At 45.6% G+C, this 72089-nt stretch overlaps 1 protein-coding gene across 1 annotated transcript; it reads right to left on the bottom strand.

Annotated features, from left to right (window-relative positions):
• Positions 1-16201: 16201 nt before the first annotated feature.
• On the bottom strand, positions 16202-70619 carry LOC134351450 (plakophilin-2-like). The gene is made up of 13 exons (XM_063057592.1): positions 70354-70619; positions 65331-65428; positions 59901-60670; positions 50241-50379; positions 45401-45608; positions 42561-42732; positions 29668-29785; positions 28436-28594; positions 23371-23547; positions 21288-21441; positions 18533-18719; positions 17284-17371; positions 16202-16666 (listed from the first exon to the last, which is right to left on the bottom strand). The coding sequence occupies exons 1-13, from the start codon at positions 70535-70537 to the stop codon at positions 16583-16585; spliced, it is 2538 nt and encodes an 845-aa protein (XP_062913662.1). The 5' UTR covers positions 70538-70619; the 3' UTR covers positions 16202-16582.
• Positions 70620-72089: the final 1470 nt, after the last annotated feature.

The raw sequence follows: 72089 nt of genomic DNA, 5'->3' as shown, positions 1-72089 counted from the left end.
GGTCTGTAAAGAGAATTGTTTTCCAATGACAGCCCAGGAGGACTGTAGATGACCAGAGCAAGAGCCAGGAGCATGTTTAGAGAGGGAGGTATGAAAGGGCCCATTTTGCCATTCTCATTTTGTTATTGTTGCTGCTAGGGTTGTTCTGCCGAGCATTGTGGGCATGCTCTGTTGGAGTTGGAATGTGTGGTAACACTTGCAGACTGCCCCCGGCACAGCCTTGTGTTGTGCTGGTTGTTAATGTACACAGTGAAAGGTAGGGCACTGAGGAGTGTGGCTGAACAAAAGGATCTGGGAATACAGGTCCATAATTCGTTGAAAGTCATAGTCATAGTCACACCTTATTGATCCCGAGGGAAATTGGTTTATGTTACAGTTGCACCATAAATAATTAAATAGTAATATGTAAATTATGCCAGGAAGTAAGTCCAGGACCAGCCTGTTGGCTCAGGGTGTCTGACCCTCCAAGGGAGGATAAAGTAACATTGCCAGTAGATAGGGTCGTAAAGAAAGCTTTTGGCACATTGGCCTTCATAAATAAAAGTATTGAGTACAGGAGATGGGATGCTTTGTTGAAGTTGTATACAACATTGGTGAGGCCATATTTAGAGTATTGAGTGTAGTTTTGGTCACCTACCTACAGGAAAGATGTAAGTAAGGTTGAAAGGGTACAGAGAAAATTTACAACGATGTTGCCAGGTCTGGAGGAGCTGAGTTATAAGGAAAGGTTGAATAGGTAAGGACTTCATTCCTTAGAACATAGAAGATTGAGAGGGGATTTGATGGAGGTATACAAAATTATGAAGGGTAAAATTATAGGGAAATGCAAACAGGTTGGGTGCACTGAGGTTGGGTGGGACTATATCCAGAGGTCATGGGTTAAGGGCGAAAGGTAAGAAGTTTAAGGGGGACGTGAGGGGAAACCTTCACTTAGAGGGTCATGAGGGTGTGGAATGAGCTGCCAAGCCAAGTGGTGCTTGCAAGCTCGATTTCAACATTTAAAAGGAATTTGGACAAATACATGGATTGTAGAGGTATAGAGGGCCATGGTCTGGGTGCAGAATGATGGGAGTAGGCAGTTTAAATAGCTTGGCATGGACTAGATGGACTAAAGGACCTATTTCTGTGCTGTACTTTTCTATGTCTCTGTGACTCTATGTGATAAATAAATCTGAATCACTATTTGACATGACCCTGCAAGTCTGTAGCACCAGGAAAGAGCTGACTGACAGTTGAATAATTTGCCAATGAGTTTTACGGTGGATAATTTGGTTAATTAGCCCATGTGACGTGATGGTTGTTGGAAGATGTAAAAATATCTGGAGGGAAGGGATTGCAGCCAAAGCATAAACAATGAGGAGTGATATTGTGTTCATGCAGAACATAGACCAGTACAGTACAGGCCCTTTGGTCCACCCAGTCCAAGATCAGTCTAACCCTTCCCTCCCACATAGCTCTCCATTTTTCTGTCATCCATGTGCCTATCTAAGAGTCTCTTAAATGTCCCTAATGTATCTGCCTCTACCATCACCCCTGGGAGTGTGTTCCACACTTCCACTACTCTGTATATTAAAAAAAAATCTGACATTCCCCCTCCCCCCTATATTTTCCTTCGCTTTTTTTTTACCGTGCCCATGGTCTGCTCTTATCAAATTACGGTATTGCTTTGCACTGTTGTAACTATATGTTATAATTATGTGGTTTTTGTCAATTTTAGTCTTGGTCTGTCCTGTGTTTCTGTGATATCATTCTGGAGGAACATTGTATCATTTCTTAATGCATGTATTTCTAAATGACAATAAACGAGGACTGAGTGTCCTCATAATCTAATCTAATCTAAAATGATGCCCCCTTGAATTAGCTAGTTCTGTCCTGGGAAAATGTCTGTGGCTGTCCACTCTATCAGTGCCTCTGATCATCTTGTACACCTCTATCAACTCGCCTCTCAACCTCGTTCTCTCCAAAGAGGAAAGCCCTAGCTTGCTCAGCCTCTCCTCATAGGACATGCTCTCTAATCCAGGCATAACCCTTGTAAATTTCCACTGCACCCTCTCTACAGCTTCCACATCCTTTCTATAATGAGGTGACCAGAACTGAACACAATTTTCCAAGTGTGTTTTAACCAGTGTTTTTTAGAGCTGCAACTCAGTTCCTCGACTAATGAAGGCCAACACAACAGAGGCCTTCTTAACCACCCTGTCACCTGTCCATTCAGTTAAAGAACACTACTCATCAACTCCATGGACACCAGACAACAGCAGTTGATTTTTATTTTATTAACATCGAACAAAACCTCTCCACACCCTGTCCCAGCATTGGAATACCATTCCCCACTTCCCCAAAACAGAAAAAGCCACTCAGAAAATAAAGTGACAAAGTGAGACTGGAACGCGAGGCTTGCAAGAATCGTGGCGACAGGTGTCTTTATGTGGATGGTCAGAGAGAAAGGTTTTCAGAGCCTGCAGAGGGACTTGGACCAGCTGGAAAGATGGGCTGAAAAATGGCAGATGGAGTTTAATACAGACAAGTGTGAGGTATTGCACATTGGAAGGACAAACCAACGTAGTACATACAGGGTTAATGGTAAGGCACTGAGGAGTGCAGTGGAACAGAGGGATATGGGAATACAGATACAAAATTCCCTAAAAGTAGCACCACAGGTAGATAGGGTCGTAAAGAGAGCTTTTGGTACATTGGACTTTATTAATCAAAGTATTGAGTATAAGAGTTGGAATGTTATGATGAGATTGTATAAGGCATTGGTGAGGCCAAATCTGGAGTATTGTGTTCAGTTTTGGGCACCAAATTACAGGAAGGATATTAATAAGGTTGAAAGAGTGCAGAGAAGGTTTACAAGGATGTTGCCGGGACTTGAGAAACTCAGTTACAGAGAAAGGTTAAATAGGTTAGGACTTTATTCCCTGGAGCGTAGAAGAATGAGGGGAGATTTGATAGAGGTATATAAGATTATGATGGGTATAGATAGAGTGAATGCAAGCAGGCTTTTTCCACTGAGGCAAGGGGAGAAAAAAACCAGAGGACATGGGTTAAGGGTGAGGGGGGAAAAGTTTAAAGGGAACATTAGGGGGGGCTTCTTCACACAGAGAGTGGTGGGAGTATGGAATGAGCTGCCAGACGAGGTGGTAAATGCGGGTTCTTTTTTAACATTTAAGAATAAATTGGACAGATACATGGATGGGAGGTGTATGGAGGGATATGGTCCGTGTGCAGGTCAGTGGGATTAGGCAGAAAATGGTTCGGCACAGCCAAGAAGGGCCAAAAGGCCTGTTTCTGCGCTGTAGTTTCTATGGTTTCTATGGGACTATGTTGAAAAATAAATGTGCTAGGTTTTCTAAAATTGACTCCTTCTACCTTAGGCCACGAACTTATCAATCACCCCTTGTATATATAAAAAGTCTATCAAGGGGAGCCCTTCACCCCTTCTTCACCAACAATAATCAAAGACTGCTCTTTTCACACTTTGAGGAAAACAGTCCCAAAGATTCGACCTTGAGAGAGAGAGAAGCACCCATGTCAACCTTAAATAGGCATGAAGTCTGAGGTTGAAGACTGAAGTCGGCAAGACCTGAAGATCAAAGGTCGAAGCCTGTGGATTGGCGTGTCCAGAGATCAAGGATCTGTGAGTCCCGTCCATGTACTGTTGTTTGGTGACTTGATGTCTGTGAGTCTGAGCTGGTCTGACTGTGTGAGTGGGAAGGTGGGTGCGAGGGAAGAGGGGGCTAGTTGTCCTTTTGTTACTTGCTCTGTTTTGTTGAGCTCTGTGTTGTTCTACTGAGCATTGTAGGCACATTAGATCATAAGACATAACAGCAGAATTAGGCCATCTGGCCCATCAAGTCTGCTCCGCCATTCAATCATGACTGATCTTTTTTTTCCCCTTCCTCAGCCCCACTCCCCGGCCTTCTCCCCGTAACCTTTGATGTCATGTCCAAACAAGAACCTATCAATCTCTGCCTTAAATACACCCAATGACCTGGCCTCCACAGCTGCATGTGGCAACAAATTCCACAAGTTCACCACCCTTCGGCTAAAGAAATTTCTCTGCATCTCTGTTTTGAAAGGGTGCTCCTCTATCCTGAGGCTGTGCCCTCTTGTCCTAGACTCTCTCACCATGGGAAACATCCTTTCCACATCCACTCTGTCTAGGCCTTTCAACATTTGAAAGGTTTCAATGAGATCTCCCCTCATCCTTCTAAATTCCAATGAGTACAGACCCAGAGCCGTCAAATGTTCTTCATATGATAACCCTTTCATTCCTGGAATTATCCTTGTGAACCTCCTCTGGACCCTCTCCAATGCCAGCACATCTTTTCTTAGCTGAGGAGCCCAAAACTGTTCACAATACTCAAGGTGAGGCCTCACCAGTGCCTTATAGAGCCTCAGCATCACATGCCTGGTCTTGTATTCTAGACCTCTTGAAATGAGTGCAAACATTGCATTTGCCTTCCTCACCACCGACTCAACCTGCAAGTTACCCTTCAGAGTGTTCTGCACGAGGACTCCCAAGTCCCTCTGCATCTCAGATTTTTGGATTTTCTTCCCATTTAGAAAACAGCCTGCACATTTATTTCTTCTACCAAAGTGCAAGACCATGCATTTTCCAACATTGTATTTCATTTGCTTCTTTTTTGCCCATTCTCCTAATCTGGCTAGGTCCTTCTGCAGCCACCTTGTTTCCTCAACACTACCTGCCCCTTCACCAATCTTCATATCATCTGCAAACTTGGCAACAAAACCATCTAAATCATTAGTATACAGTATAAAATGTGGCCCCAACACTGACCCCTGTGGAACTGGTAGCCAACCAGAAAAAGATCCTTTTATTCCCACTCGCTGCCTCCTACCAATCAGCCAATGCTCTAACCATGCCAGTAACCTTCTTGTAATACCATGGGCTCTTAACTTGGTAAGCAGCCTTATGTGTGGAACCTTGTCAAAGGCCTTCTGAAGGTCCACCTATACAAACGTTTGTACAACATCCATTGCATCCCCTTTATCTATCCTATTTGTAATCTCCTCAAAAAATTCCAACAGGTTCATCAGGCAACATTTTCCCTTAAGAAAACCATGCTGACTTTGTCTTACCTTGTCCTGTGTCACCAAATACTCTGTAACCTTATCCTTGACAATTGACTCCCATATCTTCCCAACCACTGAGGTCAGGCTAACTGGTCTATAATTTCCTTTCTGCTGCCTGCCTCCTTTCTTAAAAAGTGAAGTGACATTTGCAATTTTCCAGTCCTCTGGTACCATGCCAGAGTCCAATGATTTTTGAAAGATCATTACTAATGTTTCCATAGTCTCTACCACTACCTCTTTCAGAACCCTAGGCTGCAGTTCATCTGGTCCTGGTGACTTATGTATCCTTAGGCCTTTCAGGTTTTTGAGCACCTTCTCCCTTGTAATAGTAACTGCACCCACTTCTCTTCCCTTGTTCCCTTCAACATCTGGCACACTGCTAGTGTCTTCCACAGTGAAAACTGATGCAAAATGCTCACTTAGTTCATCTGCCATCTCCTTGTCCTCCATTATTATTTCTCCTGCCTCATTTTCTAGCAGTCCTATATCCACTCTTATCTGCCTTATTTTTTTCAAACTTGAAAAAACTTTTACTATCCACTTTGATATTATTTGTTAGCTTGCTTTCTTATTTCAGCTTTTCCCCCAATGATTCTTTTAGTTGTTCTCTGTAGGTTTTTAAACGTTTCCCAATCCTCCTGTTGATTTTAGCTTTGTTGTATGCCCTCTCTTTTGCTTTTAAATTAGCTTTGATTACGCAGTTGTAGTATTTCTTCTTTTTTGGAATACATCTATCCTTCCTCATTTTTCCCAGAAACTCAGGCCATGCTGCTCTGCTGTCATCGCTACCAGCATCTCCTTCCAATTTACTTTGGCCAACTCCTCTCCCATACCACTGTAATTTCCTTTACACCACTGAAATACTGCTATGTCACCTTACTTTCTCCCTGTCAAATTTCAAGTTGAACTCAATCATATTGTGATCACTGGTTCCTTAGGGTATTTTTACTTAAAGCTCCCTAATTGCCTCCCATTCATTACATAACACCCAATCCAGTATAGCTGATCCCCTAGCAGGCTCAATGACAAACTGCTTTAAAAAGCTATCTCATAGGCATTCAACAAACTCACTCTCTTGAGATCCATTACCAACCCGATTTTCCCAATCGACCTGCATGTTAAAATCGCCCATGACTATCATAACATTGTCCTTTTGACTCACCTTTTCTATTTCCCATTGTAATCTGTGGTCCACCTCTCAGCTACTGTTGGAAGGCTTGTAGATAACTGCTATCAGGGTCCTTTTATCTTTGCAGTTTCTTAACTCAACCCACAAGGATTCAACATCTTCCGATCCAATATCACATCTTTCTACTGATTTGATGCCATTGTTTACCAGCAGAGCCACACCACCCCCTGTCTACCTTCCTATCCTTCTAATACAACATAGTCATACTTTATTGATCCCGGGGGAAATCGGTTTTCATTACAGTTGCACCATAAATAATAAATAGTAATAAAATCATAAATAGTTAAATAGTAATATGTAAATTATGCCAGTAAATTATGAAATAAGTCCAGGACCAGCCTATTGGCTCAGGGTGTCTGACCCTCCAAGGGAGGAGTTGTAAAGTTTGATGGCCACAGGCAGGAATGACTTCCTATGACACTCTGTGTTGCATCTCGGTGGAATGAGTCTCTGGCTGAATGTACTCCTGTGCCCACCCAGTACATTATGTAGTGGATGGGAGACATTGTCCAAGATGGCATGCAACTTGGACAGCATCCTCTTTTCAGACACCACCGTCAGAGAGTCCAGTTCCATCCCCACAACATCACTGGCCTTACGAATGAGTTTGTTGATTCTGTTGGTGTCTGCTACCCTCAGCCTGCTGCCCCAGCACACAACAGCAAACATGATAGCACTGGCCACCACAGACTCGTAGAACATCCTCAGCATTGTCCGGCAGATGTTAAAGGACCTCAGTCTCCTCAGGAAATAGAGACGGCTCTGACCCTTCTTGTAGACAGCCTCAGTGTTCTTTGACCAGTGCAGTTTATTGTCAATTCGTATCCTCAGGTATTTGTAATCCTCCACCATGTCCACACTGACCCCCTGGATGGAAACAGGGGTCACCGGTACCTTAGCTCTCCTCAGGTCTACCACCAGCTCCTTAGTCTTTTTCACATTAAGCTGCAGATAATTCTGCTCACACCATGTAACCTTGGACATTCAGCTCCCAAATACAACCATCCTTCAGCCACGATTCAGTGATGGCCACAACATCATACCTGATGATTCGTAATAGTGCAACAAGATCATCCACTTTATTTCTTATACTCTGTGCATTGAGATACAACACTTTGAGTATTGTACTTGCTACCATTTTTGATTCTGCATTCCTAATGCACAGATACTCACCCTGCTGGCTGCAATTTTGTCCTATCATCTTCTTGATCGCCTGACTGCACGCTATCTTTGCTTTTTTTACCATCTGTCCTATCCTGAGTCCCTTCACTCTGTTCCCACCCCCCTGCCAAATTAGTTTAAACCCTTCCCAACAGCCCTAACATTATTCTCAACCGCAAGAATATTGGTTCTCCTCGGATTCAGGTGCAACCCGTACCTTTTGTACAGGTCATACCTTCCCCCAGGTGAGATCTCAATGATCCAAGAACCTTGTTATTATTGAAGAAATGTTACATTGGCTGTGAATGCAAACGGCACATTTCACTGTACGTTTCTGTGTACAAGAGATAAATAAAGAAATCTGAAGAACAGATCTCTGGTCTGAATCTAAATCTGAATCAGGATCAGAAGTCTGTTGTTCTGATCAAGAGTCTTGGGCTAAAATGTCAACTGTTTATTCCTCTTCATAGATGCTGTTGCCTGACCTGCTGAGTTCCTCCAGCTTTTTGACAGTGTTACTCTGGATTCCCAGCACTGCTCGAATCCCTCGTGTTTCTGGTCTGCTGTTTGTGCAGTGATCGCTGGCTCTGGAAATGCGAAGGGGTTTTCCTGATAACTTTGTAAATTGCCTCAACTCCACCGCTCACCATCTTTCTTTCTCGCAGATCACTGGGACACAGATTCATGGAGAGGCTTCACTTCGGGAGGGGCTTCACAGTAATACCTCAAGGAGCAGTCCAATTAGTCACAGAGCACGACAACACAGAGTCCGGCCCTTCAGACCATCTGCTCCATGCTGAATTATTAGTCGGCCCAGTCCCATTGACCAGAGTCGTCAGTACCCCCTCCATTCATTAATCGCCTCATTGCTTCATACGTTCACGCAGGGGAACCCCGCCAGCTCCTGGTTCCCCACCAAGTCACCAACTATGGTGGGGGGATGAACTATCAACTGTCACGTGACCGGCAACAATGAATATAGAAATGAGTCAAAGTTTTATAAACAAATAAACATTTATTAAACTCTGCTCAAAATTAGTAAAAAAAAATAAACAAATGAAAACCTTAACCGGAAGTAAACTGCTATGCAGCCATTTAACAAACCTCCAAACTCAGTATTAGTTCTTCAAAGCAGTAAATGCGAACACAGTCTTAAAATGGTAAATTAGAACAGTTCTTAGAATGGTAACTTTGAAAGTCCAAGAGATTTATACAGTCAATTAGGAGAGACTTTCCTGAAGTAAAGAATTCCTCGAAGACTCGATGTTACTGCCAATCCCAGCTGGACCCTGCCTTGTCCGCAGGACTCACGACGACGGAAGTAAAACAGTTTAAAGGCACTGACCTTTTTCCTCTGCAGACTAGATACTGCACAGCCTTTTCTGCTGCTTTTAGCAGAGGTTATCCCATGCAGATCACTCTTACTTGAATGAATTCAATAATGGTCGATCCTCACCAAAACCGTCGAACGACTCCTTCGGGGTCCGGTCTTCACTCTCCAATGCTACTGAAAAGATACATCAACAAACCTGGCAGCAATTGGTGAAACTGCCGGCCCAACACTTCTGTACCTTACAATAGACAATAAAACTCCGTTTTCAAACTATACTGCATCATGAGACTAATACACAGCATAGCGGAGTATCTGACAGACAATCTAACTGAAAACTAACTGCATCACCAGAGGTCTACCCTTATATACCTGGTGAGAACAGGTCATCACATGACCTCACATCGGCAGGAAAATTACATCATGTGACCTCCGCAAGACCATTACATCATCCTCATAAGACAGTCACAAGATATCCATGAGGTATGTAACACAACATTTTGGGTGAATACTCTATCATGGCTGAGCTTGGAGAGGGAAGATGGCCAGTTACAGAGGAGACAGAGAGGGTGAGACAGGGTTCGGTAGATGATTGGTGAGTCATGGAGGGGTGTTGGAGACAGGTGGGGGAGTGGGAGGGGTGGAGCTGGCTGACAAGACCCTGTAGGTGATGAGTGGATCATGGGGAGATGGGTGATGGGGGGGGCGCGGGGAATGGAGTGGGAGGAGTGGGGTTGGCAGACAGAGGCAGTTGGGTGACAGGGGAATAAATGATTAGATGGATCCAACCCGGCTGTGAATGGTGGTAAACAGGGACCCTGCTGTCCCTCCTCGTCACAGGGTCGAATCCCGAAACTCATCCACAACGGTGTGAGAGCTTCTTCACCACACAAGCTATGATTCAACAAAGCACCACCACCATCTCCAGGGCAATTGGGGACGTGAAATCAATGCTGGTCTTACAGCACTTGCCACATCACATAAGTAGATTCCTGTTCATGGACCACACATCAAAGTTGCTGGTGAACGCAGCAGGCCAGGCAGCATCTATAGGAAGAGGCGCAGTCGACGTTTCAGGCCGAGACCCTTCGTCAGGACTAACTGAAGTTCTAACTTCCTTCAGTTAGTCCTGATGAAGGGTCTCGGCCTGAAACGTCGACTGCGCCTCTTCCTATAGATGCTGCCTGGCCTGCTGCGTTCACCAGCAACTTTGATGTGTGTTGCTTGAATTTCCAGCATCTGCAGAATTCCTTTCTTTCTTTTTAAATCTTTTTATTGAGTAAGTATACAAAAAAGGTAAGCCATATAAACATTAATACAATGTTAAAGTATAATAAAATTCCAAAAGATAACAATACCAAAAAGAAAATACTACAATGTAATTTAAGCATAAGAAACCAAGATAACATAATAGTTTACTAAATTTTATATATATCAATGGAAAAAAAGAAAAAAAAACCCCCCCAAAAAAAAACCCACCGTGCAACTAACTAAAAGCAAGGCAAAGCAATGGGCTAACTTGAAACCAAACAGAGTTAAACTTAAAATCACGTCCTCAATCCCGACCTCCATTAAAACAGTGAAAAAAAAACAAGAAGGGTAAATATTACATTAAATGAAAATATCGAATAAAAGGTCCCCAAATCTGTTCAAATTTAAATGAAGAATCATAAAGGTTACTTCTAATTTTCTCCAAATTCAAACATAATATCGTCTGAGAAAACCAAAAAAAGGTAGTTGGGGCATTAAGCTCTTTCCAATGTTGTAAAATACATCTTTTCGCCATTAAAGTAAGAAATGCAATCATTCTACGGGCTGAAGGGGAAAGATTACTAGAAATTTTAGGTAGTCCAAAGATAGCAGTAATAGGGTGAGGAGAGATATCTATATTTAATACCTTAGAAATAATATTGAAAATATCTCTCCAAAAAGTTTCCAAAGTAGGGCAAGACCAAAACATATGAGTTAAAGAGGCTATCTGCCCCGAACATCTATCACAGAAAGGATTAATATGCGAGTAAAAACGCGCTAACTTATCTTTGGACATATGTGCTCTATGAACCACTTTAAATTGAATTAGGGAATGTTTAGCACAGATAGAGGAAGTATTAACTAATTGTAAAATCTGCCCCCAATCATCCACAGAAATGGTAAGCCCCAATTCCTGTTCCCAATCTACCCTAATCTTATCAAATGGAGCTTTCCTAAGTTTCATAATAATATTATAAATCATAGCCGATGCACCTTTCTGACATGGATTAAGGTTAATTATCGAATCTAAAATATATATAGGAGGGAGCATTGGAAAGGAAGAAAGTATAGTACTTAGGAAATTTCTAACTTGTAAATATCTAAAAAAATGTATTCTTGATAAGTTATATTTATTAGATAATTGTTCAAAAGACATAAGGGAACCATCTAAAAATAAATCCAAAAACCGTAAAATACCCTTAGTCTTCCAAGTTTGAAAAGCGCGATCCGTAAAAGAGGGAGGAAAAAATATGTTACCTAAAATAGGAATCGCTAACCCGAATTGATTAAGATCAAAAAATTTTCTGAATTGAAACCAAATGCGCAAAGCATATTTAACTATCGGGTTAGAGACCTGCTTAAGGCGTTTCGAATCAAAAGGAAGAGAGGAACCTAAAATAGAACCAAGTGTATAACCCTGAACAGATTGTAATTCCAATGCTACCCATTTAGGAATAGATAGTATGTCCCGGTCAAGTAACCAAAATTTCATATGTCGAATATTAATAGCCCAATAATAAAATCTAAAATTAGGTAATGCTAAACCTCCATCTCTCTTAGCTTTCTGTAAATGTATTTTACCCAGTCTCGGATTCTTATTCTGCCAAATAAATGAAGAAATTTTAGAGTCAACTTTATCAAAAAAAGATTTAGGAACGAAAATTGGTAATGCCTGAAACACATATAAAAATTTTGGCAAAAAAAACATCTTAACTGCATTAATACGACCAATCAAAGTTAAATATAAGGGAAACCATTTAGATGAAAGTTGAGTAATATGGTCTATTAATGGTAAAAAGTTAGTCTTAAATAAATCTTTATGTTTACAAGTAATTTTAATCCCAAGATATGAAAAGTAATTATTAATCAATTTAAATGGAAATTTATAATATAAGGGAAGATGTTTATTAATCGGAAAAAGTTCACTCTTACTAAGATTTAATTTATAACCTGAGAAAAGACCAAATTGTGCTAATAACTCTAAAACAGCAGGAATGGATCTCTCAGGATTAGAAATATATAAAAGTAAATCATCAGCATAGAGTGATAATTTATGGGACTTTAATCCCCGAGTTATCCCAGTAATATTTGAAGATTCTCGAATAGCAATTGCAAGAGGTTCTAATGCAATATCAAATAATAGGGGACTAAGAGGACAGCCTTGTCGAGTACCACGAAAGAGAGGAAAAAAAGGTGAGTTTAAAGAGTTAGTACGAACCGAGGCTACAGGGGAATAATATAACAGTTTAATCCAGGATATAAATTTCAAGCTAAAATTAAACATTTCAAGCACCTTAAATAAATAAGGCCATTCTACTCTATCAAAAGCTTTCTCGGCACCTAAAGAAATAACACACTCAGGAACATTTTGTGAGGGAGTATAAACGATATTTAACAATGTACGAATATTATAAAAAGAGTAACGACCTTTAATAAAACCCGTTTGGTCTTCCGAAATAATAGAAGGAAGTACTTTTTCTAGTCTATTTGCTAATAACTTAGAAAAAACTTTAGAATCAACATTTAATAAAGATATTGGTCTATAAGATGCACATTGAGCAGGGTCTTTATCCTTCTTTAGTATTAAAGAAATTGATGCTCTATTAAAAGATTCCGGAAGTTTACCAAGTTTCAAAGAAGCCTCAAAAACCTTATAGAGCCAAGGAATCAATAAAGAAGCAAAACATTTATAAAATTCAACAGTAAATCCATCAGGGCCAGGAGCTTTCCCCAGATTCATAGAAAAAATAACATTCTTAATCTCATCCATTGTAATGGAAGTATCTAATAAAGAAGACATATCCCGTGAAATCTGAGGGAAGTCTAACTTATCTAAAAAATCATTCATATATTTAGAATCTCGAGGAGACTCTGATTGTTATAAAGAAGAATAAAAATCACAAAAGGTTTGATTAATCCCCACATGATCCAATATCAATCGATCATTTTGGTTATAAATCTGATTGATTTGAGATTTAACATAATTAGATTTCAATTGATTAGCCAGCAGCTTGCCAATTTCTCACTGTGAACATAAAAATCACTTCTTGTTTTCTTTAATTGGTTTACAATCGAGGACGAGAGTAGTAAACTGTGTTCCATTTGAAGTTCAGTTCTTTGTTTGTATAGCTCCTCAGAAGGAGCCATAACATATTTCTTATCAATTTCTTTAATCTTGTCCACAATTGCCATCTCCTCCTGCTTCTGTTTCTTCCTCAAAGCAACGGAATACGAAATAATCTGACCCCGAATATAGGCTTTAAAAGTGTCCCAAAGACTGTTAACCGAAATATCTTCTGTATAGTTAATTGTAAAAAAAAGCTCAATCTGTTCATTCATAAAATTAACAAAGTCCGAGTCCTGAAGCAACAGCGAATTAAAACGCCATTGTCTATTGTTTGGTATATTGGCCATAATTTTAATAGAAAGCTTAAGTGGAGCATGATCCGAAATGGTTATAGAATCATAATCACATTTAATCACTGAAGGAATGAGACGAGAATCAATGAAAAAATAATCAATTCTTGAATAGGAATGATGAACATGTGAAAAGAAGGAAAAATCTTTTTCCTGAGGATGCAGAAAACGCCAAATGTCCGTCGACCCAGAATCAGAAAGGAAAAAATTAATCAAATTTGCAGATTTATTAGGTAAAGTCCGTAAAGGAGCCGAACGGTCCAAAGCTGGAGATAAACAGGTATTAAGATCTCCGCCCCAAATCAATGAAAACTTGTTCAAATTCGGAAACTGATCAAACAATGATTTATAAAATTCCGGACAATCCATATTAGGAGCATAAACATTAACCAAAACTACTTTTTTATTAAATAGTAAACCACTAACCAATAAAAATCTACCATTCGGATCAGAGATAATATCCTGTTGTATAAAAGTAACTGAGGAATCTATAAAAATAGAGACGCTTCGAATCTTAGCATTAGAGTTCGAATGAAATTGTTGTCCCTTCCAGAATTTGAAAAAACGTAGTCTGTCCCCCCTCCGTACATGGGTCTCTTGTAAAAATAAAATTTGTGCTTTAAGTCTCCGGAACACTTTAAAAACTTTTTTCCTTTTAATAGGATGATTAAGACCATTAGTATTCCAGGAGACAAAATTAATAATAGACTCCATAAATCCTAAAGTCAACCCACAACAAGGAGGATTGACAATAGGCGCGACCCACAAACCCGGAGAGGAAACAGAACATACAAAAGATACCGGGGAAAAGGACGCAACCAGTACTTCAATAATGTATATAGCCCAAAGAGAAACAAACTAAAACGTGAAGCCCCTCCCACCACCCACCACCCCAAGACCCCAAGGCAAAATCTAAAGCAGACCCGCCAGAAAGAAGCAAGCACTAAAACTACCCCCATGACTTCCGGTATACGCTCCCTAAAAAAAAGGTATAAATATGAAAAAGATCAGCTAATTGTAAAACAGTAAAAAAATAAGTAAAAAAAAGTTAACTCAATTAAGATACATACAGAACAGAACAAAAGCCGGAAAATATGTATTAAAAAAAAACCACAATAAACCTCAAACTCATGAATAGACACAGCAACAAAAAAAAATAGGATTATTAACATAAAGTGATTATAAAAAGCAAAACAGAATAAAATTTAAAAAAAACTACAAAATTTAAGGCCGCACAGGAAATACGTAAGATGACAAAAGGGAAGTAACCACCCAGAATCCCCTGGGAAAAGAAAGAAATGACGCAGTTAAAAAGAAAGTTTAGCAGCCATATTAAGAAATCAAAAGTAAACATTTCTGCCCAAATAGGGCACAGAAAAGTTAAAACCAACCAATTCACAGCCTCCGATCAACGGAGATAATTAAAAAAAGGCAATTAAGATGTTGAAGATGAAAGTTGATCCAGATAACTCTGGGCATCCGATGGAGAATCAAAAAAACGAAGGGCTCCATCTAACATGCGAATCCTTAGACGTGCAGGGTACAGCAGCGCTGGTCTTAAATCCATCTTATAGAATTCCGACATCACGGATCTGTAACGGACCCGTTGGTCCCAGATTGGTTTACTGAAATCTTCCACGAATCGGAACTTAAGATCCGAAAAATCAATGAAACCTTTAGATCGAGCAAATCGAAACAGTCTCTCCTTGTCTTGAAAGTAATGAAAACGTAAAATAACATGCCTAGGTCTATCTGACCTAGACGAGTATGATGGGATTCTGTGAACACGATCCAGTAGCGGTGGTTGGTCAGGAAATACAGTAGGGAATGCATCTTTTAAAAGTTGAGAGAAATATTTCATGGGATTGTTGGCTTCAACGGCTTCCCTCACGCCAATCATTCGTAAATTCTGCCGTCGCATTCTAGATTCCAAGTCAGAGTTTTTAAAAGTCAAAAAGTCCAGTTTCTTCTTCATAACATTAATTGTTTCTTCGATTTTCCCCATCTTAAGCTCACTTTGTTGCACGAATTTTTGAAGATCAGATATAGCCGACTGATGTTCCGCAATACATGTTTGCATCTTATCAATTAAATCGGCAATTTTCTGGAAATTAGTTGAGATTTCCGTATGAATCAGGTCTTTAACAGGTCCTGCAATTTCCGTACGAATCATCTCCCTAACAGAGGTTGAAATTTCCCTCTGAATTAACTCCGATATCGCTTTCAAAGTCACCGGTGATTCAGTCGGGGGGAGATCCGTAGCTTTTGGTTTAACCGGAGGTTTACCATCCTTGCCGTCTTTCTCGTTCTTAGACATAGCAGATCTAAGTTCCATCCAGTTGTCGGAGAATTCAGTTTAATTCAAAGTATTGTAAGAGTTGATGCCTTAATGGTTAATTAAAGTATAGCTGACCATAGAGAAAAAAAACTCAGAGGTAATGGAGCGAGTCAAGAACGCGACTTCACTCCATGAGCGCTACCGGAAGTCTCCCCAGAATTCCTGTTGTTTCCTGTTCATGGACTGTTGGTCCCACTCCCATCACAGAGGAGGCTATGTAGCATCCACACCAGGACAACCAGACTGAAAAACAGTTACATTCCTCAAGCAGAAAGGCTGATCAACACCTCCACCCACTAACCCACCCCTCCACACCCCCAACCACCACTACTTTGTCATCTCCTGTCAGTCACCTTCTGTACATGGGTGCCTCTACCTACCATTTTATGGATACAGTCAATGTACATACGCTCTCTTACACATTTATACTGATGTGGTATTGCAGTTTTTATTGTTTTGTTCTTTATCTTACAGTTTTTTTGTGCTACATCAGATCCAGGGTAGCAATTATTTCATTCCCCTTTACACTTGTGTTCTGGAAATGACATTAAACAATCTTGAAATCTTACAGAGACGGACCACGGATGAGGCAACATATCCAGTTATATCACATTTTGTGTGGTAGGTCCAGTTCGTTCATTGCTGTTTCAATCCATATTAACATGAAAACTGGTAGCATCTGATGTTTAGAATCTTCCAGGCTGGCGAGTCTGTCTGAGCGATAAATCCAGGTTATTGGGGATAGTTCCTGGATCAGTCTCCCCGGAGCACCCTGGACCAGGTTAGTACGCCTGCCTCAGAATGACACCCTCTGATCCCGGAGAGTGTGGTACACCTTGGTTGTGTGACTGTTGATGAAATCGGACTTTGTGAAACCAGCCTTCAAAGAGAACATGAAGATTGCAGAATTGGAATCAGGTTTAATATCACCGGTGTACAGTGGGTTAAGAAATTTGTTGTTTAATGGCAGCAATACACAAAATATACGATAAATTGCAATAAGAAATTATTTATACATTAAATTCAATAGGAAAAGAGAGCAAAAATAGTGAGGTAGTGTTCATGGGTTCAGTGTCCATTCAGAAATCAGATGGTGGAGAGGAACAGGCTGTCTCTAAAATATTGAGTGTGTGTCTTCAGGCTCCAGTACCACCTCCCTGATAGTAGCGATGAGAAGAGGGCCTGTCCTGGGTGGTGCTGGGAGGGGGACAACCTACCCAACATTTACCCCTGTCCCTGAAGTGACTCTTTGTGTGTGTCAAAGCCCCACACAGTCAGAAATCAGAATGCCACCAGGACATTTAAGCAACTCTTGGATAGCCAGCCCTTTATCATCCATATGCCCATGTGGGAGGGAAGGGTTGGATTGACCTTGGTGTACGTGAAAAGGTCAGCACAACACTATGGGCAGATGGGTCTGTACTGCTCAGTGTTCAGCATTACTCCAGCCTGCCACACCGCCCAGGCATTCCCCAAGGAAACAGTCTGGTGTCGTACCTTCTTGTAGACACTGTGGAGATCCCGGAACAACCACAAGGTGTAGAGAAGGTTGGAAGCAGATCTCCCTGCCTTGCTTGGTGTGTTTCTGGGAAAACAACAGCACATTAGTTGGTTGATCAGAGTCCACTTCCCTGGGCGGAAAGGTCAAATGTCAGAGGGCACAGGTTTAAAGTGAGAAGGATAACATTCAAAGGAGATGTGCAGGACAAGTTCCTTTAACACAGAGTGGTGGGTGCCTAGAATACACTTCCGGGGTGGGCTGGTGAGAGCAGACAAGCAGTGTTGATGGCCTTTAGATCTATAAACAGATGGGGAATTGAAACTGATTGAATATTGAAAGGCCCTGATAGAGTGGCTGTGGAGAGATGTTTCCTATGGTGGGAGAGTCTAGGACCAGAGGGCACCACCTCAGAATAGAGGCTATCCCTTTAGAGCAGAGATGAGGGAAATTTCTTTGGCCAGAGGAGCTGAATCTGTGGAATTTGTTGCCAGAGATGGCTGTGGAGGCCAGGTCATTGGGTATATTTACGTAAAGTGGAAGTTGATAGACTCCTAATTTGTCAAACATGATGGAATGGTGGGGGAGACTCAATGGGACAAATAGCCTTATTCTCCTCCTATGCTCCTTATGGAATGGAGGGAGAGTGAGTGTGTGCATGCAGAAGGATCAGTTAGATTGGTCAGCATACACACGATGGACTGAAGGGCCTGTTCCCGTGTCTTATGTAATATGCCAGTGTCATTAAGGGCCTTTCAGCCAGCCACCTTCATGCACACAATCACCTTTCTCCCCTGGCAGGTTCCTTCTTGAAATTGCCAAGGGTGGGTTACTGTGGGGAGGGTGCTGGAGGTTATGTACTAGGACTTACAAAGGTCTGTGGACAAAGTTGCATGTTGGGTTACTGGAGCAATGGTTGTACAGATCATCGGATGTGTCCAGAGAACACAAGGCAGACAGAGGTGGCGTCTGGTGGACAGAATGAACACTGAGCTTCCCCAGGAGATGGCATTAGGATACTGCTTTTGTAGGCAGGAAGTAGGAATGCAGCAGAGTGGGAACACCAATGGTTTGGGATGTGGGGAAATGGGAATGCTGCTGGTTTTGGATGTGAGAATGGTGCTGGTCTCCACCTGGATTGCACAACATGGAGAGAATTGGGTCTCAGTGCCCTGAGGATGATGTGACAGGTTAACCCTTTAACCTCCCTCCCCGCTCCCCCCTCCCCACCAGTCGGTCCCCACTCACTGGCCACGTCTGCTCAAGGCAATGATCTTCGCCAGCCCGTCATGGGCCAAGCTGCGTGCGTGCTCGGGGTTATTCTGGACGAGGTTGTAAAGCACCTGGCAGGTGAGGGCGGCCGTGTCGTCATTGATGTCAGGGCTTGCGTCTGCTTCGGGCAGGATTGAGATCAGGTCCGGCATGATCAGCTTGACTGTGGTAGAAGAGACAATCAGCAGCTGGTCCCACTGGGTAGGGAGGTTCCGGGACACCCTCTGTGCCTGTGGACCCTCTATAGCCCAGGATCAGCGAGGAGGCTTCAACAGAATCTTCTGTGGGTAGAGGCTCCAGACGGGAGCTTGGACTGGTCAATGGGCAAAGGCCAATTCCAAGTATTGTCCGCGCACAATACAGATGTTCACCATTATCTTAGAATTGACCCCATCCTATCCCTCTCCGCCTGACACCAGACACATCCCACCCACCCACCGACTGATACTGCCCTTCCCTCCCCACCCCCACTGAGTAAACACAACTCTTCACTCCCAATTGAATTAGTTACATCCCAACCCTCCCCTCTAATCAACATCAACCCATCCCCTCACACTCTGCTGACCGATCCCTCCTCCCCGACTAACTGTCCACCAACTCCTTGCTTACTGACCATTCCCTGTCCCATTCTCGCTGACCGACTACTCCCCTGTCCCATCACAGAACAAGGACGGTAATTTCCCTGGCTGTGCTGTGTATGTTCCGGCTGAGATCAGAGCACCCGGCCCATAGAGTATAATGCAGAAACACGAGAGGTCGTGTTTGAGATCGGCCGAGCCACTGGCCTGTCGATTTTAAGGACAAGTTTTGAAAAAGCGAGCAGGCCAGTTGGGACATTCAGAAGGTTTGAGATTGTAGAATTATGAGGCACTTGGCAAGGGCCAATAAAAAACATAGGTTTAAGTACAGTGGCCATAGTATGAGTGGACAGTGTTAGAGTGGAGAGCTCGAGGTTTGGCTCAAGAGGCTTAGGCAAGGAGAGGCTGAGGTTTCTTGTTTTCTGTCTGTCTTTCCTTGCTTCCTTCTAACTGCAGTTAGAGCAGTGGGTTGCCAGGCAGGTTAGTGGAATGTTCCTCTTGCAGGAGGTGGGAAGGCAGGGAGACCTCTAGTCTCTCTCGTGCAGCTTCTTTCAGGTAGTGTTAGGGAACTGGAGCTGGAGAACTCCAGAGGCTGAAGGGAAATCTGATAGAAATTATACAATTATGAGAGGCAAAGATAGATGACACAAAGGTTGGGGTGTTGTGGATAGTGTGGAGGGCTGTCAGAGGTTACAGTGGGACATTGATAGGATGCAAAACTGGGCTGTGAAGTGGCAGATGGAGTTCAACCCAGATAAGTACGAGGTGGTTCATTTCGGTAGATCAAATATGATGGCAGAATATAGTATTAATGGTAAGACTCTTGGCAGTGTGGAAGATCAGAGGGATCTTGGGGTCTGAGTCCATAGGACACTCAAAGCTGCTGTGCAAGTTGACTGTGTGGTTAAGAAGACATATGGTGCATTGGCCTTCTTCAACCGTGGGATTGAGTTTAAAAGCCAAGAGGTAATGTTACAGCTATATAGGACCCTGGTTAGACCCCACTTGGAGTACTGTGCTCAGTTCTGGTCACCTCACTGCAGGAAAGATGTGGAAACTATAGAAAGGGTGCAGAGAAGATTTACAAGGATGTTTCCTAGATTGGGGAGCAGCCCTATGAGAATAGGCTGAGTGAATTTGGCCTTTTTTCCTTGGAGCGACAGAGGATGAGAGGTGACCTGATAGAGGTGTATAAAATAATGAGATGTATTGATCGTGTGGATAGTCAGAGGTTTTTTCCTAGAGCTGAAATGGCTAACACAAGAGGGCACAGTTTTAAGGAGCTTGGAAGTAGGTACAGAGGAGATGTCAGGGGCAAGTTTTCCTACGCAGAGAGTGGTGAGTGCGTGGAATGGGCTGCCGGCAACAGTGGTGGAGGCAGATTACATAGGGTCTTTTAAGAGATTCCTGGATAGGTATATGGAGCTTAGAAAGATAGAGGGCTATGGGTAACCCTAGGTAATTTCTAAAATAAGTACATGTTCTGCACTACATAGTGAGCCGAAAAACCCGTATTGTGCTGTGGGTTTTCTATGTAGGGGTCTATGACATTAAAAGAAGGTTGGGAACCCCTGGTTAGAGGGATACTGGCCAAGCACAGACAAATGGGACTAACTCAGGTAGACATCTTGGTCAGGATAGACAGATTGGGCTGAAGAGCCCATTTCTCTGCTGTGTTTTGCTAGAACTCTAAGGCAGTCGTGAAATCATGTTATGGCTAATACCATGGGGCAAAACTTTAAAATGATTAGCTGCAAGTATAGTGTGAATGTCAAAGGCAAGTTTTTTTAAAAACAAAGAATGGAGAGCACACACACAAAATGCTGGTGGAACGCAGCAGACCAGGCAGCATCTCTAGGAAGAGGTACAGTCAGCATTTCGGGCCGAGACCCTTCGTCAGGCCTAACTGAAAGAAGAGCTAGTAAGAGAATGGAGAAAAGAATGAAGAGTGTAGATACATTTGGGACGTTTAAGAAACTCCTCCATGAGCCCATGGGTCACAGAGAACTGAAGGGCTATGTAGGAGGGAAGGGAGAGACTGATCCTGGAGCAGGTTAAAAGGTCAGCACATATTGTGAGCCGAAGGACCTGTAGAGTTCTATATTTTTGAAAAGGGATTGTGGAGAGTGAGTCAACGAGCCTTGGACACTCACCTAACTGGTCGTGGACCCTGGGGTTTCGAGCCATGTTCCGTAGTAAGGAGATGGTTGCTTTCTGCACGCCCAAATCCTTGGAGTGTGCAGTGCGTCGGAGGTGCTGGATTCCATTCTCTTTTGTGGTGATAACCTCGGTAATGGTATACCCCATCTACAACCGGCAAAAAATGGGTTAATGGCAGCATGGCAGCCATCACCCCTCACTGAGCTGTTTCACCTGGAAACTCTGCAGCCAGCGGTAAGGCAGTAGGATGAAGAGCAGTACAACATAGAAACAGATCCTTCAGCCATCTAGTCCATGCCAAACTATTATTCTAACTAGTCCCATCGACCTGCACCCGGTCCATACCCCTGCTTCCTCTCCCATTCATGTATCTATCCAAACTTCCCTTAAATGTTGAAAGCAAACCCACTTCCACTGGCAGCTCATTCCACACTCGCACCACCTTCTGAGGGAAAACACTCCTCCTCATGTTCCACTTAAACATCTCACCTTTCACCCTTAACCCTTGGCCTCTAGTTCTAGTCTCAGCCAAACTCAGTGGAAAAAGCCTGCTTGCTGCGTGATCACAGTCTTCCCATGACCATGATTGTCCTTGGCAAATTCTTCTACAGAAGTGGTTTGCCATTGCCTTCTGGGCAGTGTCTTTACAAGACGGGTGACCCCAGCCATTGTCAATATCCTCATTGATTGTCTGCCTGGTGTCAGTGGTTGCAGAAGCAGGACTTGTGATGTGTACCAGCTGCACATCTGACCATCCACCACCTACTCTCTTGGCTTTATCCTGATTGAGGGTGGGGTGGCTAAGCAGGTGCTACACCTTGCCCATCGGTGACTTGCAGGCTAGCGGATGGAAGGAGCGCCTTACACCTCCTTTGGTGGAGACGCATCTCCATCCTTCCACCCCTACCCAATCTATACCCCTCAAAACTTTGTAAACCTCTATCAAATCTCCCCTTATTATCCTATACTCCAGGGAATAAAGTCCTAACCGATTCAACCTTTCCCAGCAACAACCTTGGTTCACTTCTCTTTTACATTTTATGTATCCGAAGAAACTTTCGGTATCTTCTTTAATATTAATGGCTAGCTTACTTTCGAATTCCTTCTTTTCCTCCTTAATGATTTTTTTACTTGCCTTCTGTTATTTTTAAAAGCTTCCCAATCCTCTAACTTCCCACTAATTTTTGATCTCCTATATGCTCTTTGGTTTTTATGTTGGCTTTGACTTCTCTTGTTAGCCACAATTGTGTTATCTTGCCATTAGAATACTTCTTCCTCTTAGAGATGTATATATATCCTGTGCTTTCCGAATTAGTTCCAGAAATTTAAGCCATTGCCGTCATCCCTGCCAATGTTCTTTTCTAAATCAATCTGGGCCACCTCCTCTCACATGCCTCAGTAATTTCCTTCAATCCACTGTAGTACTGATACATCTGACTTTAGCTTCTCCCTCTCAAATTTCAGAATTAATTTGATCATATTATGATCACTTTCCCCTAAGGGTTCTTTTACCCTAAGCTCCAGTTCTGGTTCATTAGTAATTTTCCAGTTTTCCAGTCTTCCAGAACCATTGCAGTGTGGTGAGTGTGTGGAGTGAGCTGCCAGCAGAAATGGTGGATATGGATTCGATTTCAGCATTTAAGGGAAATTTGGATAGGTACATTGGGGGGGGGGTATGGAGGGCATAGGTCAATGGGATTAGGCAGAATAATAGTTTGCCATGGACTAGGTGGGCTAATAGGCCTGTTTCTGTGCTGTAGAGAAAAAAAGAAACTATTTCTGCCAGTACAAACCCACAGACTGAGAGCTGGGAAGCTGCGACGCTGTAAACCCTGTAAACAGGAACAACATCACAAACTGTGCAGTGAGTGCACGCGGGGCTCGGGCTGGCGGGCCCGTGTGCTGGGGTCTGGGCCACTGGGTCCGCGCGCTGGGGCTCGTGCAGGTGGGTCCGCGTGCCGGGGCTCGCGCAGCAGTCTGGAGATGGGCAGTTGGGAACAGTAGACTTGCTGTGCTCCATACCACCATCTCTAACTCTCTCGGTGCATGCAGTAGGATGCCGGGTTTTCATCTTACCACACCGCTGTTGGCCGTCAGGTTCTGCAGGGCTCCCAGAGACGCCTCCTGCGTACACGTACCAGAGCTCCTTGCAATGAGGGAGAGGTACATCCTCACAACCAGGCTGTGCCAAAGCCACTCCACTCCCTGTGGATTCCTCTTCTCCTCAATACACGCACTGTTCACCGATCCCTCCTGTTGGGACAGACCCAGAGATTGAGCTTAGCTTGAGAAAAATGCCCTCGTTTCTCAGCCAGTGACTGACGTACGGAGGACCCCACCATCTCCACCAGGAAGAACATCTTCAAAAGGCGATGCCGCAAGTAGGCAGCATCCATCAGTAAGGACCCTCACCTTCCGAGACGTGCCCTCTTCTCATTGCTACCATTGGCGAGGAGCTACAGGAGCCTGAAGACACACACTCAATGTTTCAGGAACAGCTTCCTTCCCTCCAAGTTTCTGGAACCCATGATCACTACCTCATTATTCCTCTATCAATTTATTTTATAATTTTTAATAATTTATGTTTTTGTTCAGTACTGCTGCAGCAAAACAATTTCACGTCAGAATGCAATGATAATAAACCTGATTCTGAGTGCCAGTTGATGTTGGGCCAGAGGGCAGGTCACCAAAAGTTTGATCAGAGAAGAATATTACAAGCAGAAACCACACTGCTCGCCATGCACAAGCTGCCACTTCACACCCTGCGTATTCATACATTTTGTTAAACCTTTTTTTTTTACAGCTGGCAGGAGAGAGGTGATTGAAGTTTTCAATGGGCTGCGGGGAGATGGTTGTTGACTATATGTAAGTATATTTTGTGTGGCTGTTTTTTGTTCTGATATTCTCTATGGGCTTGTTGTCTTGTGTATGCATGGACTGGGCCTCAAGCTGTGGTGTCAACGAGGGTGTGGGGGGGGGGGGGTCATCCAGGCTGGGGGAGTTGGGCTCTATTGTAGTTGACTATAGATTGATGGTGCAAATCTTTGAATCTTTTATTGTGTGTTTATGATCTTAAGTGTGCTTGCTGTCTTAAGTGTGCTTTGTGCTGTGTCTGACTGTTCCTATTGTGTTTTGTACCTTGACCCCAGAGTAACACTGTCTCATTTGCCTGTATTCATGTGTGATTGTATGACAATTAAACTTGAATTGGATTCTTTAAATTATCTCCCTCACCTTAAACCTTTTGCCTCTAGTATTTGATAACTCCACTCTGGATACCAGCCCGTCTATACCTCTCACAACTTTATAAACTTCTATCAGACTTCTCAAACAAAATAGCCCGAGCTTGTCCTTCCTCTCCTTTCTCACCCAACATTGTCCTATATTTAAAGTGGAGGTGGATGGGTCCTTTATTAGTAGGCATCAGAGAGAGAAGACAGGAAAATGAGGTTGAGAGAGGTAATAAATCAGCCATGATGGAATGGCAGAGCAGACAAGATGGGCCAAATGGCCTAATTCTGCTTTTATGTCTAATGATCTGGTAAACCTCTTCTGCATCCTGTCCAAAGCCTCTACATCCTTCCCTGGTGACCAGAACTGCATACAGAGCTCTTAACGTGGCATAACAGAAGTTTTAAACAATTGCAAAATGACTTGTCAACTTTTATAATGCCCTAACCAATGAAGGTAAGTATGCTGAACACTCACCTTGCCACCCTATCTACACATGTTGTCTCTTTCAGGGAATTATGGACTTGCACACCAAGATCCCTCTGCACATCAAAGTTTCTAAAGGTCCTGCAATTTACTGTACACTTGTCTCTTACATTTGACCTTCCAAAGTGCAACACCTCACACTTGCCTGGAATAAACTCCATTTACCATTCCTCCATCCACATTTCCAACTGGTCTACATCCTGTTGAATCACTTGGTGACCTTTCTCACTATCCACAACTCCACCTCTCTTCAAATTTACTAATCAGTCCACCAGCATTTTCATGCAGATCATTCATATCACAAACAGAGACACTGTCACTGATCTCAGCAGAACACCACTGGTGACAGACCTCCAGTCAGGGGGAAAAAACCTCTGTACCTCTACCCTCCATCCTCTATGACCAGATCCAATTTACCAAGTCACTGTACATTCCATTCCACTTAATCTTCCGGATCAGCTGCCATGAGGGACCTGGTCAAATATTTTCTTGCCCATGGGTGGTGGCAGAGGCAGATACATTCGGGACATTTCAGAAACTCCTAGATGGGCACATGAAACAGAATGAAATGACAGGGCAATGAGCTGCCAGAGGAAGTGGTTAAGGTGGGTGCAATACAACGTTTAAGGTGCATCTGGGAGGGAAGGGTTAGACTGGTCTTAGAGTAGGTTAATACCGTGGGCTGGAAAGCTGGCACTGTGCTGTAATGTCGCACGTTCTCGCATGATACTCAGTGTAGCAGTTCATGCAGTGCTTCACAGTAGCAGCTGTAGGATCGGGGTTCAATTCCCAACGCTGTCCGTAAGGAGTTTACACGTTCTCCCCGCAACTGCATGGGTTTCCTCCCATGTTCCAATACACATGGTTTAGGGTTAGTGAGTTGTGGGGTTGCCATGCCAACACCAGAAGCATGGCGACACTTGCAGGCTACTAGGCACAATCCTTGCTGATTTGATTTGATGCGAACCAATGCATTTACTGTATGTTTCAATGTACTGGTAACAAATAAAGTTAATCTTAAACATCCACTGCTCCATCCTCATCAATTATCTTTGTCATTTCCTCAAACGACACCATCAAATTTGTGAAGCTCAACCTGCCCTCCACAAAGTGGCCATCCCAAATAAGTCCATGCTTTTCCAAGTGCAAAAAAAACCTGTTCCTAAGAATCTTCCGTACCAGATATTAAGCTCAGTGGGTATATTTAAGGCCAAGATTGATAGGGTCTTGATTAGTCAGGGCATCAAGGTTATGGAGAGAAGGCAGGAGAATGGAGTTGAGAGGGATAATAAATCAGCCATGATGGAATGGCGCAGCAGACTCGAAGGGTCAAACAGCCTAATGCTATTCCTGCAACACACATCAAAGTTGCTGGTGAACGCAGCAGGCCAGGCAGCATCTCTAGGAAGAGGTACAGTCGACGTTTCGGGCCAAGACCCTTCGTCAGGACTAACTGAAGGAAGAGCTAGTAAGAGATTTGAAAGTAGGAGGGGGAGGGGAGATCCAAAATGACAGGAGAAGACAGGAGGGGGAGGGATGGAGCCAAGAGCTGGACAGGTGATAGGCAAAAGGGATAAGAGAGGATCATGGGACAGGAGGCCTCGGGAGAAGGAAAAGGGGGAGGGGGGAAACCCCAGAAGATGGGCAAGGGGTATAGTCGGAGGGACAGCGGGAGAAAAAGGAGAAAGAGAGAAAGAATGTGTGTATATAAATAAATAACAGATGGGGTACAAGGGGGAGGTGGGGCATTAGCGGAAGTTTGACAATGTTAGCATTAGCATCTGTTATTTATTTATACCACCTCCCCCTCGTACCCCATCCGTTATTTATTTATATACACACATTCTTTCTCTCTCTCCTCCTTTTTCTCCCCCTGTCCCTCTGACTATACTCCTTGCCCATCCTCTTTCCCACCCCCCGTCTTTCTCCCTGGGCCTCCTGTCCCATGATCCTCTCGTATCCCTTTTGCCAACCAACTGTCCAGCTCTTGGCTCCATCCCTCCCCCTCCCACTTTCAAATCTCTTACTATCTCTTCTTTCAGTTAGTCCTGACAAAGGGTCTTGGCCTGAAATGTCGACTGTACCTCTTCCTAGAGATGCTGCCTGGCCTGCTGCGTTCACCAGCAACTTTGATGTGTGTTGCTTGAATTTCCAGCATCTGTAGAATTCCTCGTGTTTGCTAATTCTATTCCTATATCTTTTGATTTTTCCCTGTTACCCTTCTCAAACAAAGGAACAACATTGGTACCCTCCAGTCTTCTGGGACCTCTTCCATGGCTAAACAGGATACAAAGATCTCTGTTAAGGCCCCAGCAATCACCTCCCTTGTTTCCCTCAATATCTTGGAATAGATACCTACAGGGTCCTGGAACTTGCCCACCTTAATCTTTTTTAAGACCAAAACCCCAACTTCTTAATATCAATGTGTCCTAGAATATCAACACACCCCTGCCTGATCTCCCCAGCTGCTATGACCTTTTCCTTGGTGAATGTCAGTACAACGTATTCATTCAGGACCTCACCATGTCCTCTAGCTACTTACGAAAATCCCTTTATTTGGTGACCATTGCGAGTCTTGCTCTGAGCCACATACATGTCAAGTGGAAAGTTGGGCAGAAGACTGACAGATAGAATTCAATCCTAATAAGTGGGAGATGCCGGACTTTGGGAAGACCTACAGAAAATGGTAAGGCACTAGGGAATGTTGATGACCAGAGAGAACTGGAGATCAAAGACCATATTCCCTAAAGGTGGAAGCACAGGTCACTAGAACATACACAGAATAGTACAGCACAGTAGATGCCCTACAGCCAACCTATAGAAACCTACTCCACCATCAATTTAACCCTTCCCACCTACATAGCCCATAACCCTCCATTTTTCTTACATCCATGTGCCAGTCTGAGTTTCTTCAATGCCAGTACTGTATTGGCCTTTTCCATCACCCCCAGCAGTGTGTTTCATGCACTCATCACTCTCTGTAAAAAAATGATCTGACATCTCTCCTAAAATATCCTCTATTTACATTAAATGGATGTCTTCTAGTATTGGCCATTTCCGCCCTGGGAAAAAGCTGTCCACTCCATCCATTCCTCTTATCATCTTGTACATCTCTACCGTGAAGCTTCCACATCCTTCCTATATCGAGGTGATCAGAACTGAACAATATTCCAAGGGTGGTCTAACCAGGCATTTATAGAGCTGCAACTTTACCCCTCAACTGTTGAACTCAATTTCTAGACTAATGAAGGTCATACCTCTTCACCTTCTTAACAACTCTTTCAAACTTGTGTGGTGGGATCTATGCATATGGATATCAAGACCTTTAGGGTGGGTGAGAAAGAAGCAAGGAACGCCTGTGAGTGAGGCCAGGGTGTAAAGCTACCTCTCAGACCCAGGTGAAGGAGCAGGGTGGGGTATGTACCTCTTTCAGCTTGGAGCTCCGAGCTCCAAAGCATCCTGCTGACTTCTGCTGGGCTGAAGAGTCACTCTTCCAGCCCAAGCTCTCCACGTAGGCACTGGGCAGCTCGTGCTCCAGCTGGAAGGCAAGGTTGTGCAGCACACACGTGGAGTTCTCTGTGGACTGAGAGGAAAGCTAATCAGTTGAAGTCACGCCAGTAAGCCACCCTATCTTGGCCGGGGAAATGCCCACCCCTACCCCCTCAGCCCACTGGTTTAACGCCACACTCCAAAAACCATTGGCACTAGTTCTGCCCCCCTGCGAAAACCTCAAAGTGCACCCATAGGCGGCAAATTTGCCCTACTTGTGGGCAGGTGGGAGACTGGACAGCTCAACCCCCCCCAACTCCTACAGATAAGTTACAAGACATAGGAGCATAATTAGGCCATTTGGCCCATCGAGTCTCCTCCGTGGTTTCATCATGGCTGATTTTTTAATCCCTCTCAACCCCATTCTCCTGCCTTCTCCCTGTGACTTCTGACACCCCGACTAATCAAGAATTTATCAACCTCTGCTTTAAATATACTCAATGACTTGGTGTCCACAGCCATCTATGGTAGTGAATTCCACAGATTAACCTCCCTCCGGCTAAAGAAATTCCTCCTCATCTTTGCTCTGAAGGGACGTCTGGTTATTCTAAGGCTTTGCCTAGACACTTCCATTATTGAAAACATCCTGTATATATCCACTCTATCTAGACTTTCAACTTTCAATAGGTTTTAATGAGATCATATCCCTGATTTGTGCCCACAGGGAGGGTAAGAAATGGCACGACGCCTTTGGATGGGTTGGACATAGGTAGAAACCAGCACAGCCCCAGGCAGTGTTTCTGTTGGTCTCAGCCGTCAACAAGACCAACAGTAACTCACAGCTTCACTATAAGGTGTGTACCTCAGCTGTCATTGGCTATATTTAGAGCAGAGGTTAATAGGTTCTTGATTAGAAAGGGCATCGAAGATTGCAGGGAACAGGTGGGTATGAGGGTAAATAAACCAGCCATGATGGAATGATGGAGCAGACTCAATGGGCTGAATGGCCTGATTCCATTTCTCTGTCTGATGGCTTTGTTCTATGACTCTTTCAAACGGCAACATTCTGCAGTAAAAGTCCCTATCTGAAAACTTGGGATCACATCTCACAACAAAAAACCTGCCTACTCGTACCCGCACCTCCACCCCTGCAGCCCTGCCACAAACCTTGTCATCCTCCTGGTTATTGGCGATGGTGGACTGGATATAGAGGACGAGGGAGTCGATCAATCCCTCACACTCCCGCATTTGCTTCCTGCCCTCGGGACTTGATGAACTGAGGTTCCTGGGGAGAGATGGACAGGGAAGGAGGGAGAGTCAGCTTCCTCACAGTGTGCACCTACCAAAACTAACCAAAGTCCATCCGACGCTATCTCAGCGCTCAGTGCAACAGCCTTAGTTATACAGTCATACTGCTGTCAGTCCAACTGGCCAAGATTGCCATACAAACTAGGCTCTACAGCGGGTATTCAAAACTACCCGACACAACACTGGCACCAATCTACCTGCCATCAAGGACACAGAAACTGCAAAGTGCCAGAAAAGTCCCAGTAACATGGTGAAGGATCCCGTCTACCTGCTAATGGACTGTTTGTCTCACTCCCACCAAGGACGAGGCTTCGTTACTTCCACACCAGGACCACCAGACTTAAAAATGGTTACTTTCCCTCAGCAGTAAGACTGTCAACACCTCCACTCACGATCTCCACCACTACTTTATTATTTCCCATCAGTCACCTTATGGACATACAATCAATGTATACAAGTTATTTTATGTATTTATATTTATTGTTTTAAAAATTATTACTTTAATGTTATTACATATTATATTTACTTTTCTTGTGTTGCATCAGATGCAGTGTAATGATCTTGATCTTGCCTGTGTTTTGCCCATAATCTTCTAAACCTTTCCAATGCACGTACCTGTCCAACTGTCTTTTAAAAATTGTTAATGTCTCGTCCACAACCATTTCCTATTAGGGAGGGTCTAGAAAAGATTCATGAGTTTGTTCTATATACTGACCACCCTGCGCGTGAAAACATTGCTCCTCAAATTTGTATAAAACCTTTCCCCTCTCACCCTTAACCTGGTCACCCTGGTCACCCCTAGTTTTTCCTTCCCCAACCTTAGGAAAAGACTGAGTGGATTTACCACATCTGTACCCCACATGATTTTATAGTTCAAAGTAAATTTATTATAAAAGTACATACTGTATGTAAGGGGTTTCTTCTTTTACGTTACTGCTAAGGCTAATAAAATGGCTTCTCTGTAAGGTTAACTGCTGAGTTAATGGTAGCAGCTTGTTTGGGTTATAATTACTAATAACGAGAATTGTATTCATTTGCTAACCAATTCTTTCTTGTGTGCCTGTAAGCTACTGTTTTCGCGGGCTCTGGGGAGAAGGCGTGATGGGGACGGAGAGAGGAGACGCGATACTGTAAGCTGGGTGACGGAACGGACCCCGAGCGGGAGTCTGAGGCCCCCCCGGGTCTTCGGTGAGGAGAGGAGATAAGGACAGACTCGTGTGGAGCGTTTGGTCTACCACCGAGGGGGGTCCCATTCGAGGGTGGGCGGAGTTTGGAGCACATAGATCTCGGCGGAAGGGAGACCCGGTTCTGTAACAGCTCCGCCATGTGGGCACTGAACTGATAGAGTTACTGACTTGGCTCCTTTATTGTATTTGTTTCTACTAACCCATCACCAAGAAATACTTATAAAGTGTAATCATTTAATCGCATATGGTGTACTGTCTGTTATTTGGCGGGGTGGGGGTACATCACACAGCATCCGCACAAACTTGATTACCCAGTTTGTCGGGGCCGAAGACTGCTCCCCCTAGACGAAAGAGAGCTGAGCGAGCCTGAGGCTTACCAGGAGGCTACATGTATACCACCGTATTTGACCCTGAGATTCATTTTCTTGCAGGCATTCACAGTAGAACAAAGAAATACATCGGGTTAATGAAAAACTTGCACACAAAGATGGACAAAAAACCAATGTGCAAAAGAAAAAAAACTGCAAATACATAAAAAAGATTAATAAATAAATAAGTGAATAACTATCAAGAACATGAACTGTAGAGCCTTTGAACACGAGACTATAGGTTGTGGGAACAGTTCAGTGAGGGAGTGAGTGAAGTTTCCCCTTTTCGTTCAAGAGCCTGATCGATGAGGGGTAATAACTGTTCCTGAACCTGGTGATGTTTCAATAGGTGCAGTTAATGTCAGAGAGGTGTATACAATATACATCCTGAAATTCTTTTTCTTCACAGTGTGGGTCCTAAGGCTCCTGTACCTCCTTCCTGATGGTGGCAGCAAGTAGAGGCATGTCTGAATGGAGGGAATCCTTGACGATAGATGCTGCTAGTCTTGTGGTAGCGTCCTCTGCAGACGTGATCAATGGTGGGGACGGCTATCGTTGTTCATCGATGTTAACGCTACCAGTCTGGAGGCTACCCAGATGGAATGAGGTGTTGCTCCTCCACCCTGAGCGTGGCCTCATCATGTCAGCGAGGTGGCCACGGACCGACATGTGGGGATGGGGATAGAAATTTAAATGCTGGGCCACTGGCAAATTCTGCCTTTTCTGGATGGAGTGGAGGTGCTCCACATATCTTTGTAAATCCCCTCTGCACACTTTCCAGGCAGGTGAAGAATATCCCATCACACTCCTGACTCGAGCCTTAGAGATATGGGACAGCGCTTGGGCATTGCCAGTCTCTGAACGGACTTTGTAGGAACAGAAATGGGGACTGGAATGAAAATGGTTGGCCAACAGGAAATCCCAGGTTTTGCGGACAGAGTGGAGGTCCCTATCTACGTCGGGTCTCACCGATACAGAGAAGGCTGCGTTGGGAGCACGGGATACAACAGATGACCTCAACAAATTTGCAGGTGAAGTGTTGTCTCACCTGGAAGGACTGTTTGTGGCCCTGAATGGAGGCGAGGGAGGAGATAAATGGGCAGGTGTAGCACTTTGAGTATTTGTAGGGATAAGAGTCGGGAGGGAGATTAGTGGGGAGGGATGAGGGATATTGTCCGGCGTTGCTGTATCTGAATGAGGGCTGGATTAGTGGAGAGGGATGAGGGATATTGTCCAGCGTTGCTGTATCTGAATGAGGACTGGATCATTATCCGAAGAGTTGGGAATGTTGTGGAAAACTGATCAGTCCTCAGCGAACATTTCCTTGTCTGACCATACACCTGAAGCAGAGTCACTGATGAAGCAGCTGACAATGGTGGGCTCTAGGTACTACCCTGAAGAACCTCTACAGAGGTGTCCAGTGTACGAGGCAATTGGCCTCAAAACTCAAGCATCTCCCTTTAGGATTCCAACCAGACAAGTGTTTCCCCAGTCTCTCCAACTTAGCCAGGGCTCCTTTAGTTTTTACAAAGGTTAGTTTTGTATGTCACATGTACTTTGAAACATACCGTGTAACACACACAAAGTGCTGGAGGAACTCAGCAGGCCAGGCAGCATCTATAGAAAAGAGTAGAGTTGTCGATTCAGGCCGAGACCCTTCATCAGGACTCTCAGTGAAATACATCATTTGTGTCAATAAGCAACACAGTCCGAGGACATGCTGGGAGCAGCCCAGGCGTTGCCATACCTCCGGCACCAACACTGCACACTCACAACTCACTAACCCTCACCTGTCCATCTTTGGACCAAGGGAGGAAACTGGGGTAACTGGTGGAAACTCATGGAGTCATAAGGAGAACGTACAAACTCCTTACAAACAGCAGTGGGAAATGAACACCAATCTCTGGCGCTGTAAAGCATCACACTAGCTGCTACACTACACTAGCCACAAGTCTTGATGCTGCAGCCAATCAAATGGCACCTTGATGTAACGGGCAGTATGTCTTACTTTACCCATGGAGTTCAGCTCCTTTGTCCAGGCCTGTAGTGCGGTTGGGAGCTGAGTGACTTTGGCCCGACCCAAACTAAGCTTCTGTGAGCAGCTTGTTGCCGGTCAGAGGATGATCCCTACTACCACTTCCCTGATGGTCAGGGGTGGCAATTGGTCAGGTTCCATTTGAGCCAACACACCCAAAATGCTGAAGGAACTCAGGTCAGGCGGCATCTATGGAGAGGAACAGACAGTCGACACTTTAGGCCAAGACCTGTCTTTAGAACTGGAAAGGAGGGAGGAAGAATCCAGAATAAGGTGGGAAGAGTGGAAGGAGTACAGGCTGGCAGGTGTCAGGTGAGAGCAGATGAGGAGAAAGGTGGTTGAGTTGGAGTGGAAAGGGGGCTGAAATAAGCTGGGAAGTGATGGGTAATAAAGGGCTGAAAGAGGAGGAATCTGATCGGAGAGGAGAGTGGACCATGGGAGAAAGGGAAAGAGGAGGCGAATCAGAGGCAAGTGAAGGACAGTTGAGGAGAAGAGTGAAGAGCAGAACCAGAATGGGGAATTGAAAAAGAGAGGGGGGAGGAAGGAGAAATTACTGAAAATCAATGTTCATCCTGTCAAGCTGGAGGCTACCCAGAAGGAATAAGAGTTGTTGGCTCCTCCAGTCTGAGAGTTGTCTCATCGTGGCTGTACAGGAGGCCATGGATGGACGTGTTGGAATGGGATTGGGATTGGGATTGGGTGGCCCTGCCCTGCTTCTTGTGGAGTGTACACACCTGGGCAATGTTTCACACTGTCAGGTAGATGCCAGTAGCTCTACTCAAATACTTCAGGGAAGCCCTATAAACAGTGATCCGACCAGCATGAATGGAGAGCACGCTCGACCGGGCCTGGCAACTGTGACGGAGGGCGAGGGCAGGGTGGATGCCAACTTCACCTCACCTCACTCAGGGAATCTTCAATAGAAAGTGTTAGCTGGAATCCAGCTCTAACAATTGGAATGAGGAAACATAAGTCACTAATTAATTATTAAACTAGCGAAGATCACCATGGGAGTGAGTGTGTCATGTCTATGAGAAATTTACCTTGCTGACTAGGTTTATAACTAAGAAGATTTAGTAAACTCACCTCTCCTCAGAGTAATAAAAAAGTACAGCACAGAAACAGCCCCTTCGGCCCATCTACTCCATGCTGAACCTTTTGAACGGTCTACTCTGATTGACCTGCAACAGAATCATAGCCCTTCATACCCCTACCGTCCACGTACCTATCCAAACTTCCCTTAAATGATGAAATCAAGCTCGCATATACAACTTGTGCTGGCAGCTCATTCCGCACTCTTACACCCCTCTCAGTGAAGAAGTTTCCCCTTGTGTTCCCCTTAAACTTTTCACCTTTCACCCTTAACCCATGACTTCTAGTTATAGCCCCACACAACCTCAGTGGAGAAAGTCTGCTCGCAATTATCTATCTATACTGCTCATAATTTTGTACACCTTTATCAAATCTCCCCTCAATCTTATACATTCCAAGGAATAAAGTCCTAACCTATTCAATCTTTCCATATAACTCAGGGCTTCCAGTCCCAGTAACATCCCTGAAATCTCCCAGGGAGATTTTCCTCAGACTGGTTTAGCAGACATGATCATCATAACAAGAGCATACAGAGAGGGAGAAGAGGACAACATTTGGCCCATTGAAACTATGCTAGCTCTCATCTCCTACTAATATGCCCTGGAGCCTATTTTCCCCCACACCCATCAACACATCCATAAAACGTAGAACAGTACAGCACAGGAACAGGGTTTTGGCCCAGAATGTTGTGCCAAACCAATTAAATTAGTGATCAAAAGCCCAACTAAATTAATCCCTTCTCCCCATGCAACATCCATCTCCATCTGTTTTTCTCACACTCATATGCCGAAGAAACTCTTCAATACCCCTATCATATCTGCCTCCACCACCACCCCTGGCTGGGCAACCCAGCACTCTTCTGTGTAAAACAGCTGCCCCACACAACTCCCCTGAACTTCAACTTGTCAAGGACCCCTCCCATAGTCATAGTCATACTTTATTGATCCCGGGGGAAATTGGTTTTCGTTACAGTTGCACCATAAATAATTAAATAGTAATAAAACCTTAAATAGTTAAATAGTAATATGTATATTATGCCAGGAAATAAGTCCAGGACCAGCCTATTGGCTCAGGGTGTCTGACCCTCCAAGGGAGGAGTTGTAAAGTTTGATGGCCACAGGCAGGAATGACTTCCTATGACGCTCTGTGTTGCATCTCGGTGGAATGAGTCTCTGGCTGAATGTACTCCTGTGCCCACCCTGTACATTATGTAGTGGATGGGAGACATTGTCCAAGATGGCATGCAACTTGGACAGCATCCTCTTTTCAGACACCACCGTCAGAGAGTCCAGTTCCATCCCCACAACATCACTGGCCTTACGAATGAGTTTGTTGATTCTGTTGGTGTCTGCTACCCTCAGCCTGCTGCCCCAGCACACAATAGCAAACATGATCGCACTGGCCACCACAGACTCGTAGAACATCCTCAGCATCGTCCGGCAGATGTTAAAGGACCTCAGTCTTCTCAGGAAATAGAGATGGCTCTGACCCTTCTTGTAGACAGCCTCAGTGTTCTTCGACCAGTTCAGTTTATTGTCAATTCGTATCCCCAGGTATTTGTAATCCTCCACCATGTCCACACTGACCCCCTGGATGGAAACAGGGGTCACCGGTACCTTAGCTCTCCTCAGGTCTACCACCAGCTCCTTAGTCTTTTTCACATTAAGCTGCAGATAATTCTGCTCACACCATGTGACAAAGTTTCCTACCGTAGCCCTGTACTCAGCCTCATCTCCCTTGCTGATGCATCCAACTATGGCAGAGTCATCAGAAAACTTCTGAAGATGACAAGACTTTGTGCAGTAGTTGAAGTCCAAGGTGTAAATGGTGAAGAGAAAGGGAGACAAGACAGTCCCCTGTGGAGCCCCAGTGCTGCTGATCACTCTGTCAGACACACAATCTCTGATCTCCTACCGTCAGGCAGAAGGTACCGCAGTACAGTATAAGAACAAAGACTGTTGGAATGGGTGTCAGCCTCTTCCCCCAGGGTGTGGGAGCTCCGAACACTCTGCTACCATCCAATACACGTTATTGACAACAGCATTATACTGTCGTATTGAACAATGTCGTACATGCACTTTATGTCAACTTGTACACCTAGAGAACATTTTTTATCTGTTAATATTACTTTATGTGGTGGTGCATGATATACGTACTGTGCTTTACGCCTTGGTCTGACAGAAAGGTTGTTTCGTTTTGCTGTATTCAGATGAATGACAATAAACTTGAATTTATCTCCTCTCACCTAAATCATGTGCACTCTGGTATTCCCACCGGCTCGCTGAGATTCTACTGTTCTCCCACGTATGAGGATTATGTACACACCAGGAACAAGTTAGAGTGGATCATGCCCCCACTGACCCACATGAGCGAGGAAACCGGGGAAATCCGCCTGTCCACAGGAGAACATGCAAATCCCACACAGACAGCACCCGAGGTCAGGATTGAACTCAGGTTACAAGGAGCTGTGAGGGTTGTGCCTAACGGGGTGGAGGGGTCTTTGGCAGCTCATTCAACACTCACAAAACCCACTGAATGAAGAACTTTCCCCTCAGGTTACAAGTTCAAGTTAAAGTTTATTGTCATCTGACTGTACACGTACACAACCAAACGAAACAACGTTCCTCTGGTGTTGGAGCTTGGAGTTCACTTCCAGCATCATCTGTAGGGAGCCTGTACGTCCTCCCACTATCTCTATCAAACCTCCTCTTAGTCTCCTACGCTTCAGGGAATAAAGTCCTCGAGTCTTCGAACAGAAGCTGACATTCAGCCCATTATACCAGTGCTAGCCCTCACAAGAACATAAGAAATAGGAGCAGGAGTCGGCCATCTGGCCCGTCGAGCCTGCTCTGCCATTTAATAAGATCATGGCTGGTCTGGCCATGGACTCATCTCCACCTGTCTGCCTTTTCCCCATAACCCTTAATTCCCCTACTGTGCAAAAATCTATCTAACTTTGTCTTAATTATATTTACTGAGGGCCTCCACTGCTTCATTGGGCAGAGAATTCCACAGACTCATCACTCTCTGGAAAAAGCAGTTCCTCCTCATCTTCATCCTAAATCTACTCCCCCAAGTCTTGAGGCTATGTCCCCTCGTTCTGTTCTCACCTACCAGTAGAAACAACTTTCCTGCCACTATCTTATCTATCCCTTTCATAATTTTATATGCTTCTATAATATCTCCTCTCATTCTTCTGAATTCCAGTGAGTACAGTCCCAGGCAACTCAATCTCTCCCCATAGTCTAACCCCTCATCTCTGAAATCAACCTGGTGAACCTCCTCTGCATCGCCTCCACAGCCAGTATATCTTTCCTCAGGTAAGGAGACCAGAACTGCAAGCAGTACTCCAGGTGCGGCCTCACCAGTACCCTGTACAGTTGCAGCATAACCTCCCTGCTCTTGAATTCAATCCCTCTAGCAATGAAGGCCAACATTCCATTTACCTTCTTGACAGCCTGCTGCACCTGCAAACCAACCTTTTGTGATTCATGCACGAGCACTCCCAAGTCCCTCTGCACAGCAGCATGCTGCAATGTTTTACCATTTAAATAATAATCTGCTCTTTCATTTTCCTTCCAAAGTGGATGACCTCGCATTTACCAACATTGTACTCCATCTGCCAGACCCTTGCCCACTCACTTAACCTATCTATATCTCTCTGCAGACTCTCCGTATCTTCTGCACAATTTGCTTTCCCACTCAATTTAGTATCATCAGCAAACTTAGATATGCTACACTCGGTCCCATCTTCCAGATCGTTAATGTATATCGTGAACAGTTGCAGGCCCAGCACTGACCCCTGTGGCACACTGCTCACCACTGATTGCCAACCAGAGTAACCCCCATGTATCCCAACTCTCTGCTTTCTATTAGTTAACCAATCCTCTATCCATGCTAAAATACATCACCCCCAACTCTGTGCATCCTTATCTTATGGATAAGTCTTTTATGTGGCACCTTATCAAATGCCTTCTGGAAATCCAAGTAAATAATGTCCATCTGTTCCCCTCTATCCACTGCGCTTGTTATATCCTCAAAGAACTCCAGAAAGTTTGTGCACCTTGTGCCACCCTCCTCCTCCAAATCCACCTGAGCCCACAGCTCTCAAGTCTTAGTTCAGGCAAAACTCTCATCAACCTCGAGCCCACCTATAGTACTAGGATCCTGAAGACCCACACGTCAAGGCTCAACACCAGCTTCCCTACTACCATTAGGTTTTTAATTTATTGAGATACAATGTGGAACAAGCCCTTCCCACCCTTCGAGCGGTGCTGCACGGTAATCCCGGACTTAGCCCTAGTCTAATCATGGGACAACTTACAATGACCAATTAACCCATGAAAAGGTACGCCTTTGGACTGTGGGAGGAAACTGGAGCACCCGGAGGAAACCCACGCAGTTGACTGGGAGAACGCACAAACTCCTTACAGTGGGAATTGAACCTGGGTCGCCGGTACTGTAAATGTGCTAACCACTACATTAACGTAACACCCCAGTGAACCCCGAACCCATCTGAAAAACCCTAACACTACCTCAGACTGAATTCCTTTCTTGTTCCCTCTCAGCTTGCACTCATATCGTTAGGTTTACTTTTATCATGCTAGTGTAATTGATGTTAATTTAAGTTTATGTCATGTTTGTAATGCAGTGTGCTGTAAAGAGCTAAACTTCATGGCATTCCTAGCCTGGGTATGTCTGCCCACCACAATGAACTACATATCAGTTCCTGTGCTGGTGAGAGAGGACCTCAGAAAGAGGATAGGCTGAGTGAAATAGAACATTATTCTTTGGAAGTGTGAAGGAGGATGAGAGATGATGTGACAGAGGTGTACAAGACGATAAGAGACATAGATAGAGTGGACAACTAGAGTCATTTCCCCAGGGTGGAAATGGATAATACCAAGGAGCATGATTTTAAGGTGATAGGAGGAAAGTATGGGGGGGAAGAATGTCAAAAATTATTTATTTATTTACACAGAGAGTGGTAAGTGTGTGGAACACACTGCAAGAGATGGTGGTGGAGGCAGATACATTAGGGACAGTTAAAATACTCTTAGATAGGCACATGGACGATAGGAGAATGGGGACAGGGGCTGTGTAGGAGGGATGGGTTGGATTGACTTTGAGAATAGATTAAAGGGTCAGTAACACATCATGGGCCGAAGGGCCTGTACTCTGCTGTAGTATTCTATGTTCGGTCCATCCCAACTCTCCATGGAAATGCCACAAGCCGAAAACAACACTCACCCAGAGTGAGGTCATTAACAACTTCACGCTTCACTGAGCAGACAGATGAACTGTGTCAGTGCGTGCTGATGTGCACTGATATACGCCCTGTCCCCCAGGTATAACCGAGGAAGTATGTTTGCCTGAAGGTATTGTGCTGTTCCTGAAGCTGAGAGTTGAGATTAGTCACCGGGGACAACAGACCCCAGATCTCTACTGGAGCTCTCCGGATTGACTGAGACAGAGGCATAACACTTGCCGCTGTTATCCTGAGCAGCAGCGGGATCCTATCTGCGGTCTGTGTACAGTCAGACTGTAGCTATAGAGTCATAGAGCACAGGATCAGGCCCTTCAGCCCAACTGTCCCTGCTGACCCAGACGCCCCATCCAAGGTAGTCTCATTTGCCAGCACTTGACCCATAAACACTTAAACCTTTCCTGTCTATGTACCTGTCTTTTAAAAGTTGTTACTGTACCTGCCTCAACAACTTCCTCTGGTAGCCCGTTCCACACAGATATCACCCTGAAAAAAAAGGTTAGAATGTAGAATACTACAGCAAAGTATTCAAGCTCCTCTTAAATCTTTCCCTTCTCACCTTCAACTATTCCCTCTAGTTCTTGATTCTCCGACTCCAGGGAAAAGACGGAGTACATTCACCTTATCTGTGCCTTTCTAAAGAAATCTGATTGTTACCACCAGGATGTTTGTGGGAGTTTGCTGTGCAGGGTGTGTCTGCCATTATAATGACTGTGTGTAAAATTCTGTCCAGCTTCTTCCCCTCTAGGACACAGAACAACACCGCACAGCACAGGGTCTTTGGCCCACAATGTTGCAATGACATTTTAACTTCTCTAAGATCAATCCAACCCTTTCCTCCCTCATCCCTCCCCCCCCCCCACCTTTTTTCTATCATCCACTTGCCTAAGAGTTCCTTAAATATACCTAATGTTTCTGCCTCCACAACCACTCCTGGCAGGGTGTTCCACACACCCACAACTCTTTGTTTAACAAAAGCTTCGGTCTGACACCCACCATACCCCTACACTCCTCTCCAATCACCTTATAGTTACTCACCCTCGTATTAGCCATTTCCATCCTGGGAAAAAACCTCTGGCTGTCCACTCAATCTATGCTTCTTACCATCTTGTACACCTCTACAAAGTCATCTCTCATCCTCCTTCACCGCAAAGAAAAAAGCCCTACCTCACTTAATCTATCCTCATAAAACGTGCTCTCTAATCCAGGCAGCGTCCTGGTAAATCTCCTCTGCACCCTCTCTAAAGCTTCCATATCCTCCTTATAATGAGGAGTCCAGAACTGAACGCAATACTCCACGTGCGGTCTAACCAGAGTTTTATAGAACTGCAACATTACCTTGTGACTCTCGAACTCATTCCCCCAACTAATGAAGGCCGACACACCATATGCCCTCTTCACCACCCTGTCAACTTGCGGGGCAACTTTGAGCAGCCCATGGATTTATACTCCAAGATCCCTGCAGTGAAAACGTCCTACCATTTACCCAGGTAACGCAGGTCAGACAACGTCTATGGAAAAGAGTAAACTAGCAGAATTACTGAGCAATTACTGGAAGTTAGAGAAGTCAATGTTCATGCCATCAGGCTACTCAGACGGAATATAAGGTGTTGCTTCTCCAACCTGAGTGTGACCTCATCATGGCAGTAGAGGAGGCTATGGACTGACATGTCGATCTTCTTACTCTGACTTCTCATCTTTTATTCCCAGTCCTGATGAAGGGTCTCACCCTGAAGCATCAACTGTTTATTCTTTTCCATAGATGCTGCCTGGCCTGCAGAGTTCCTCCAGCATTTTATGTGTGTTGCCCAGTATTTCAGATGTGGCCTCACCAACGCTCTGTACAAACAGAACACAACTATCTTGTTCCTGCTTCAGACGTGGCCTCACCAACGCTCTCTACAACTGGAACATAACTACCTTGTTCTTGCCCCAGCCCCTATGTAATGTTGGATTGGGATGTAGAATTATTATTTTCCTTGTACTTTTCATGTAGTTGAACTTTCCTCTGCTTGCTTGTGTAGTAATATGACAATTTTCTTTGCTTTCTTTTATATAATCACCAATATACACGGAATTGTTCTGCAAATTGACCAGTAATTACGGTACAGTTGATTTTGTATTCTTTTAGAAAATTCTTAGTTTTCAGTAGCAGGTATCACGCCAGTTGAATCTGACTATATTATTGGTTAATTTGTTATCTCTGAAATTTTATATATTTCTAATGTCATTTCCAGTACTCAAGTGTAAAGGAAAACTATATGTTACTCCAGATCCGATGCAGCACAAAAAATTCACAATAAGATAAAGAAAACAATAATAATTTTAAAAATCACAATAAGTATAAATGCTTAAGATAGCTAGATTGTTATCAAATTTCACGTCACATGCCAGTAATAATAAACTGGATTCTGATACATAGATAGATTGTGTGTCCATAAAGTGACTCTAGGCACAGGAGTGTCTGCACATAAGGTGACTGTAACAGGTAATGATAAAGTAGTGGTAGTCGGGGTGTGGAAGGGTGGGTTAGTGGGTGGAGGTGTTTTTTAGCCTTACTGTTTGGGGAAAGTAACTGTTTTTGAGTCTGGAGCTCCTGGTGTGGATGCCGTGTAGCCTCCTCCCTGATGGGAGTGGGACACACAGTCCTGCCTGCTAGCGTTTTGTGACTGAGGCACCCGAACTCCTAGAGCCCTCAGAACCTCACTCACTTACTGGGTACCGCGCTGCTCTCTCGAGCTGGGCTCACTGAACTGGCTTTGGGATGATTTAACCAGAACAGGGGAACTACAAAAGCAGCTCACCTCAAGCAGCCGGTGGTGTTGTAGAAGATATCGGGATCCGTATCGATGTTTTTAACATCGCCATCAGGCCAGCCAGCATATGGGACGATGATGGTCGCTGTCAGTGGGTGCAGGGCCTTTTCGATCAGCTCATCCTTCAGTTCCTCACTCGAAGACAGATTCCACATTAAACCTGAAGGCAGGCCAACAGCGAGGACAAAGCCATCAGACAATGAGAAAAGGAGAGGAATTTATCAACACAAGGGCATACAGCACAGTACAGGCCCTTCGGCCCACAATGCGGAGCCAACCTATGGAAACCTACTCCATCATCAATTTAACCCTTCCCTCCCACCCTCCGTCTTTACTGTCATCCATATGCCTCTCTAAGAATCTCTTAAATGTCCCAGTGTATCTGCCTCTATCACCACCCCTGAGAGCACGTTCCTTGCACCTACCACTCTGTGTAAGAAAACCTAACTCTGACACCTCCACCCCCTCCACTATACCATCTTCCAATTACCTTAAAATCATGCCCCCTGGTATTAGCCGTTTCCAGCCTGGGAAAAGTCCCTGGCTGCCCATTCAATCTATGCCTCTTATCATCTTGTACACCTCTAGCAAGACATCTCTCATCCTCCTCCACTCCAAAGAGAACAGCCCCAGCTCACTCAGCCTGTCCTGATGTCATGCTCTCTAGCCCAGGCAGTGGTTATCATGGTACCATTACAGCCCAGAGTGTCAGAGTTCGGAGTTCAATTCCAATGTCATCTGCATGGGCACATCGGTTTCCTCCTACAGTCCAGAGATGTACCAGTTAATAGGTTAATCGATCGGTCATTCTAGATCGTGTCATGGTTGGGCTAGTGTTCAACTGGGGTTTGCTGGGCGGTATGGCTTGGAGAGCTGGTAGAGCTTGTTTCACACTCTATCTCAATAAATAAGTAAATCAAATGCTGGAAAAACCCAGCAGATCAAGCAACATTTGTGGAGACAGAAAGAGCTAAAGACCCTTCAATTGAAACATCCTTAAGCGGAATCAAAAAGAACAGAAAGCAACTCAGTCTGGGTCACTGAAAAACAGCTTTTTATTCTGGCATCTTCTCCCTTCCTGTCCAGTCCTGAAGAAGGGTCTCGACGAGAAACATTGACTGTTCATTCCTCTCCACAGATGCTGCCTGACCAGCTGAGTTCCTCCGTGTGTGTGTGTGTGTGTGTGTGTGTGTGTGTGTGTGTGTGTGTGTGTGTGTGTGTCTGTCTGTCTGTCTGTCTGTGTTCTGGCTCTGGATTTCCAGTATCTGCAGAATCTTGTGTTTACTTAAAGCTAATGTTTTTCTCTTTCCTAACTCTGATGAAGAGTCTCCAACTTGAACCATCAGCTCTGCTTCTTTCTCCATGGATGCTGCCTGACCTCAGATTTCCAACACCTGCAGTTTTGTTTTGGTTTTCACAGCAGTAAAAAGAGACAGAAAAGGCTGTGGATAATCAGCAGGTCAGGCTTCAGCCGTGTGGGGAGAAAAGTTCTGGGTCGATAACATTTCTTCAAAACTTTAATATGATACCAGCATCTTTTTCCTGGGCAGCAATGGCCAACAGCAGAGGATGAAAAACGAACCAACTTTTGGCCAATTTAAGCACCGAGCCAGATTAAAACGGTTAAGGCGTTGAGGTCGAGGACGAAGGATGAACCAGCATCAGCTCACTACTGTGAGGCTTTACTTGCCTCAGTGCTGAACTGGCTCGGCAGCTGTGGCCTGCATCCACTGGGCCCCTGGACAGGCTCCACCGCGAACTGGCTGTGGCCTGCATCCACTGGGCCCCTGGACAGGCTCCACCGCTAACTGGCTGTGGCCTGCAGCCACTGGGATCCTGGACCAGCAACAGAGCTAACTGGCTGTGGCCTTCATTCATTGGGCCTCTGGACAGGCTCCACCGCGAACTGGCTGTGGCCTTCATCCATTGGGCCCCTGGACAGGCTCCACCGCTAACTGGCTGTGGCCTGCAGCCACTGGGATCCTGGACCGGCAACAGAGCTAACTGGCTGTGAGGCTGTGGAATCCCTGTTGGGGGCTCTGCAGTTCATGTTCTGTTATGTTTACTTTTTTTAATTGTTTGCACTATTTGATCTTTATACGCACATTGGCTGTTTGACCGTCTTTGTGATGTCTGTGTTTTGGTGGATTCTATTGTGTTTCTCTACTTTACGGCTGCCTGCAAGAAGATGATTCTCAAGGTTGTATATGGTACACGTAACTTTGATAATAAATGTACTTTGAACATCCATTTCAGTTGATTGGAGGAAAACATAGGGCGGAATGTTACAGGTAGTTTTTTTTTACACAGTGGCGGATGTATGGAACACATTGCTGGGGCGATGGTAGAGACAGATACATTAGAGACATTTAAGAGACTCGTAGATAGGAACATAGATGAAAGAAAAAAATGGAGGGTTCTGACCTGTCTGAGAGAGAAGGGTTAGATTGAGGGCTTACGTAGATCAGCACAACACTGTGGGTTGAAGGGCCTGTACTGTTCTATCTTCTAGATGAACACTGGGCAAGTGGTGATTGTGCAGTGATTTACATCATGGGTCGAAGGGCCTTACTGTCCAACTCGGCCAAGGTAGGGCTGAGTTAGTCAGACCTTCATCAAACAGTGTAGCAGGTTCGAGAGGCTAACGTCCTTCTCCTTTTATTCACACCTGGGAACGAATTTAAACGTCCAAAGGAAAGTTCAGGAACATCATTTGATAAGTAAACTAGGGAGCTAATTACCCCCCCACCCTCTCCACCGAAGATGGAGTTTGCAAATTCACAGCGTGTGAGGTCAGAGGGTGGATCAGCCGATGTCCCAGGACTCACCGGTGACTTGTTTCTTGATCTCGATGTCTTTGCTCTGCCCCAGTAGCTCCACCAGCTTCTGCAGTCCATTATGTTTCTTCACCTCAATCTTGCTGTTGTTCTCCTCGAACACCCCGTTGCGGATGGCCGCACACGCGGCTCTCTGAACCTCCGCGTCCTCACTGTTCAGCAGAGCGACCAGCTTCTCGATTCCATCCAACTCGTACAACTGTGGGAGAGAGGTGGACAATGGGATACTCTACTCCACAGCTACACCGAACGAACAAAGTAGCTCCCCGGCAGCAGGTGAGTGAGACAAATGTGAGTTTGGGGGCGCCTCGATAGAGCATCAGGCAGTGTTACATCACAGGGCGTTGGGGTTCAGAGTTCAATTCTGGCACCCTGTCCTCTCGTCGCTGTATTTGTCAATACAATGAACACTGTTTACTCAGTGAGTTTCCTGTCAGCAAGGTACTCCACTCCACCTCAGTGGAGGTGAGAATTAACTAATCTGAACTTGTATCTGATTGTGGGATGTCACGTGTACATTGAAACACACTGTGAAATGCATCATTTAGCATCAAATCACATCAGAGAGGATTGTGTTGGGCAGCCTGCAAGTGTGCATGAGACCATGCGGCATAGGAGCAGAATTAGGCCATTCAGCCCATCGAGTCTGCTCCACCATTCCATCATGACTGATTTATTTTCCCTTTCAATCTCATTCTCTCATTTTCTCCCCATAACCTTTCACGCCCTTACTAATCAAGAAACTACCAACCTCCACTTTCAAATATACCCAATGACTTGGCCTCCACAACCGTCAGTGGTAATGAATTCCACAGATTCACCAAGCTCCAGCAGAAGAAATTCCTCATCTCAGTTCTAAAGGGTCATCCTCCTATTATGAGGTTCTACCCTCCCCACTATAGGAAACATCCTCTCTACATCCAGTCTTATCTTGGCATTTCAATATTCGATACGCTTCAATGTGATCTCCCCATTCTTCTAAACTCCAGCGAGTACAGGCTGAGAGCCATCAAACACTCTACGTGTTAACCCTTTTATTGCTGGGATCGCTCGTTAACCTGTTCTGGACCCTCTCCAATGCCTGCACATCTTTTAGATAAAGAGCCCAAAACTGCTGACGATACTCCAAGTGCAGTCTGACCAAAGCCTTATAAAGCCTCTGCATTACATCTTTGTTGAATGCAACTACATGTACTTTAAGGATTAGACTTCAAAACTCTGAAGACTTTGCTCTCATTCTGTTGGGGTATTTTACTATAAGGACCACCAGTCAATGGGCTGAATTCTTCTGCAGAAGCCCTGCCTGTGTGCTTGAATCTGCTGCCTTTTAAAAGCAGAAACCCAGGACCTCCAAGTGTAGCAGCAGCGAGGACCCTGTCACGTGTGTCTCATCTCCCGAGAGCCCAAAGTCTCTCCACCATCTACCAGGCACAATTCAGGACCGTGACGAAACACCATTCACCTGTCTGGGGAAGTCCTGCTCCCCCAGCTGTGAAGATGCCTGACATCATTCAGGACAGATCAGCCCATCCACCACAATACAGTGCTTGGGGCACCGTAGTGGTTTACAGAACCCTATTACAGTTCAGGGCGTCAAGAGACAGGAGTTCAGTTCTGATGCTCTCTGTAAGGAGATTTACACTATTACTACAGCTCAGGGTAGAGTCTGAATTTAATTCTGATGCTGTCTGTAAGGAGTTTTTAATGTTCTTCCTGTGAACTGCTTGAGTTTCTTCCCACAGTCCAAAAATGAAACGGTTAGTAGATTAACTGGTCATTGGAAGTTGTCCTGTGATCAGGCCAGGGTTAAATGGGTGGGTTGCTGGGGGTGTGGCTCGTTGCACCAAAAGGGCGTGTTCCACACTGCATCTCTAAATAAACGAAGAATAGCCCAAAGGCCAAGAACTCTGTCATGAGTAACTCAGCTCCTGACAGCACAAAGACTCTCCAGCAGGCACAAGTCAGGAGCATGACTGAACACCACTCAGCTGCCTGGGAGAACACTGGAGAACTCTGGAGAAGCTAGACCCCATTCAGGACAACGCAGCCCATTCACTCTGCTATGTTGGTGCCAGAGGCCCAGCACAACTCTCGCTGATATGATTTGAGGCAAACGAGACAGTTCACTCTATATTTCAATTTACATGTGACAAATAGAGCTTCAGATCTTTAATGTTTCCTCTGCCACAGGTGCAGGGAGGCCACAATGTGCACCATCTACATGACGTCATAAGAGTAATACAGTGCAGAATCAGGCCTTCAGCCCAACCAGTCAATGCTGACCACAGAATCCTCTCTGCTCATCCCAGTTCCTGTAACACTCCAAGCCCTTCCCCTCCACGTACATATCAAATGTCTCTTAATTGTCACAATTATACCCACCTAAACCACTTCCTCTAGTAGCTCATTCACAAACCTGTGTGTAAAGAAGTTACCTGTCAGATCTCTTCAAAATCTCTCCCCTCTTATCTTGTACCTGTCTCCTCTGGTTTTGGAGGAAACAATGACTGCCATTCTTATCCATACCCCTCATAATTTTATACACATCTGTGAGGTCCCTGGAGTAAATAAAGATCCCGTGTGGCCAACCTCTCCCATTACTGAGGCCGCCAATCCAGGCAGCTCCTTGTAAATCTCTCCTGTACCCTCTCCAGCTTGACATTGTCGCTCCCATTACAGGGTGGCTAACCTGTACACAGTACTCCACGGGTGGTCTCACCAATGATTGCAACATAATGTCCCAACGCCTAAACTCACTCGGCACACTGATCAGTCCAATGTGCTAAACACCTTCTTTATCTCCCTGTCTACTTGTGCACCCATTTTCAGTGAACTGGGTACTTGTACACCCAGGGCCCTCTATTGCACAACTCACATCATTCACTGTATAGGCCCTAATTGTCCAAATGCATCACCTCACACTTATTTAAGTTGCAAGCAACACACACAAAATGCCGGTCAAACTCAGCGGGTCAGGCAGCATCTATGGAGGGGAATAAACAGCATTTTCTGTGTGTTGCTCTGGATTTCCAACATCTGCATAATCTCTTATGATTATCTAAATTGAAATCCATTTGCCATTCCTTAGTCCAACTCCCTAACTGATGAAGATCTCTTTATAATTCATGTAACTTGCTTCACTATCAACAGCAAATTTGCTAATCCTGCCATGTAGATTTAGGTTCAAGTTTAATTGTCATTCAAACATCTGCACAAATACAGCTGAACGAAACAGCCTTCATCTGGAGCCAAGGTACAAAACACAGAACCAACAGCACACAGCACATATATGTGGTTACCACAGCAGGAAAAACATAGTCACACAAACAATAATTTAAACCAAGTCCCTGAGTGTCATGGCCTGCAGATTGATGGTGCCTGGATGTTGTCCTGGAGCCATGAGAAGATGTAGAGGGTAAACAGAGGTCCCAACATTGACCCTTAGGACATCCATGAGTCATAGGCCTCCAACCTCCTCTGGGCTGCTCTGATAGCACTACCCAAACATATGACCTCAACCACATAAAAGGACAAGGGTAGAAGATACAGGGAGACACCACTGCATGCAGGTTCCTCTCTAATTAACTCACCACCTTGACACAGAAATTGTTCGCTTTCCTGGATCTGTGCCCTGGAACTTGCTCTCAGCAGCACAGAGGAAGCACCTTCATCAGGGGGGCAGCCGCTCAAGAAGGCAGTTCAATTCCACCCTTTGTCAGGGGCAGTAACATTAGCCTTGCCAACAATTCAAACATCCAAATTAACAAAGAGAGGAGAAGTCAGAGCAACACACACAAAATGGAGGAGCTCAGCAACTCAGGCAGCATCGACGGAAAGGAATAAACAGTTGACGTTTTGGGCTGAGACCCTTCATCAGGACTGTGAAGGAAGGGAGCAGAAGCTAAAATAAAAAGGTGAGGCGGGGGGGTAGGAAGGGAAGGAGGACAAGCTATTAAAACTATTCTCTAAATAGGGAGAAAATTCAAAAATTGAAAGTGCAAAAGGATTTGGAAATTCTCATGCAGAATTGCCTAAAGATTAATTTGTGGTGAGACAGGCAAATGCAACGTTAGCATTCATTTCAAGAGGACTGGAATATAAAAGCAAGGATGTAATGTTCAGGCTTTATAAGATATTGGTGAGGTCTCACTTGGAGTACTGTGAGCATTTTTGGATCCCTTATCTAAGAAATGACGTGGTGACATTGGAGAGAGCTCAGAGGAGGTTCACAAAAATGATTCCTCATATGAAGAGCATTTGATGGCTCTGGGCCTGTATTCACTGGAATTCAGAAGAATGAGGGGTGACCTCATTGGAACCTATTGAACGTTGAAAGGCCTTGATAGAGTGGATGTGGAGAGGATGATTCCTATGGAGGGAGAGTCCAAAACCAGAGGACACAGTGTCAGAATAGAGAGGCATTTAGAACGGAGATGAGGAGGAATTTCTTTAGCCAGAGAATGGCGAATCTGTGGAATTCATTGCTACGGGCATGTGCAAGGCTAAGTCATTAAGTATATTTAAGGGAGAGGTTGACAGATTCTTGATTAGTCAAGGTGGAAGGCAGGCGATTGGGTCTGAGAGGGAAATGGATCAACCACAATAAAATGATGGAACAGACTCAACAGGCCAAATGGCCTAATTCTGCTCCTATACCTTATGGTCGTGGTCTAAGCTAAAAGGTGATAGGTGAAGCCACGTGAGTGGGGGAGAGGCTAAGAGGTGATACATGGAAAAGGCAAGAGCTGGAGAAGAAGGAATTTGATAGGAGAGGAGAGTGGACCATGAGAGAAAGGGAAAGAGCAGGGTACTGGGGGAAAGTTTAAGGTACCTCTTTCTTCGCCTCGGGTCTCTGGAAGCAATCATGTTGGATAAAATTGGCTCCATACACCACGTAGTCCATCTTTTCGTGTGTCAGAGCAGAAACAGCCGTTTCCATCGTCCATTCTCCATTGTCATCGACACTGGTACTAACAGCACACAACACGTTAGATTACCTGCAGTGCTACAATAATAGACAAATACAGCACCAACAGGCCCTTCAGCCCAAGTGGTCTATGCTGAGAACACCATCATCCCTGTAGTCCCAGATGACTACATTCAGCCTGTAACCCACCCAGCCCTTCCCCTCCATGTAACTGTGGAAATGCCTGATCATTGTTGAAACCGTACCGCCTTGAATACATCCCCTGGAAGCTCATTTCTGGTACTCACCACTCTCTGTTACCCCACAAGTCCCTGATCTCTCTCCCCTCTTTCCTTGTATTTACAGTATGCCCTCTGGCTTTGGGTTCCCTAACCCTGGAGTCAAGACTATGTCGATCTACCTTATCCATGCTAATGCATTACATTCCAAGTATGTCACACTGGTCAGGTGATTTTGGAGTGGTATGTTAGTAAGGCAAGATGCAGACACAGAGTCATAGAACACTAAATCACAGAAACAGATAAGGCATTTATCCCTGCTCGTAGCCTAAGTGCTACACCTGCCCCTACACCTCCTCCCCTCCATTCAGGGCCCCAAACAGTCCTTCCAGGTGAGACAACACTTCACCTGAGAATCTGCTGGGGTCATCTATTGTGTTCAGTGCTCACTATGCGGCCTCCTCTACGTTGGTGAGTCCCGGCATAAATTGGGAGACCATCAAGTACATCTGCACCAGCTGCCACAAGCTGGACTTCCCAGTAGCCAAACATTTTAATTCCCATTCCGACAGGTCGATCCATGGCCACTCTCTGTGTGGAAAACCATTCCACATCTTCTGACAGCTCGCTCCATATCCTGACCACTCTCTGTGTGGAAAACCATTCCACATCTTCTGACAGCTCGCTCCATATCCTGACCACTCTCTGTGTGGAAAACCATTCCATGCCCTCGGACAGCTTGTTCCATATCCCAGCCATTCACTGGGTGGAAAAGTTGCCTCTCAGATTCCTATTAAATCTCTCCCTTCACACATTAAGCCTGTGCCATCCAGTTCTTGATTTTCCCAACTGAAGGAAAAGAGTTGTACGGTCCTCATGATTTTATACACATTTCCGAGATAACTCCCAAAACTGCTATACTCCAAGGAATATAAAGACCCAAGCTGCCCAACTTCTTTCTATAAATCCTAGTAGCATCCTTATAAATCTCCTCTGAATTCTTTACCGATTAATGGCATCTTTCCTATAGTAGGATGGCCGAAATGGAACAACATATTCCGATTACCGCCCCAGTAATGTCTTGTACAAAGCATCATCCAAATATCTATACAGAAGATTCCTGCTACAGTGGTCACTGAGTGTACGTCAGAATCCCAACATCCACATTATTCCCATATGGTTTCTGATATTCCTGGTCCATCATTTTGTAAGTTAAACAGCCCCAGGTACCATTCCACAGAACATATTACAGCACGGTACAGGCCCTATTAATAGGTTAATAGGTTGTGCCATCCTATTAACCTATTCTAAGATCAATCGAACCTTTCCCTTCTACATAGCCCTTCATATTTCTTTCATCATGTGCCTATCTAAGAGTCTCTTAAATGTCCTTAATGTATCTACCACCACCCCTGGCAGGGCATTCCACACAACCACCACTCCTTGTGTTAAAAACAACCTACCTTTGACATTCTCCCTACACTTTCTTCCAATCACCTTAAAAATACACCCTCCATTCCTCCACACTGCTCAGAATCCAGCCATGAACCCTGTATTCAGGGTTCAGGTTTGAGCTTCCAAAAGTAAATCACTTCACACTTTCTCAGATTGAACACCGTCTGCCACTTCTGTCCAGTTCCGCATCCTGCCAACGTCCTGCTGAAACCTTCAACCACCTTCACCGGGGAAAGACCACCTTCCCATCCTCTCTGCATCTCAATCTCCACTGGATAAACAGGGGCAACGTTTTCAGCTTAGGTCTTGGGAATTTTATCAGCAGGACAGACTCCTGTTGAGAGCCTCAGAATTCAAGGACGTCCCTTTAGAACAAGATGAGGAGGAATTTCTTTAGTTAGAGGGTGGTGAGTCTGCAGAATCCATTGCCACAGATAGCTGTACAGGCCAAATCATTAGGTTAATTAAAATGCAGATTAATTAGTAATGGCATCGAAGGTTATGGGGAGAAGGCAGGAGGATGGGGTTGAAAGGGATAATAAATCAGTCATGGCGGAATAGTCTCAATGCACTGAATGCCCAATTCTGCTCCTATCTCTTCAGGTCTGAAGTAACTTACCAAGGAGTTACACATGGATGGTGCCAGCAACTCCTGCTACAGTTCACTCAGGGCTGTTGGAAGTACAAGATCACGTCAGGAGGATTTAGAAACATTAACATTGGTCTGAGTTCTACCTATCCTAGTTATTTCATTATCGTCATTTTAGCATTTCATCTTGCACAACTTCAGATTGGACTACAGACTTTTGCACTCATTTTTGCATTTATTATTCCTTAATGTTATTAAGACCAAGGAACTGATTGTGGACTTCAAGGAGGGGAAGTCACACCAGTCCTTGTCAAGGGATCAGCAGGGGAAAGGGTGAGTCGTTTCAAGTTCCTGGACATCAATATCTCTGAAGTTCTATCCTGGCCCAACATATTGATGCAATTATTAAGAAGGCATGACAGCAGTTATATTTCATTAGGAGCTTGAGGAGATTTGCTATGTCACCAAAGGCTTTAGCAAATTTCTACAGATGTATAAGGAAAACCAAAATCAGAATCTTCAACTCAAAATGTTAAATGTTAAAACAGTGTTCTGATATGGCTCTGAAACCTGGGGAACAATAAAGAAGACACTACAAAAACTGCAGGCTTTCATCAACCAGTGCCCGAGAAGAATGCTAAACACCAAATAGACTGATAAAAGTAAACCGGAGAATATGGGAAAAGACCAGGCTGGATTCCATTGAGATCCAAATATACCAATGGAAATGGAGGCGAATTGGTCACACCTTCAGGAAGCCAACAACGTCGCCAGGCAGACATCAAAATGGGATCCCCAAGGAAAGAGGAAAAATGGACATCCAAAGAACACACGGAGAGAGATGTCGAGGCTGAAATGAGACGATGCAGACACTCCTGGTCCACCCACGAGAAACGGGCTCAGATCAGAGGATGATGGAGAGGGGAGGTCATCGATGGTCTGTGCTCCATTGGGAGCCAAGGGCCTAAGAAGACAATGACCACGAAGGACATTCTAATGGACCCCAGCATCGAGAATATTTTCAACAGGTGATGACTCGAGAAAGCAGCATCCATCATTAAGGACCCTCATTAGAGATAGAGAATTGGTTGGCAGACAGGAAGCAAAGAGTGGGAATAAACGGGACCTTTTCAGAATGGCAGGCAGTGACTAGTGGGGTACCGCAAGGCTCAGTGCTGGGACCCCAGTTGTTTACAATATATATTAATGACTTGGATGAGGGAATTAAATGCAACATCTCCAAGTTTGCGGATGACGCGAAGCTGGGTGGCAGTGTTAGCTGTGAGGAGGATGCTAAGAGGATGCAGGGTGACTTGGATAGGTTGGGTGAGTGGGCAAATTCATGGCAGATGCAATTTAATGTGGATAAATGTGAAGTTATCCACTTTGGTGGCAAAGACAGGAATACAGATTATTATCTGAATGGTGGCCGATTAGGAAAAGGGGAGGTGCAACGAGACCTGGGTGTCATTATACACCAGTCGTTGAAAGTGGGCATGCAGGTACAGCAGGCGGTGAAAAAGGCGAATGGTATGCTGGCATTTATAGCAAGAGGATTCAAGTACAGGAGCAGGGAGGTACTACTGCAGTTGTTCAAGGCCTTGGTGAGACCACACCTGGAGTATTGTGTGCAGTTTTGGTCCCCTAATCTAAGGAAAGACATCCTTGCCATAGAGGGAGTACAAAGAAGATTCACCAGATTGATTCCTGGGATGGCAGGACTTTCATATGAAGAAAGACTGGATGAACTGGCTTGTACTCGTTGGAATTTAAAAGATTGAGGGGGGATCTGATTGAAACGTATAAAATCCTAAAGGGATTGGACAGGCTAGATGCAGGAAGATTGTTCCCGCTGTTGGGGAAGTCCAGAATGAGGGGTCACAGTTTGAGGATAAAGGGGAAGCCCTTTAGGACTGAGATTAGGAAAAACTTCTTCACACAGAGAGTGGTGAATCTGTGGAATTCTCTGCCACAGGAAACAGTTGAGGCCAGTTCATTGGCTATATTTAAGAGGGAGTTAGATATGGCCCTTGTGGCTACGGGGATCAGGGGGTATGGAGGGAAGGCTGGTACAGGGTTCTGAGTTGGATGATCAGCCATGATCGTACTGAATGGCGGTGCAGGCTCGAAGGGCCGAATGGCCTACTCCTGCACCTATTTTCTATGTTTATCCAGGACATCCCTGCTTCTCATTGGTACCATCAGAAACTGGTACAGGAGCCTGAAGACACACATTCAACATTCAGGAATAGCTTCTTCCCCTCTGCCATCACATTTCTGAACACCATCTCACTACTTCTGCTTTCTTTTTACACTACTAATTTATTTTTAAATATATATTTCTCATTGTAATTTTATAGGCATCCGTTAGTCTCATGAGACCATGGATTTGCACCTTGGAAGGTTTCCAGGGCGCAGGCCTGGGCAAGGTTGTATGGAAGACCAGTAGTTGCCCATGCTGCAAGTCTCCCCTCTCCACGCCACCGATGTTGTCCAAGGGAAGGGCATTAGCATCCATACAGCTTGGCATCGGTGTCGTCACAGAGCAATGTGTGGTTAAGTACCTTGCTCGAGGACACACACGCTGCCTCAGCTGAGGCTCGAACTCACGACCTTCAAATCACTAGATGAACGCCCTAACCACTTGGCCACGCGCCAACATGTAATTTATAGCATAGTTTATATAGTAACTGTACTGCTGCAAAGCGACAAATTTCACAATATATGTCAGAGATAATAAACCTGATTGATTCTGATAATCTGGATACTGCTTACTCTGTAAACTTCATGAAAACAAGAAATGCCTTGGCACCCTTATGCAACTGACAAAAAAAACTGATCTAATCTACAGGCCATACAAGTTACAGATGGGAAATCTGCTCCCTGGAGCAGTTTGTGAATAGCTTTGAGGTTCCTTAGACTAGATATTTGCTTCTGGGTTTTAAAAATTAAACATAATTTCCCAGCTGACATGAAAGTCACTGGATCATTTGTCACTGTTTCTAATCCATTGCCCAATAACAGGAACAATTCCCATAACCTGGTCTCCTTCTGTGCACAAATCTCCATGATCACATGGCCACCCCACCCCTGGTGCATCTGTCAGAACGATCAGGCAGTCAGTTGCAGATCAGAACAGTGACCAACTATCTCCATTTCACACTCCAGGGGTTGGGAAGAAAGCTTGCCCAAACACAAGTTTAACTAAATCAATACCAGGGATGCTGTGAAGCAGAGAATACTCGGGCAGCATATGGGGTAAGAAACAGGGTTAACATTTCAGTTAGTGTTGGCGCGTGGCCAAGTGGTTAAGGCGTTCATCTAGTGATCTGAAGGTCGCTAGTTCGAGCTTTGGCTGAGGCAGTGTGTTGTGTCCTCGAGTAAGGCACTTAACCACACATCGCTCTGCGACAACACCAGTGCCAAGCTGTATGGGTCCTAAGGCCCTTCCCTTGGACAACATCAGTGTTGTGGAGAGGGGAGACTTGCAGCATGGGCAACTGCCGGTCTTCCATAAAACCTTTCCCAGGCCTGCACCCTGGAAACTTTCCAAGGAGCAAATCCATGGTCTTATGAGACTAACGGGTGCCTATAATGGTAATAATAATAATAAATTCCAGTTAATGACCTATCAAATGTACCAGAACAAGTCAGAAATTTACTTCAGAGGCAGAGAAAGTGGACGGCAGCTAGCAGAAGAAAACAGTTTTCAGTTTTTATTTCAGATTCGGAGTATTGTGTGCAGTTCTGGTCACCTACTTACGGGAACAATAGCAATAAGATTGAAAGAGTGCAGAGAAAATTTACAAGGATGTTGTCGGGACTTGAGGGCTTGAGTTATAGAGAAAGATTGAATAGGTTAAGACTTTATTCCCTGGTGTGTAGGAGAAAGAGTGTGGAATGAGTTGCCAGCAGAGTCGTGGATTGGATTCCATTTTAACACAAGAGAAATTTGGATTGGTGCATGGATGGCAATGGTCTGGGTGCAGGTTGATGAGATGAGGCAAATTAATGGTTCAGAGACTAGATGGGCCAAAAGGCCCTGTTTCTGTGCTGTAGTGCAGTGATCCCCAACCACCGGGCCGCAAAGAATCTGCTACCAGGCTGCGGGGAAACAGTACGATTTGGCAATATGAAGCAATATGGGACAGCTGCACCTTTCTTCATTCCCTGTCACGCCCACTGTTGAGCTTGAACACACGAGGTCATTACGCACACCGGAGGTCATCAGTCGGTATGAGTAAAAAAACAAACGTCGCTTGAGAGTTTCTTTGGAAGAGATGGTAGGGGACATAAAAGGCCTAACGATGATGATAATGCAGAGACAGCTGAGGCCGGGACTGCAAAAAAAAAGAAAGCTTCCTTCAACAGAAAATACGACGAGTCGTACATAAAATATGGCTTTATTGTGACCGGTGACTCACACGCTCCAAGCCCCCTGTGTGGGTTATGTGGAGACAAGCTGTCTAATGAGGCAATGAAGCCCTCAAAACTGCCTCGGCACCTTGAGTCCAAGCACCCTGCACTTAAAGACAAACCCGTTGAGTTTTTTGGGCGGAAAAAACGTGAGCAAGCGGGACGAAAGCAAGTGCTGAGAGCCACCAGCTCCACAAATGCTGCTGCTCTGAGAGCGTCGTACTTAGTGGCTAGCCGTATTGCTACGGCTAAGAAGCCTTTCACTGTTGGTGAAGAATTGATTCTGCCTGCTGCCAAGGACATGTGCTGTGAACTGTTGGGAGAAGCTGCAGCTAACAAGAAGGCACAGGTTTCTCTTTCAGCTACCACAGTTTCAAGGAGAATCGATGACATAGCGGAGGACATCGAAGCACAGCTGTTGGAACGGCTTAATGAGTCTGGTTTCACTACCCGAGTCAGAGGTTGCTCCTGAATGTCAGTCTACACACTGTGTCACACACTGGGAAGTGCTGGCTTGCTGAAAAATGTCACCTGATCTTAATAGCGTATTGAGTGACGTTGTTGAGGTTATCAATCACATCAAAGCAAAAGCCCTTAACTCACATCTGTTTGAGCAGCTTTGCGAGGGAATGGATGCAGAGCACAAACGCCTTCTCTTACACACTGAAGTCAGGTGGCTATCAAGGGGGAGAGCCCTGGCCAGGGTTTTTGAGTTATGAGAGCAGCTACAGAGATTTCTTTCAGGAAAAAAGCCACCACTGGCAGCACACTTCAGTGACGAGGAGTGGATAGCAAAACTCGCTTATCTGTGTGACATCTTCAACCTGCTCAGTGAACTCAATTTGTCACTTCAGGGGAGAATGACAACTGTCTTCAAGTTGGCAGATAAAGAGTCTGCTTTCAAAGCCAAACTGGAAATATGGGGACAGTGAGTGGACAGGGGCATATTTGACATGTTCCCAACATTAGCTGGGATTTTGGGAGAGACTGAGACTGCACCATCCTTCTCACAGCTGGTGCGTGATCACCTATCTTCACTGTCGACAGAAATCGAGCATTACTTCCCAACCGCAAATGACCCAAGACGTGCAAAGGAATGGGTCCGTGACCCATTTGTGAATGTCCCTGGTGAATCATCCATGTCAGCGCGGGAAGAAGATCAACTCCTCAAGCTTGCAAATGACGGCGGGCTGAAAAGTACGTTTGACATAACATCTCTGCCGGCATTCTGGATCAAAGTCACGACTGAATATCCTGAGATAGCCACGAAATAACCATGTTGCTTCCATTTCCAACATCATACCTTTGTGAAGCAGGATTTTCTGCAATGAGTGCAACGAAAACTAAATTACGGAATAGACTGGACATAAGGAACTCCCTTCAAGTATCGCTGTCTCCCATCACCCCTCGATAGGACCGTGTTGTTGCAGGGAAACAAGCCCAGGGCTCCCACTGATTCAGCGATATTGGTGTGTTGCAATGATTTTATATGTTCATACAAGGAAAATATGTGCTGTGTGTTTAATATCCAAATGTTACTTAAAATGTTATGATGCTATTGAGTTTTAAGTGACTTATAATTGACTAATCACTATATTCATGGGAGGAAGATATGCACTGCGTGTTTATAATATTAAATTTGTTAGATAAACCCTCTTAGAAACGAGATTGAGTGTATTATTAGCCACGTATATGTGGCTTATAGTTTCACTTGTATTCCGGTCGCGATTAACAACCCCACCCCCGGTCGGCCAGTCCACAAGAATATTGTCAATATTAAATGGGTCTGCGGTGCAAAAAAGGTTGGGGACCCCTGATGTAGTGTTCTATGTTATTTCCAGTAACCCTGGTATTTGGATTTTCTTCCATTTAACCGTCTTTGTAGCAGACCCCAGCTACAGGGCTCAAATGACAGAACACCATCCACTGTTGGCCAGCAGGGACACACAGGGCTGAGTGGCCTCCATGGTAAAGCTCTAGTCCTACACTGAGTGGATCTTCAACAGGCAGAGCCTCAGGAAGGCAGCATCCATGATTCAGGACATGCTCTCTTCTCATTGCTACCACCAGGGAGGAGGTACAGGAGCCTGACGGCACACACTCTACAACAAAGGAATGGCTCCTCTCCCTCCGCCGTCAGATTTCTAAGTGGCCCATGAATGCAAGGATGCTACCATATTATTTCTTTTTAGGGTGTTATTTTTTGATTTTACCAATTTATAGCAAGTTTACGGCTTCGCTCTGCAGTGCTGCCACAAACAACAAATTTCATGTCCATACAAGTCAGTGATGACAAACCCGAGTCTGATTCTGACTCAGTCAACACCAGTTCCCCAAAATAACTCGGCTTTTGCTATTAATTGCTTATTTAATTATTATTATTATTTATTTCATTTTGCATTTGCACGGTTTGTTGTCTTTCGCACACCGGTTGAATGTCCAGGGTGCGGTCTTTCATTGGCTCTGTCATGGTTATGGATTTATTGAGTATGCTAGCAAGAAAATGAATCTCAGGGTTGTATACGGTGACTTTGATAATAAATATACTTTGAGCTTTGATGGGCACTTGGCCTTCTTGTCCCTCTACGAGCACAGAACTCAGGTAATACTCCAGAACCAAAACGTACCACAGGTGTAACATCACTTCCTGTCTCTTATATTTCACTAAGCAGGTCATACGCCTTTCTCTACTGTCCTGTTTACTTGTGCAGTCACTCTCGGGAGGTACGGACACAGGCCCTAAGACAGGCACGTGGATGACAAAGGAATGGAGGGATCTGTAGGACGGAAGGGTGAGATTGATCTTAAGAGTAGGTTGGCACAAGATCATGGGCTGAAGGGCCTGTACTGTGTTGTATTGTTCTGCGACAGTAATTTCAGCCTTACCTTGCAGAAACACTGGGCTGCGTCCCTTGTGTTTCGTGGTCTTCTCGAGAGGCCGAGGTACTACCGATGCTCTGGGCTTGAAGTGCGGAAGTCTCCGGTAGAATTAACTCCTGGGTGACTGCACCGGTGTCAGCAGTGGCGTCGCTGGTCTGGACTGAGACTTGGTTCCAGTTGTACTTGCACACCACAGGCTCCGGCCTGCTTTGTGAATCTCCACCGTTAGTCAGTGACACCCCCTGAAGCTGCTGCACTAGGGAGCTGCTGTGGTGCCTCCTGATACTGCTGCTCTTGGTTTGGCTGACGCTGGAGTGCTGTCGCATGAAGCAATCCATGGGGAAATCATGAAGGAAAACACTGTCAGGGCTTGAAGGGTCTTCGGGCATCGGTCTGACCTGCCACTGGGCCGAGTGGGACAGAGACCTGCGGATCAGGGGTGGAACGCAAAAGCTGCTGGTTTCTGACCGCCGGCGCCTGGAGAGGTGCCCCGAGGAAAGCCTGGCATTGCTTACCCAGCCGGCAGAAGGGCTGCGCTGCCGGCAACTCAGTGCCCGGATTCTCTCTCTGGACCTCTCACTGCGACAGCTGGGTCCCCTCCGCAGCCAATTGCGCACCATGACAGGGCTGTCATCAACAGCAACCTCAATCCTGTAGGAAGGTCTGGTGGCATGACTCTGCAGCCCCTGGGTCTGGAACCTCCTCGTCTCGGAGGAGAACTGAAGGGCCTGCCTGCTCTGACCCGGCTTCGCTCCATATCTCACGGAATGCTGGTGCTGTCAGGGAAAGAGGAAACCTGTCTCAGTACTGGAATCAGAATTGGAATTGGTTTAATATTGTCATTTACTGAGGTACAATGAAAAACATGTCGTGCATACTTTAATGCACAGTGCATTGAGGTAGAACAAGGTAAAATAACAACAGAATGCAGAATAAAGTGGACAGCTACAGAAAAAGTGCAGTGCAGGTACACGATAGGGTCAAGGTTATTACGAGGTAGATTGTGAGGTCAAAGGTTGATCTTATCATCCTAGGGGGGGAACCATTCAATAGTCTAACAATGGCTGGGTAGGTTTGGTCTGGTCTGGAGTCTCCACACCCTCTCACTCCTGAGTTAGACCCAGGCCCACAGGCCCTCATTGAATATTACCAGCCTTCCCCATGAGATGAGCCCGTTGGATGAGGTCAGAGTTCGCCTGACCGATTGTATCACAAGTTAATCTGAGATGGTGGGATATTGCTCAGAGACACTGTTCTGCCTGGTTACCGTGGGATTCACTGGCTGACTCAGTTCGAGTGAAATTAATTTCCAATGACCTCCAGTAACTTGGTCTTTGTAATCATAGCTCTGATATCTGTGCTGTGCTGTACTGAGTCTGTGGTGGCCAGTGCGATCATGTTTGCTGTTGTGTGCTGGGGCAACAGACACCAACAGAATCAACAAACTCATTCGTAAGGCCAGTGATGTTGTGGGGATGGAACTGGACTCTCTGACGGTGGTGTCTGAAAAGAGGATGCTGTCCAAGTTGCATACCATCTTGGACAATGTCTCCCATCCACTACATAATGTACTGGGTGGGCACAGGAGTACATTCAGCCAGAGACTCATTCCACCGAGATGCAACACAGAGCGTCATAGGAAGTCATTCCTGCCTGTGGCCATCAAACTTTACAACTCCTCCCTTGGAGGGTCAGACACCCTGAGTCAATAGCCTGGTCCTGGACTTATTTCCTGGCATAATTTACATATTACTATTTAACTATTTATGGTTTTATTACTAATTATTATTTATGGTGCAACTGTAACGAAAACCAATTTCCCCCAGGATCAATAAAGAATGACTATGACTACTAAATCACTACAGTAAAGACCTTGACATCAGACTATCGTTTAATGTACTGATGTAATGCGGAGGCTTTAGAAGATATTGGTCAGATGTGGAGTACTTGTGAGCAGTTTTGGGCCCCTTATCTGAGAAAAGATGTGCTGGCATTGGAGAGGGTCCAGACGAGGTTCTTGAGAATTATTCCAGGAATGAAAGGGTTAACGTACGAGGAGTTTGACCTCTCTGGGCCTGTACTCGCTGGAGTTTCGAAGAATGAGGGAAATCTCATTGAAACCTACCGAATGTTGAAAGGCCTCGATAGAGTGGATGTGGAGAGGATGTTTCCTATGGAGGGGGAGTCTAAGACCAGAAGGATGTTTATTTAGAACAGAGATGAGGAAGAATTTCTTTACCCAGAGGGTGATGAATCTTTGGAATTCATTGTCACCTTTGGATGTGGAGGCCAAGTCATTGAGTATATTTAAGAGGTTGATAACCTCTTGATTTTTCAGGGCACCTGAAGTTACGGGGAGAGGCAGGAGAATGGAGTTGTGAGGGATAACCAGTCACGATGGAATGGCTGAGCAGACTCGATGGGCCGAATGGTGTAATTCTGCCCCTATGTCTTATGGTTACAAACCCAGAGCTGATAAACACGGAAATCCTCAAACTCTGGGTTGCAGCCGAGGACTTCGCCTTGCCCTCCCAGCTGCCGATGTGGGCTCCCATCCAAACCAAACACACTGAGAGCTGAGAGAGCCTGTCACTTTGTTGGCTCAAGCACAACTCCCATCTCGCTCACATTGCAGTAGTTGTCCTCGGGGCCTCTCCTCTATCCTGTGTTGTAACAAGTATTCCAGCTCATTCCCAGAGGCTCCACATGCGCTCAGTTTCAGAACCAGCAATCTGACACCAGACTGTCTCAGAGAATCCCTCCGGCTAGCCAGTGGTGCAGATTTGTATAAAGACACCTGTGCCTCCACAGGCTTGGCCAGGGTGAGGCTGAGTCATCTTCGTTTTATTTATTTACACTGACAACGCAGAACAGGCCCTTCAGGCGCTTCCAGTCGCACCACCCAGCAACCCCTGATTTAACCCCGGCCTCACCACAGGACCATTTACAATGACCAAACGGTACGCACTTGGACTGCGGGGGGAAACCGGAGCACCCGGAGGAATGCATCTGCACAAGGGAGAGAACAAACATAAAAGCTTTCCTACAGAGGGTGCCGGAGTTGAACTCTGAACTCCTGAGGCCTAAGCTGCTTCACGTTACTCCGCAGGGCAATGGGAATAATGAACACTTTCGTTCGTCTGTATGGGTAGTGAAGTGCAGAAGAGTCTCTACAAAAGGAGGTGCAAGATGCTCCTTCCCTCCGCTAGCCCGCGGGTCACCCTTTCCTTCCCTCCGCTAGCCTGCGGGTCACCCTTTCCTTCCCTCCGCTAGCCTGTGGGTCACCCTTTCCTTCCCTCCGCTAGCCTGAGGGTCACCCTTGGGCAAGGTGTAGCACCTGCTTAGCCCCCTGATCAGGGTCACGTGAAGCCCTGAGAGCAGGTGGTGGATGGTCATATGAGCAGTTGGTGCACATCACAAGTCCTGGTTATGCGACCACTGATGCCAGGCAGACAGTCTCTGAAAAGTATTGATAATGGCTGGGGTCACCCGTCTTGGAAAGACGCTGCCCAGAAGAAGGCAATGGCAAACCACTTCTGTAGAAAAATTTGCCAAGGACAATCATGGTCGTGGAAAGACTGTGATCGTCCACGTCATATGATATGACACATAACAAATGAATGTTCCTCTGTACTGGTAATTTCGGCACTAAACAAACACAGGCTCAATGGTAAACAGGAGCAGTTCTACAGGTGCTGCAAATCCAGAACAACACATACAAAATGCTGAAGGAACTCAGCAGGCCAGGCAGCATCTATGGAGGGGAACAAACAGTTGACATTTAGAGAAAGTGGGAGGAACAGAAAGGGAAATTGTTGAGGGTGAGCGTCAGTTCCAGCAGAGGGAGGAGGATAGTGGTGGAGGGGAACTGGTCGGGTCTGTGGAAATGAAAGTAGCAAGCTCTTTCATCTTTGAGCTGTGCCAGATGCTGGAACTCAATCCAGGCGGTCCTGAGGGACTGCTGCACTAAAGGTGTCATGGCTAAACCTGTCTGTGGAGAGGAGAGATGAAACATGCCGAGATCTTGTGTGCACAAGTTATCGCCTTAACCCTGTCATAACAAGTGTCAGTGTCCTCCGCTAAAGGGCTCAACTGGAGACGACTGTGTTCTCCATCCCACGCTCCGCATGCTCACTGTACTGGAAAGGGCAGGCAGTCTCTACAGATGCAGAGTTAAGAGAGTAAAGTTTATAATTCGGCATACCACACCTGGATGAGGCCCTTCACCCCTTAAACCAGTCCTGTAATAACACGAGATCATGCCTTCCTTTCAGTCAAGATAACTGCTCTGGAGAGGCTGGTATTAGAACCGCTGCTTTTGATGGATTCGTGGCCAAGTTTACAGAAGGTACAAAGATAGGTGGAGGGGCAGGTGGTGCTGAGGAAGCAGGGAGCGTGCAGAAAGACTGCGACAGATTGGGAGAATGGACACAGAATGGCAGACAGAACATAGGATACGGTCATGCAGTTTGGTAGAAGGAATAAAGGTATAAACACTACCTCACTTTCTTAATATGTATTATTTCTGTTTTTGCACAATTTTTAATCTACTCATTATATGTATACTGTAATTGATTTATTATTTCTTTGTTTCTTCTTCTATATTATGTATTGCATTGAACTGCTGCTGCTAAGTTAGCAAATTTCACGACACATGCTGGTGATAATAAACCTGATTCTGTTTTCTAAATGGGGAGAAAATTCAGAAATCAGTGATCTAAAGGGATTTGGGAGTCCTTGCATAGCATTCCCTAGAGATTAAATTGCAGGTTGAGTTGGTGGTGAGTAAGTGCAATGTTGGCATTCATTTGGAGAGGACTAGAATATAAAAGCAAGGATGTAATGCTGAGGCTTCATAAGGCATTGGTCAGACCACCCTTGAGTATTGTAAGCGGTTTTGGGACTCTTGTCTAGGAAGGGATGTGCTGGCATTGGAGAGGGTCCTGAGGAAGTTTGTGAGAATGATCCCAGGATTGAGGAGCGTTTGATGGTTCTGGGCCTGTACTCACTAGATTTTAGCTGAATGGGGGCGGGGGGACCTCATTGAAGCCTATTGAATATTGAAAGGCTGAGATAGCATGGACGTGGAGAAGATGTTTCCTTTACTGGGGGAGTCCAGAACCAGAGGGCACAGCATCAGAATATAGGAACATCTTTTAGAACAGAGATGAGGAGGAATTTCTTTAGCCAGGTGGTGGTGCATCTGTGGAAGTCATTGGCACAGGCGGCTGTGGAGGCCAAGTCATTCGGTATATTTAAAGCGGAGGTTGATAGGTTCTTGATTAGTCAGGGTGTCAAAGGTTATTGAGAGAAGGTAGGAGAGCGGGGTTGAGAGGGAAAGTAAATCAGCCATGGTGGAATGTGGAACCCACCCAGTGGGCCGGAAGTCCTGATTCTGCTGATATTTCATTTGATCTTCAATAATCAGTGACATACCTTGGATAAGCTGTAGCTGCTGCCTGGCAGTGGGATTGTGAAGCGGTCAAGAGACGACACAGTTTTCTGGTAATCAGGCAGAGCTTGCTGAAGACTACCTGCAATTGAAAAAGGCAGATGAGCAGCCTGGTACAGAACCCTGCACAGTGGCACCGCAGTACGGCAGTCAGCCGTGGCCCGGCTTCCATGCACCCTGCTGCTGTAAGGAATTCAAAGTTACATTTATTTGCCCTTTTTCTTTCTGCCCAAGGTGGATAGGGTCCTGTTGGAGTCTGTGATCTACAGCTGCACTCAAACTGCTTTTCTTTATGGCAGCAGGTCCTCGCTCTCGGAACGCGCCGAGCAGCATGGCGTTTTCAATAACTCAGATGCGGCCTGGAAGATGTGCGCCTTTGGGGTGCGGCCCTGTGGACAACCCGATTCCTCGCCAGTGTTGCTGATCGAAGCATCCAGGGGGTTGAAACATCGAAACAGTGTATGCTGCTTGAAAGAAGACCCCCGAGTCAGGTGGACTCAAGAAAATAAATGACGCAGCAGATTATAACATCAAAACAGCGAGCTGCTGGTCTCCCTCTCATTTGCTGCAGGAGCACTGTCTCTCTCTCCCCCTTACTACAGAAAGAGAGCCTGTCTGAGATGTCAAAGTGTTGGGACAGTCAGGGGTTTTTGATGGACTCTACATCATGGTCCCCTTGGGGGCTTTGCTGTTGCTTGCATGGTATGTGGGAGGATTGATGCTTTTTGCTGGAGCAAAATGGGGGGGAGGTATGATTCTTTTGCTGCTACTTGTTTGTGGGAGGGGGAGGGCATATTTGGGGTTCTAACATTTTCTGTCATTCATTCTTTGGGATTTTTTCCTCTCTTTCGTGGATGTCTGTGAAGAGTAAGAATTCAGGTTGTACACTGTATATATTCCCTGATATTAATCTGAACCACATGTCACATGTACATCCAAACATTCAGTGAAACACCTTGTTTGGGTCAAATCAAATTGGCGGATATTCTGTAAGTGTCACTATGTTTCCAGTGGCAACACAGCATGCCCACAACCCACAACCCACTAACCCGAACCCTAGCCGTATGCCTTTTGAACTGTTTGGAGTAGCCAGAGGAAACCCACGCAGTCACAGGGAGAACATACAAACTCCTAACAGACAGTTCTTGCAATCAAACCCCAATCATAATCCTGGCAGTCGCGACACGACAGTGTCATCATTTTAAGTTCTCCCCTTCACCACGTGGGCTTCCTGGTTTCTACCCACATTCCAAAGACACACGGGTTAGTAAGGGCAAGTTGTGGGAACACTACGTTGATGCCAGAAGCACGGTCACGCTTGCAGTCAGCCCCAGCACATCCTCAAATTGTGTTGCTCAATGATGCAAATGATAGATTTCACTGTACGTTTCCACAGTTCAAAGCACATGACAAAACTAATCTCTAAATCTGCTTTCTTGACACTGTCACCTGTTGGTAATGGCTTGTGAGTGACACTTGTATTGAGATACACAAAGTTTTTTTTACATGCCATCTAGATACAGCACATCACCCCATACATCAGTACATAGAGGTAGTATGAAGGAAAACAGTACGTAGAATTTAGTGTTGCAGTTACGGAGAGAGTGCAACTAGTGCAGGGGCCAGGATAAGGTAGACAGAGTTCACCTTTCAGTATACAAGATGGTATGGAATTGGTGGGACACAAAATGCTGGAGAAACTCATCAGGTCAAGCGGCATCTATGGAGAGGAAAGAACAGTCGATGTATGGGTAGAGACCCTTCAGGATTGGAAAGGAAGGGGGGGGTGAGGCCAGAGTAAAGTGGGGAGAGAGGGAAGGAGTACAAGTTGTAGATGTTAGATAAGACAAGGAGAAGAGGAGGGGATTGGATTAGAGGTAGAGAACATGGACTGTTCAGAAACCTGATGGCGGAGGGATTGTTAAGAGGTGGTCTTCAGCCTGCTCTATCTACTGTGGGAAACTCCACTCTGCAATTCATTTCATAGCTTGAGCTTCACCTCTGAACTGCGAAGTCAGCAGAACACAACACACACATTGCACAATGTTGGCAGCTGTTTTAACAGCAATCAATAATCAGTGACATACCCTTTGGCTCACGATGTTGTGCCTACCTTTTAACCTACATACTCCAAGATCAATCTAGCCTTTCCCTCCTCCATATAGGCATCCGTGAGACCATGAAATTGGGCCTTGGAAGTTTTCCAGGGTGCAGGCTTGGGCAAGATTGTATGGAAGACTGGCAGTTGCCCGTGCTGCAAGTCTCCCCTCTCCAAGCCACCGATGTTGTCCAAGGGAAAGGCAATAGGGCCGATACAGCTTGGCACTGGTGTTGTCGTGGTTAAGTGCCTTGCTCAAGGACACAACACGCTGCTGCAGCTGAGGCTCAAACTAGCAACCTTCAGATCACTAGACTGACGCCTTAACCACTTGGCCACGCGCCAACCTTTCGCTCCTCCATAACCCTCCATTTTTCTATCATCCAAGTGTCTATCTAAGAGTCTCATTGAAACCTATTGAACGTTGAAAGGCCTGGATAGAATGGATGCGGAGAGGATGTTTCCTATGGTGGGGAGTCTAGGACCAAAGGGCACAGCCTCAGAACAGAGGGATATCCATTTAGAACAGGGATGTGGAGGATTTTCTTTAGCCAAGGGGTGGTGGATTCATTGCCACGGACGGCTGTGGAGGCCAAACCATTGGGTATATTTGAAGTGGAGGTTGATAGGTTCTTGATTAGTCAGGGCATCAAAGATTATGGGGAGAAGGCAGGAGAATGGGGTCAAGAGGGTTAATATATCAGCCATGCCAAAATCGCAGAGCAGACTGGATGGATTGAATGGCCTATTCACCTGAAGAACCATACAGGTGCTGATCCAGGCCCTGGCTGTTAGTCAGAATTACTACCACACCTGAGACTGCAGTTCCTGGAACTGACAATGTCATGGTTCAAAACCCTAAATCATCATATTGTCCAGTCACCCTTCTTGCACCAGATGCTGCTTGATACCTCTTCACTCAGCGGGTGGAACGAGCTGCCAGCAGAAGAGGTGGACATGGGTTCAATTTCAACACTTCAGAGAAATTTGAATGGGTACACGGATGGGAGGGGTTCTTAGAGCTACGGTCCAGCTACGGGTCGTTCGGACTAGACGGAATAACAGTTCAGCACAGACTAAATGGGGCAAAAGGCTTGTTTCAGTTTCTATGCTGCAGTGCTCGATGACTCTATGACCCACTATGTTCATCCAGAAGACTCATTGTCGCCCAAGAGGATTACCACTCACCTGGGTAACCGCATCCCACCCACCTGCAGACCCGACCCAACAGGTACCAACTCCCCTTCCCACCTACCTGGACAGATAACCAGTCCTCTCACCCATTCACCGTTCAACACCTGCCCTCACCCTCCCTGTCATCCCTCCTTGGATAATTTATCCCTGCCTACCTGTCCACCTCACCCCCAGGTTGCCTATCAACCTGACCCCAGTTACCTGAATGCCCCTCCACAGGATACATGTCCACACCTCCCCAGGATTAACTACCCACCTGTCTGCACCATCACCACTACCTGTTCACCAGTTACTTCACCATCGATTTGCAGGGTACCTGTCTGCACTTAAGCAGGTTACCTGTTAATCTGTCCACCCATCCCCCATTACCTGCCCATTCCACCAGTTACCTGCCCCTACTTTCTTGATGATGTGTCCAAGGACCTGACTCTCATCTGGTTACCTACACCACTGGTTACCTGTTGTCCCTTCCTCTCACACATTACCTGCTCCCAGTTACCTATCCCAGGTTATCTGACCTCCCTTTCCCTCTCCACCCCCCTCAGTTGCATGTTCTAGTTATCTGCACCCTGTTACCTACTGACCGGTTCTGGGTTCCGACTCCCTCAGGTTATATCATGGGCTACATGCTTTCCCCTTCCGTCCCCTGGGTTACCTGCTCTCCCTGCCCCTACACCAGTTACCTGCTCTCGCCTCCCCTTCCCTGATTACCTATCCCTAATTACCTGACCCCCCCCTTCCTCTGGTAACAGACTCTCCCTTCCACCAGTTACCTGTACCCAGTTACTTGTCCCCAATTACCTGCTCTCCCCTCCTCTCCCCCAGTTAGCAGCTCCCACTCCCCTCTCCCAGTTACAGGTTCTCCCTTCCACCAGTTACCTGTATCCAGTTACCTGTCCCCAAATACCTGCCCTCCCCTCCCCCAAATACCTGTTTCATCTTCCCCTGTTACCTGCTTCCCCCCTCAGATACCTGATCTTCCTTCTCCACCCTGGTGACCTGCTTCATCTCCCCCCATTCCTATTCTCCCCTCCCCTAGATACCTGTCCCTGGTTACCAGCTCTCCCCTCCCCCGTTACCTGTCCCTGGTTACCAGCTCTCCCCTCCCCTATTACCTGTTCCTGATTACCTGTTCTCCTTTTCCCTTCCCAACTTACCTGTCCCCGATTACCTGCTCTCTCCTTCCCCAGTTACCTACCCTCCTTTTCCATGGTTACTGGCTCTCCTCTCCCCTCCCCACTTATCTGTCTCCGGTTACCTGCTTTCCCCTCTTCTCCCCCAGTTACCTGCTCTCCCCTCCCTGCCCCTCCCCCAGCTACCTGCTCTCCCCTCCCCACCCCTCCCCCAGTTACCTGTTCTCCCTCCCCTGATTAACTGTCCCCAGTTACAGGTTCTCCTCCTCCTCCCCCAATTACCTGTACCCACTTACCTGCTCTCTCCCCCTTTATTTGTACCTGCTTATCTGCTCTCTCCCCCTTTACCTGTACCCGCTTACCTGCTCTCTCCCTTTACCTGTACCTGCTCTCTCCCCCTTTACCTGTACCTGCTCTCTCCCCTTTACCTGTACCTGCTTACTTCCTCTCTCCCCCTTTACCTGTACCCACTTACCTGTTCTTCCCTCCCCCAGTTACCTGTCCCGGTTACCTGCTCTCCCCTCACCTCTTCCGGTTACCTGCTCTCTCCCCGTTACCTGTCCGCCCCTCCCCGATCCTCACCTGTCGCGGTCTCCCTCCGGGCCAGGACCAGGCTGAGCTGCTGCCGGAGCCGGTGGTCCCTGTCAGCGGACTGGAGTCCGGCGCGCCGTAGGTGCTCGTCGGGCGGCACGGCGAGGCTGGAGTCGCGACTGAGCGACGGCCGGGCTAGCGCGGTGCGGATGAAGCCGCCCGGGGACGCGTCCATGGCGGGTACGGGCTGGGAAAGAAAGGCGAGTGTGCGGTCGACTGGCCCGCCCCGGATATATCCCGCAGCCCAACCTTCGTCACACCTCGCTGTCCTTAGACACACCTACAGCCGCGGCCAGGATCTCTCCGTGTCCGGAAACTGGGCTGGAACAGGCCCCTCCTATCGTATTCGCAGGGGATAGCTGCAGACCTTTCTGCCCACTAGTCCATGCTGACCAATACACCCCCTCTGAGCAAGTCCCATTTACCTGTGCTAGGCCCATATCAACCTTTCCTATCCGTGTACCTGTCCAGGATTGTTTTTTCAAATGTTGTTAATATATTTGCCCTGGTCACTTCCTCTGGCAGCTCGTTCCACATACTGACCACCCTTTGGGTGAAGATGTTGCCCCTCAGGTCCCACACCACCAAGTTCAGGAGCAGTTATTACCCATCAACTATCAGGTCCCACACCACCAGGTTCGGGAACAGTTATTACCCTACAACCATCAGGTTCCTGAACCAGCGTGGATAACTTCACTCACCTCAACACTGAATTGATTCCACAACCTATGATTCACTGTCAAAGACTTCGCAACTAGTGTTCTCAGTAATAATTATATAATACCAAGAATAGTGGCCAATCGGAGTTCGGAGTCAGCAGGTAAAGGTGTCTTCACCCAGGTTGAGGAGGCAGCTTTAAAAACCAGCACTTTGTAGCTGCTTTTGCGGTGTTTGAACTGCAGCCGGTTGGAGTTCTGGATTCATTAGCCAGTCCAAATAAAAGGAAGGCAAGGACAAGCAGAGCGGTCATTGTCGGAGTAGGTTCAGAGTTAGAGGTGGGGAGACTTGGCTTTGGCTCAAAAGGCTTGAGACGTGAGCGACATAAGTATCTGGAAAGCTTTTCCTTGCCCATTCTTCATCTGTAGGTGTATAGTTAGGGCAGAAAGAATAGATCCAGGGGCTGTGTTCTGCTCTTTGTGTGAGAAGTGGGAATTCTGAGAGACCTCCAGCCTCCCGGATAAGTTCATCAGCATCAGGTGCACTGAGCTGCAGCTCTTCAGAGAATGTGTTGAAGAACTGGAACTGCAACTCGATGACCTTCAACTCATAGGGGAAACTGAGGAGGTGATAGGAGCTACAGGGAGGTAGTCACCCCTAGGTTACAGGAGGCAGGTGGATGGGTGACTGTCAGGAGAGAGCAGGAAAATCAGCAGCCCATTCAGAGTATCCCTGTGACGCTTCCCCTCAATAACAAGTATTTAGTGTTGGATACTGCTGGGGGGCGGGGGAGACATTCTAACTGGGGGGAGCCACAGCAAGCAGATCTCTGGCACTGTGGCTCAGAACGGAAGGGGGCAGAGGAGGAATGCACTGGTGATATGAGATTCCATAGCAAGAGGAGTAGATAGGAAAGTTTGTGGATGCAATAGAGACACCCAGATGGTATGTGCAAGATAGACAAAGGAGTATCAGTGGATGTTGAGTACTTGGATTTTCAGAAAGTTCTTTGACAAGCTAATAGATAGATAGATAGACATACTTTATCGATCCCGAGGGAAACTGGGTTT

The sequence above is a fragment of the Mobula hypostoma genome, chromosome 9 (assembly GCF_963921235.1).
Source record: "Mobula hypostoma chromosome 9, sMobHyp1.1, whole genome shotgun sequence".
NCBI classification, from domain to species: Eukaryota; Metazoa; Chordata; class Chondrichthyes; order Myliobatiformes; family Myliobatidae; genus Mobula; species Mobula hypostoma.
Note: the sequence above shows the minus strand (reverse complement) of the source record. Positions and strands in the feature narration are given on the sequence as shown.

What these genes read in the sequence shown, in the direction of transcription:
- LOC134351450 (XM_063057592.1), bottom strand. Translation starts at nt 70,537, where the DNA reads ATGGACGCGTCCCCGGGCGGCTTCATCCGCACCGCGCTAGCCCGGCCG. An exon ending in CAGCCCAGTGTTTCTGCAAG is followed by an intron (nt 50,380 to 59,900) that starts GTAAGGCTGAAA and finishes GTGTGCTGTTAG; the next exon opens with TACCAGTGTCGATGACAATG. An exon ending in TGACGGCCAACAGCGGTGTG is followed by an intron (nt 21,442 to 23,370) that starts GTAAGATGAAAA and finishes TGCCGGTTGTAG; the next exon opens with ATGGGGTATACCATTACCGA.